Genomic DNA, 72,089 nt, shown 5'->3' with positions numbered 1-72,089 from the left:
TCATGTACATCTGCATCAGCAATAGGCTGATTTGTAACATTTTCAGAAACCCCCATAGGCTGTACATTTGCCTCATTGGAACCTACGTTCGTATTTCCACCACTGAAAAGAGGCAACAAAGTGTCATAAATGTCCTGCCAGCTTACATTAATGTCTCTAGTACATGACAACAAGAGCTGAACAGAATCTTCCACAAACACTACATCCCGTGAAACCAGAATACGTTTTGTTTGCGGATGATACAACCTGTAACCTTTGCTTTCAGCACTATAGACAAAAAATATACATTTGACAGCCTTATCATCCAATTTTCTGTGCTGTGTTTGTGGCACCAAAGCATATGCCAAACAGCCAGAAACACGCATGTGGTCAATAGAAGGCTTTCTATCATGCCATGCTTCATATGGAGTAATAGACTACAAAGATTTCATAGGACACCTCTTTAGTACATAAGTGGCCCATGATGGCCTCAAGCCAAAAAGAATGCGGTAGAGCTTGACTTTAGACCATACATCGTGCCGTTTCCGTAAGTGACATGTTTTTCCTCTCAGCAACACCATTTTGTTGAGGTGTATAAGGCACTGTACATTGGTGTTTTGTCCCACGACTAGCCAGAAATGCATTGAATTCATGAGACATATATACTCCCCCTCGATCGGAACGGAGGGTGCCCATAGTACATTTTGAGACATTTTCAGCCATAGCCAGAAATTGTTTGAAGTAATCACCAATGAAAGTCACGAAGTACAAGTAATTTTCCAAGGACGGAGTTTGCATGGGCCCAAAGACATCACTATGCACAAGCTGCAACCTGCATGTGGCCCGAACTGAACCATCTTTTGGAAACTTAGAACGTTGCATCTTACCCAAAATACAGCCTTCACAAACATGTTTGACAGGTGCTTCAAGAGGCGGCAAAGAAGCAACCATATCAGATTTCTGCAAATGCAGCAAACTGGCAAAATTCAAATGACTAAAACGTGCATGCCAAAGTTTTGTATCTGAAATAGCCCTTGAATCTGCAACAGCATTTGCAAAAAAAAAATCCACACTTTTCATACAAAGTAAGCTTATATAGCCCACGACACAAAAGGTCAGATACAACAATTTCATCACCAAAACTGAGATCATGAACTGTACATCTGTCATCCACAAATTTGACTACAAGTCCAAGTCTAGCACGTGCGGATACACACAAGAGATTCTTCTTGATCCTAGGTACATAAACGGCATCAACAAGTGTGAAAGAACTACCAATAGCAGCAGTAAGCACTAAAGTCCCATGAGGAACAGACTCGAGAGAGGTGAACAATTCACGATGTGAGGTAACGTGCTTTGTAGCACCACTGTCAAAATACCACACATGTGAATCTACAGCGACTGGCAAGCATGCATCATGGACAGCACGATTGTAAGTGCACTCTGCGCTAAAAGCCCATTTTGCATCAACATCAGGATTACAGTCTACTTTTACAGAAGACTCAACAATGGTTGCATTTAGTGGAACCACCCTCTTTCTTCTTAGCCTCTTTGGCCTTCAACTTAGGACACTGCTTGATCAAGTGATCATTAGCTTTACAATAATGGCAACGCATCTTCTTTTTGCCCTTATCACCAGAATTGCCAAAAAAAGTGTTGCCAGCAGAAGCATTAGGAACAAAAGTTTTGCCACTCGCAGCAGAACCATAAGAAGTGGATGCATTGCTGTTACCACTCTTTCTTTGAGAAGCAATAAAAGCCTGTTAAACTGCACGATGTCTAGTCCTATTTTTTTTGGAAAGTGACTCTTGCAACAGCAATGTGCATAATGCATCAAACTTGAGAACTTTTGGATTTCCTTGGGTCATAAGTCTCCAAGTACTAGCAAAAGTCTGGTAAGAATCTTGTAAGACATCAAGAACAGTCTGCACAAGGGAACTGTCTGAAATGACTTCACCTATAGAAATAAGTTGCTCATTGATATCCTTGACACTAGCAAGGAAAGTGTCCATATCATCTTCCTCATGCATAATCTTCGACTCTAGCTCTTTACACAGCAAAGCAATTTTAGCCTCATTGCGACTTGCATAAAGACCAGCCAATATATCCCAAGGTTGTTTTGCAGATTTTGTTGAACGGATGTGAGGAACAATGGTGCGCTTCACAAACAACGCAATCAATGCATGAGCCTGCGCATCCTTTACATCCCAACGAGATTGTTCTGCCATAGGCAAAACAACTCTAATAGCAGCAATCCTTGCAGCAAGACCTGCAACATCCTCAACATCGCCTTCATCATAAGAACCAGGACGTACATCAATGCCCTATACAATGTTCCAGACGCCCTTTGACACAAGAACATGTTGCATCATATAAGCCCACATAGGGTAATTGTCCCCATCCAACCTGTCCTCAGCAGCAAAGATCTTGAAGACATCTGCGTTGTTGTCAGCCATGATAAATGTTGCACCTGATGTGAAAACTGCCCAAAAATAGGAGAAACGGAGTGGGAACAACACGTGCTATATAGAACGAACCGTAGAAGACTGTCAGGCACCTGTTATACAAAAATCGGCACTGACATAATTTCTACACAAAATGAGAAAATTGCATGTGCAGACCTGCCTGTAGTGGAAACAGAGGTTGAAATGAGCCTGAATCGGAAATCTGAGCAGACCAAGCTCTAGGGTAAAACCCCCAACTTAAGGCCACCTAAGAGAGGGAGCCTAGATCTCCGATCTCCGAGCCCAATTATAACAAGTCAGTAACTCATTTGATTCGCTTCGTCGAGAGCTTTACAAAAAAATTGATCTCAAATTTTTTGATGATCGGATCCGAAAGTTATAAATCCATTTATGCATTCTTTGTGTAACAAAAATGGGTGTGAAAAAGAAGACACCCACCCCAAAAGAAAGACATGGGTGCCAACAAGGGTTAAAGTCATCCATTGCCCAATGAAAAGGTTGCATTTCAAATAAAATGAACGTTGAGCATTCTTTTGAATTGCACAAACTTGGTTCAGCTTTGTCTTATTATTGGGGGTGTCATTGTCCTTTCTTTGGGGGGTGGTTTTTTATTGGCCCCTTTACCCTACGAGCTTATCCAAAATATTTGTCGACCTGCGAACGCTCGCCAAACCTCACTGTAATCGAAGAAAGTGAGCAGGCGTGTACTTGGACCAGCTGGTGACTAAGCCCGAGAGGACGTAACCTGCTCTGATACCAATTGTTGGAATTAGGGTTGCAGAGAAATGCACACAGCTTGGAGAAGACTAAGGAAGCTCAAGGCACACAATAGAGAGTATGTTACTTAGTGTGCAATGGAAAGATGGATAGCCCTAGAGTGAGGGGCGTATATACAATGCTCGGGGGGGAAAACCTCCTAAAGAGGGAAAAAATGCCCCGCGGTCCTAGTGTGTCCACACACATCACTACCACATGTATATGGTAACAACTGGTCGGGGGTTGCCTGCCACCGTAGCAAGCAGTCCAATATCTAACCAAACCCACTTCGGCTTAGTATGAGTTGGTGGGGCGGTCGGGAAGATGGAACCTCGATTTTGAAGCATAAGGGAGGATTTTCATGTGCAGGGGTTGTACCCCTCCCATGCATTAGTAAAATTGTCACAAAGATATATAACGAAGCAGGCAGGAGGGAACACCATTTGAAGAGGATAATGGTAGAACATAGAGTTTCTCAACTCTATCAATATATTTTGATATAGTTGAGGAAGGAGGCAGCTTTAACATGGTTGATGCATGTTGACGGGGGCTCAACTATGGCCGTGCAAATGTGCCCTAAATTGTTGCCCAAAGAATTCATAAGGGTGTTTTGTATCAAGTCTATACTCTACATATACATAAACATCAACATGTGCACAAAATAGTATCATAACTGTATAGCTCATTCGTTATACAATATTTATGATAAAACAAGCTGATACTCTACATACATATAGAGATGTATACCGTTTTACAAGAGCACAAACTAGTATCATAATTGTATAGCTCATTTGGTGTACAATAATTATATCAACAATAAAATAAGTTGATATTGTACATACATATAGAGACGTATATAAGCACTATTTAACTAAAGAACTACACAATCATAACTATCTATTTACACAATGGGTATCATTATTATCATAATTGGTCTATCTCTAATTTATATCCTATTCAATGGATACTCGAAGCATGTACATTATCCGCCTTCTTATCATATCTCATCATCTCATGCATACTACCATGTACATTATCCACCTTCTTATCATATCTCATCATCTCATGCATACTACCGAGTGGATATCCATTTTAGACATGGTGTCCCAGTACATATATGACTGGCTGGTAGATATTGTCATATCTTCCTATTGTATCTCATGATCATCTCATATATACTACCCTATGGATATCTCATGATCATCTCATGTATACTACCATGTGGATATCCATTTTAGATATGGTATCCAAGTAAATATTGTTGAAGCTATGTATAGAGCTCACCCTCATGCTATATATACGTTGAGGTCGCCATAATATATCACTACAGGTTTTAGACATTTTTATACCTATTTTTATACATAAATTGTGAATAACTATTTTTAGACTCAATAAAAATTCAATTGAATGTAAATATTAGGCTTTTACACATGGGATTTTTACTACATCCCTTTTTTCACTGGAAAAAATACCTATACTTTTTTCTAGCAATGAAAAAGGAATTTCTAGGTAGATCAATTATCACCTTTCTTAAGTGTAAATATTTATACCACATGCTTATTATGGAACCCGCTTTAGAGCTTAAACATTTAAATTTTGGTATTTCCCCTGGTTTTGCTTGTAAGAAAAAGTTAAAGAACATTATTTAAAATTTCAAAAAAATAGAAAAAAATGATATTAAAACATGCAGCAAGGACTATGTGGATAAACATGAAACTACGAAGAGGAAGCTCCAGCCTAGAGTTATGCATTCTCCTCCATGTAAAGCAAGCATTGTCAGAGATGAGAAGCCAAACATGGACGACATCTTTTGTCGTAACATGGACACTACTTTCTCGGACTTTGCATATGCCCAAAGGAGCGACATCCATGACATCCATCCATCACATTTTGGATTGGCTCTCACAAACTGAGGAAACCAATTCATCCCATTATACCAAAACACAGGCAATCATGTTCTACAAGTGGAACCTCTCATCTTCTTCCTACATGCTCCAAGCTTGGGGATGGCTTGCTTTTGTGATGAACCAGAAAGCTCTTCGTTCAACAAAGCTTCTTCACCTTGAAGGTAATCTTAGCATTGTTAATGAAACTATTACCTGCAACACATTATCTCTGCAAGCGGCGGCTACGACCACACTCTCTCTCTAGGGCAAACGGAGGCACTGGCTGTGAGAACGAGAGGCACCTCCTTCGACAGCATAAGGCTGTTGATTTGGCCACACCCCTTGCAGTCGCTACCGCATTGAAAATTGGCGCCGCACCCACAATTACCAGTGCATCACAACATATTTTCTCTCTCTCTCCCTCTCTCTCTCTCTCTCTAGCGAGTCAACCGTCCGTCAAGTCTAGTACTCTTGCGAAATTTGATCCGTGCGGGGTGTGCACGACATATATATGCGTCGCTTTCTCGGGTCTCGATGGCCACCTCGCTGCATCAACTCTGCTCGCTTGGTCGACCAACCACACTAACTTTTATAATTTTCTCACAATAAAATCAGACACGATGAAAAAATCACAGTTGTTTTCACACAAGAGAAAAACAATCGCTTGTGAGAAAAATAGTGCTAGCACAATTTTCTCACATTGAGTAAAATTATCTTATGTGAAAATCATTCCTAATGAAACGTTCACATGTGAAAAAGAGCTTTCCATTTTCCACATGTGAGAAAAAAATTCACTTGTGGGAATTTTGATATTCCTCTCTTTTGAGAAATGCTATACTACATTATCAGCCACCTAGAATTACATATTTACACAGGTAAAATATGATCAAAATTAAGTGATGGATTTTATGTTAAGCTTTAAAATGCAAATTCAAATATCATAATTTCCCATACACGCACATAACTCAAAATTCCCTTTCCGTTCGCATCTCCAAATGCTTGAAACCATTTTGATGCCTCAAACCTTCATAAGACTGTGATTACAATCGGGGACAAACTCACCTTTACATTCATAAGATTCTCAGATGTGATGTACAACTGACTTCAATATGCCTAGGACGGGGGAAAATCTTGGCTATTAACAGTTCTCAGAAGAACATGATAATGGACCTTATGTATCAAGGATAAGTTGGTTGGGGTGGCTGCCCTGTTAGCCGATGTAATTTGGGCCCTGGATGATGTCATGGCTCAACACGAGCATGACAAGACCTTGTAACTATTTGGGTTGATTAATATAATCCACTCACAATTGTGAGTTTTGCTTTAATTTCTATATAAAAAAAGATTCTCAGATGTGAAGCCATCAAATACAATTTGAAGTGTTGAACTTGGTTGTTATCAATAAATCTTTACAAGGGCCTTAAACCACTACATAAAAATCTACCATGTATCTTGTATCAACTTTTCCCACTCGATCTAAACTCTTTTGACATGAACAAAGAAGAGAAGCAACTCTTCCTCGTGGCAAATTTTGTATCCTCGTCTACAGTTCGCAATTATATTGTTTTTTGAAGTGAGATCTTGCCAATGCATGGTTTTTTTACATACACCATAAAACAAACAGAGTTATTCAACTATAGAAAGAACAAAGAATTTCTAAAATTTCAAGATAATGCTATGATATGGTGCATTTAAAATTTTGATAGCCAGCTACATAAGAAGATTTAGAAATTTTCTCATGTAGGAAAAGGGAGCCTTTTTTAGTGTTTTTCATACAATGCATAACATCATGAGAGTCTGCTCGGGAGCCACCGCATACCTAGCTAGGTACGATTGGGGACAGGGGACCACCGGCCCCTCCACCGAGCCGGCGGTCCCCTGCCCCCAATCGTACCTAGCTAGGTATGATGTGTCCCCCTCACAAAAGCTCGTGATGTTGAGGTAAGTCATAATGTGGGAATTATTGTGAGAATATGTCAAAAATTTCTTGTGTACTATTCTGTCCTCAAAAGCCCAAACTCCTCTTTGCAAGTTGAAACCACTAATAAAATAATAACAAATTGCACATTAGTCAACTCGAGGATCCAAAACCCAACACAAGAAATTGACATGTGCTATTCGAGCACTCAACATATTTAAATGAGCATTTCCTGGACATTAAAAGGAAATTATGAGTCTCTTGTTTCTCATAACCCTTGATGCACCTGTACATGAGAATAGTGATAGTTCTATGTCAATGTGGTTTTTGGATATAGTTCAATTGTATGAGAGCAAATGTTAAGGTCCATACACTTTGGTCGTCCAAAAGTAGGGAACCAACTCTGCAACACTCACAGGAAGGTGGGTGAAGACAAGCTCCATTCCAAGAGAGTGCAAGTACCAAGATGGAAAGTGCAAATTGAGAAGGGGAAGAAAATAGAGCCAGTGGAATCGTGATTTGCAGGTGATGAGTAAAGGCTAGATCTCTGAGGAGTCTCTCTAAAACTACTGAATCCAACAAAACTCTTAAGTCATCAGCAGCGATAAATGGAGAATGCAATGAGGTTACCCGAGATTCCCTAGTACCATGCTCCCAATCATATCTTCAAGATTAGTTTGCACGCCAGCCTGCATCCCCATCTATGGTCATGAGGCTCCTGCACTGAAAGATTGCATGATCTTCACACACCTGCCATAGCTTTGTTCACCTCCAATCTCATGTAGAAATCAAACCTTAATAGGGTACACTTGAGTGCAGTTTGGAGCCAATACTCCAAAAAACCCTGCAAATTTTAAAACTCCAATATTGGTTTTTTGGAGCCAATACTCCAAAAAACCCTGCAAATTTTGAAACTCTAAAATCAAACTTTTAAAATTAGTTTTCAAATTTAAATTTGAAGGTGGGAAAAGTGGACTCTTAGTAGCTTCATGTTTACTTGGTAAGCCTAATGAGGTTGTATGGGTTCTTGAACCTACATGTGGCTCCTTGGCATGATCCATGTCATTCCCTTGATCCGAATTGTAAGACTAGCAACCTCACCCTAATAAACAACATTTCTTTTAAGTTAATTATCATGCAGCAATGATGATAAATAAAGCATCGATTAAAATAACTAGAAGAGGGTTGAAAATGTGTGTGCCTATTTATAGAAAGAGCCCATAAAACCTCATTAGGCTTACCAAGTAAACAATTGATATCAATAAACAACACCTGCTTTGGTTGATCGCTTGCAAAAAGATATAGCTTGTGCAAAGCAATACATGGTGGCATGGTGATATTAGACTCTCTAATGATTTAGTTGTAAGAGAGAGGGGAGAGATACTTGCGAATAAACACCCAACCGTCCTACATATAGGCCCCTAGCCCTCTGGCTCTTAGCTATATATAGGCCTCTATACTTTAAGTGTGTCCGGCACTTTGCCAGGGTCGGTGCCCGAGCCTAGTCCTACACTTGGCATGACATTACTCCCCCTTTACCACGGCCGTTTCCTCCTAGTCCTACCCTTGGCATGACATTAGTGGTCCAGTTCGACTCCCACTTTGACAGGTTTTGTCAGGTTGGACATAGTTTAGTGTCTTTGCACACTAAACTATGTTTTGTCAGGTTGGACATAGTTTAGTGTCTTTGTACAGGTTTTGTCAAATTGGACATAGTTCAGTGTCTTTATACACACTCTTGCAGGGAGTAAGAGTTGCATATGCTCGTGTGGCTACAAACAGATTGTCATAGATTGTACAGGTTCTACAGGTTTTTTGGTAGACCTTTGTATGCCTACTTGGGATGCATTTTGAGCATTGTTTTCTCACTACTTGTGCATATGGTTATGCGCTTTATGCTCAGTTGAGTTGTTTTTACCAGACTTGGCTCACTTGGTTTAGTGATATTCTTTAGGCTTGTAGATTGTGGACCTTTCTAGAGGTGTTTAATGCATATGTAAGCATCGGTTTTCATGCGATCGATCATGGTTTTCATGATTATGTAGTGGTCAAGTGATCTCCCTCCCAGGATTTCTTGCCATAGTTTTTTGACAATGGTTGCATATATGTGTGACAGTTCAGAGTTGACATTCATGATTTGTGAGAGAAGGCAGTCTCGTAATTGCTGATATATGCGTTGTTGGCATTGTGATCACACAAGCACATTAAGCATCGTTGTTTCAGATGTATAAGATAGCAACAGTGATGTATGCAAGATGCCGATGAGGTATTGACACATGCTAGAGCAATGGCTTCATATGCTAGTGACGATGATTTCACGTTTCTCTTTAGCGCTCCTCCTCCTTATATGTCTTCTAGAGGTGAGAGACCTTCCTGTTGAATGCTAGATGAGGATGCAATTTTCCACGTCACATCCCATCGTGAGTGGTCCACTAGTGTCTCTAGCGGGAGCTTTGGTTGTGTGCACTTGGTTGATGGTTCGGTGTTTGACATTGTAGGTGCAGGAAATGTTTGTTTGTCATTTCTGAGTGGTGCATCATATGCACTATGTTCCTCATCTGAGAAGAGTTTGATCTTCGTGAGAAAGCTAGCAGATTGTGGGTGTCAGATACCTCTTAGAGAGCAGTCTTTCCAAATGCATTGCTGCTCATTAGTGATTGCCAAAGGGGCCCGCAGTGGCCTGGTACATCCTATGCATGTATCTAATATTTGAGACGACATGGTCTCGATTTTGTTGCTAGTATGCGTTGAGAGAGAGATGAGACATGTCTCCTTCGCAGGTGAGTTCCAAGTTGTGCAAGACATGCCAGTAGACTCTGTAGAGATAGAGATACAGCGGCAGTGCTCTAGTGAGACACAACAAATGTCATTGGAGTCTGTGCAGGCAGAGGTGGAGTGGGTATGTTCCCTAGAGACACAGGCAGAGATTACAAACGTGCAGTTCCTTAATATGCTCATGCTAGAGGCTAATGACTTGGTGCCAAGATGCACAGTTCGACCTATGAGTGAGAGGGACATAGCCATCCCAGTGTCGATGATGACACATCCATAAGCGATGGATAGTCCTAATGATGCAGTACATGCTAATAGCATAGGGGAGGCTAGGACAGCTAGGTTTTCTCTAGTAGCCTCGCTTGTATTTCTATTTATGGTTTGTGCATAAGCATGGTAATGGTTTACCTCATCACCTAATTGCAACAATGCATAAGCATCTTAGTACGAGAAGGTGCACACTACTTGTTCATGTACACTTTCACACCACTTGCATCTTCAAATGTGATAGAAATAAAAGTGTAAGTAAGGTTGATCAGTTGTTTATTTTTGCAGGAGTTTGGGCTATTATGCTAAACTGAAGGACATGGTGTAAAATTGGGGTTGTGACCTAAAATTATGCATGTCATTCATCTTTGTCTTCCTCTCTCCCCAAATTACAAAATCATGTTCCTCTGTGAGAGAGCAGATTGTATTCAACCATTTACATTCTTGAGCCTATCCCTTTACGCACAATCTATACCATACCAACCACTTAGCTTAGCTCGTGCTCCCTTGAATGTGAGACCGAACATTGAGGCAATGTAGGAGAGCCTCTTTTTGTATACCCATTATGTCCTTGAAAATTTGAGAGAATGAGCATCGTACCCTATGTGAGTGCTTAGCTTTTCATTGCATCAAATTTATTTTCTTACATTTAGCATGGACCATGGTGTACATTTCTTTCTCCCAAAAAATTCATGGATTCAATTTGTCAGTTTCCACCATTATATTCATAGTCTTCAAGCATACTACATGTTGTATTTGGTCCCATGGATCAATATAACCTTTAAGACGATGAATCCCTCTCTGTCTCTCTCTCTCTCTCTCTCTCTCTCTCTCTCTCTCTCTCTCTCTCTCTCTCTCTCTCTCTCTCTCTCTCTCTCTCTCTCTCTCTCTCTCTCTCTCAAAAAAGATCCGTGAGGAGTTGCTAGTGTGTTGCTCCCTGAGGAGATTCGATGTCAATCTCTTGGTGTCAGTGGGCATGGTGATGCGTATGTGGCTAGTGGCAATGTGACAAACAAAGGCAGTGTGGTCATAGCCGCCCAGTCATTCTCAGGATCGCAGGCAAGGTCGTAGCAAGAGTCGTGACAAAGATATGAAAAATGTTGAGTGTTATATTTCCATAAGAAGGGACACCTAAAGAAAGATTGGTGCAATTTGCAGCGTAACAAGGGCAAGGAGAAAGCGAAGTCTGACAAACCTAAAAGCACTGTGAAAATTGAAGAGATTAATGTGGCTGAGTCTCCAACCATTGAGACAATTTCTAACGTGCCAAATGATGTGATGACTTGTTACCATCACTAAGGGGAAGGTAGTAAGAGAACTTTACAATCATCGCTATATTTATAATCGGACATTGGTGTTCACCTTACAATCAGACAGTGCTATACAAATTGTACCTCTAATTAGGGGCTATACCATTGGAATAACTTTCCCATGAATTGAGCACAACTTATAAACTTTGAACCCTCAACCTTGGGGATACATCAGAAAGGCCCAGCCAACTGAGCTACTCTCTTTGGGTGTACAAGCGATCATAGTTGGAAAGGTATATTGTTCTTTTGGGACAATGAAGGGTGACAAACAACCAACTCTTACATCATCATCATTGTGATCCAACTAGTCAAAAATTGAAAATGATACCATTCTAATGTTGTAAAACATGTGTAATTTTGTCATGCAATCTCACGTATTTGTTACATGTAATGCACAGCTCAATTTGGTTTTCACAAGGCTCGACATGGGTAGCCAACTCTGGGGCGGCACCATCTGTAAAACAAAATATAGTGTGCGTCCAAGGACTACTTAAATAACCCCTCAAATTTGAATTTTTCACTAATAAAAAGGACTTCCCTATTCAATTTGTATTTTTTTCAGTATCAGTTTTTTGACACCCTTTTGTATGTGAAATATGAGAAAATAATCCCTATTATTGAACCCATGTGATAGAATTCTTTTATTGTCTTGACTCCCTCCTGGAGGCAGCCAAGTGAATGGTAGCCATGGAGAAGTTGCCAAAACTTATATACAGGCCACCATTCAGCATGGACATTGGTCCTTCTCATGCTTTGCAAGAAGGTGGGGCTCAAAGAGTTCTACACAAAGTGAACACTTGAGCAGTGCATGCTCACTTTAGTATGCAACATCACAATTGCCAATGGTATCTACCGCCCACAGTGAGTGCACACACTGTACCTCGACGCAGTGCACACGATACTAGTACTATTGAGCACTGCATGCTTCTTTCTCATCACCCATCCCTTTTATAACCATTTTTTTCATAATTGCAGGACTCTCTCTCTCTCTCTCTCTCTCTCTCTCTCTCTCTCTCTCTCTCTCTCTCTCTCTCTCTCTCTCTCTCTCTCTCTCTCTCTCTCTCTCAAGAACTCAAGAACTCAAGAGAAAAGAATATATCTTATTTATTTTCACCAAGGGACTACCATTTCACATAATCAATTGTCCATGATGGGATTGAATATAGCAGTATACATAGAACTAAACCTAAAATCAAGATTAGGAAAGTGTATATATACGCTTTTGATTTCTTGCAGCCCACGTATATTGTGTAGACTTCTGCAAAAAAGGTTGAGACAGTGCTCAAGCATCCTATGAAACCCAATTGGAGGCCTCCAAGAAGCAATATAGTAGTATCATTAGTCTTCACAAATTGCAAGAGCGCGAGAAGACCCGCCAAACAAGCTCCTATGAGGTTTTCCAAAAGGGTCCTAGTGGTAGCCACTTCACCTTCCCACGAATGCCCTTACCATTAAAACGTGCCAAATGCCATCTCATCCAAACACTCAGAGGTGCTACCAAGCATGCAAACCACAAGATGCATAGCTTTTGCGAACTACGACCACCAATAAGCAAGCTTAAAGCTCCTCCCCATAAGCAAAGTGTTGCAAATTTAATGATTGTTGACCTCAGTATCCCATAATGAAAGCTAACTGATATTTGTATGTTAAAAATATCTTGATCAGGAGTGGGCTTTTGGGAACAACGTCTGGCACTAATCATTAATTGTGAGGCTTTTTCTGAATCAATGCCCACAAGTAGGGAGATCATAGTCGCGCACATGCCCAAGAGCAGGCCAACAAGAGATGCTTCTACATTGCCACTTTTAAAAAGTATAACCATTTTTTGATTCCATCCCGCATATGTTGTAATACTACCCATGAGTCCTATTGAAAGCCCAAGTGCTAAAGGTTCTGAAAAAGCATAAATGTGCTCCTTGAATACAATTCCAAACCATCCCATAAAAAATGAGCCTACTATATTAGTTGATAGGTCTCTGTATACAATATTTGACTCATGTGTGACAGACAATACATCACCAAGGAGAACTTCCAAGCCATATCGAACAAGAACCCTATGGGACAAAGAGTGGAGGTCATAAGTGACTCTCCATGCTCAAAAATGGCTGAAATGAGTGTCGCAATAGAGAGTCCACATCGTGGTTGGGAGAGGAATGTATGTAGGGAGAGCTCATGGCTAAATATATGGGAAAAAGAGGACAATCATACTATGTGTTTTACCCCCTTTCAAAACATGAGAGTGAGAGACTAGTGGCAAAGATGGAATGTTCTTGTCACAACAAAGGACCACAAAAGGTGCTCCTTCGACTGTGAGAGCGAGAGAGTGTTGTTTTTAGCCTTTTCTTTATCATCATTGGGAGAATTCTATGCTCTAGGTGTAGAAGAAGATCGAGAAGAAGAATTACCATCATTCTTAACATTGGTCTTTCCGTGTGGTTCATTCTGAGAGGTACTCGACTTGCTCTCCTTTAGCTTGCCTTTGTAGTGCTTCATCTCTTGTGCTAAGGTGATTTTGACGGCATCATTATAGTCCTTAAGGCTGAAAACTTGCACATCAAACTTAATGTACTCGTCTAACCCAAGGAGGAAACCCTCCTTGGGACCTTATTCTACACAGACTGCATAAGGAGAATCTATGTAGATTCTCTTCTTCTTTTTATTTTCAAAAAGTGTATCACCTACTACATGGATGTATGAGAGCAAATGTTTAGGTCCATACACTTCGGTCGTCCAAAAGCAAGGAACCAACTCCATAGCACTCACAGGAAGGTGGGTGAAGACAAGCTGCTTTCCAAACCTGTAGAGAGTGCAAGTACCAAGATGGAAAGCCCAAGCTCAGAAGGGGAATTGTGCTTTGTAGGTGATGAGGAAAGGCTAGATCTCTGAGGAGTCTCTCTAAAACTACTAAATCCAACAAAACTCTTAAGTCATTAGTGGTGGTAAATGGAGAATGCAATGAGGTTACCCGAGATTCCCTAGTACCATGTTCCCAATCATGTCTTCAAGATCAGTTTGCACGCCAGCCTGGATCGCCATCTATGGTCATTAGGCTCCTGCACTGAAAGATTGCATGATCTTTACACACCTACCATATCTCTGTTCACCTCAAATCTCACGTAGAGATCAAACCTTAATAGGGTACACTTGAGTGCAGTTTGGAGCCAATACTCCAAAAAACCCTGCAAATTTTGAAACTCTAAACACAAATTTTGAAATTAGTTTTAAAATTTAAATTGAAGGTGGGAAAAGTGGACTCTTAATAGCTTCATGTTTACTTGGTAAGCCTAATGAGGTTGTATGGGTTATGGAACCTACATGCGGTTCCTTGGCATGATCCATGCCATTCCCTTGATCCGAATTGTAAGGCTAGCAGCCTCACCCTAATAAACAACATTTCTTTTAAGTTAATTATCATGCAACAATGATGATAAAATAAAGCATTGATAAAAGTAACTAGAAGCAATGTACTCTAACGCAAGGAGGAGTAGCGAAGATGGGATGAAGCCGAAGGGGTTGCAGGAGCTTGGCTCATGTGGGTGGGTGGTTGTGTGATGCAAGCGTGAGTGCTTGATGGGAGGGTGTGCGTGCGAGAGGGAGTTGGCTCTAATATGTAAAGAATGAGGATGCAAGAGAGCTACACAAGACAAGCACAAAGCACACAGAGATGGAAAGCTTCTTCTTCTTCTTCACAGAAAAGAGAGTACAAAATGACTAAGTGCTAAAGCTGAAAAGTAGCACATATGTACATGCGGTCACTAAGTGTGAACTCGCTAGAAGCGTACTAGGCTGGCACTATAAGTGTAGTCCAGCTGTAGAATCACTGGCAGAGATCCTCCGTGTCGGTCACCTAACGCGCCAGTGAGTAAATGCCGTAAGCGGCCAAGACCCGTAGTGGATGCCAGCTCAAGGTGTAGAGCTCGACATCTCAACACTCCCCCTCGAGCTCTGCATGTCGTAGAGTCCAAGCATAGTCCGGAAACGTCGAAGCTTCTCAGCTCCGAGGGCCTTGGTAAAGATATCCGCTATCTGCTCCTCTGTGCTGACGTAGACCAAGTCGATGTCGCCCGCCAACACTTGCTCTCGAACGTAGTGGTAATGGACCTCTATTTGTTTGGTCCTAGCATGGAACACTGGGTTCCTAGCCAACTGCATGCTGCTGAGGTTGTCACAATGAATGACAATCTGCTGGTCCACCTGCACTCCCAAGTCCTCAAGTAATGTGCGTAGCCAAGCTACCTCGCACGCCGCAACTGCTGCACCTCTGTACTCGGCCTCTGTGCTCGATAAAGCAACCGTAGGCTGCTTTTTGCTGCTCCAAGTAACAGCAGCACTCCCAAAAGAGAACATGAAGCCACTCGTAGATCTCCTATCAACAATGCTACCTGCCCAATCTGCATCTGTATACCCATACAATGCTAATGGTGCATCTGCTGCATAGAACAATGCGTAGTCAAGAGTCCCTTGCACATACCTAAGTGTGCGTCGTACTCCATCCAAATGTGGCTTCCTCGGAAGCTGCATGAACTGACTCTCCAAGCCTACTGTGTAGCTCAAGTCTGGCCTTGTGATAGTCAAGTAGATTAGACTACCCACCATCTTCCTGTACATATTGACATCCTCAACAACATCACCCTTCTCTGCACTCAGCTTTGCATTCACATCCAAGGGAATGGAAACCATACTTTGACAACATGTACAAAGCATATTGTCTCTGTGACAGCCATACACCCTCTGGAGTCCTGATCACCTCAATGCCAAGAAAGTAGCGCAACTCGCCCAAATCTTTCATTTCAAACTCCTGTTTGAGAAGACCCTTCACATGGTCAATCTCCATAGCATTGTCACCAACAATAATAAGGTCATCTACATATATGGTAATGACCACAATCCCCACATCACTCTCACGTACATAGAGTGAATGATCAGCATGAGCTCTCCTAAAACCAATACTGACAAGATACTTGGCAATCCTGTCATACCATGCTCTAGAGCCCTGCTTCAACCCATACAAAGCTTTGAGAAGTCTGCATACATAATCTGGGTAACCTGGATCGACATAACCAGGTGGCTGATCCATATACACTTCCTCTTGCAACTCACCATTCAAGAAGGCATTCTTTACATCCATTTGATGCATAATCCATCCTCTAGATGCAGCCACTGCTATGACAGCTCTCACAATCGTCATCTTTGCCACTGGAGCAAAGGTCTCCTCATAGTCTATGCCATACGTCTGTGCATAACCCTTTGCGACCAGCCTTGCCTTGTGACGCTCAATGTTACCATCAGCCTTATGCTTGGTTTTATACACCCATTTACAACCAATAGCTTTCTTGCCACTTGGCAATGGCACCAACTCCCATGTGTCATTCGCTTCCAATGCAGCCATCTCTTCATTCATTGCATCATCCCAATGCACATTTCCAACTGCATCCTCAAAACATGTGGGCTCCACATCCTGTATCACCTTAGCCATGTAGGCTTGGTGATGCGCTAGATACCCATCATAAGTCAATTTCTGAACTGGATTTCTGACTCTATAAGATCTGCGCGGTCCTTGGTCACTCCTTTGTCCTCTAGCATCTTCTTGTACTTTCCTTACACCAGGTGTCTTGACAGCCGGAATTCCAAATTCCTCATCAAGACTTTGTTCAGAACCATCTGAATCCATGTCTACATGTGAAAAACCTGATGATGCATCAACCATAAAGGGAGGTTCATCAACCTTTTCCTTTCCTTTTCGTGATACATTCCCTGTACCTATTGGTGGAGTAACCTGCGTACGTAGTCTACCATTCCATGGTTTCTCAACAGAGCCACGAGAAGAGGACTCTTGTGGTCCTCTCAAAACCTGTGACTGTGGCCTCACATTTTGTACAACCACATCATCTTTTACATCAGCCCCAATAGTGCCATGTGCATTACTGTACCAGCTGCTCATCTCATCAAAGACTACATCTCTGCTCACTCGTAATTCTCGTGTAGTAGGATTGTAGCACCTGTACCCCTTTTGTTCAAGGGAATATCCCACAAGAATACATTTCTCTGCTTTAGGATCCAATTTCCTACGCAACTCATCTGGTACATGCACGTAAGCTATGCAGCCAAACACTTTCAAGTGTGCCAAATCAGGCTTTGTACATGTAAACTTTTCCTCAGGTGTTACATCATGCACCGCAGCTGTAGGTGTCCTGTTCATAATGTACACAGCTGTATTTACAGCTTCAGCCCAGAAATGATGAGGCATGTTCTTCTCATTCATCAATGCACGTGCAACCTCTGCAATGTGCCTGTTTTTCCTTTCTGCGAACCCATTCTGCTGTGGAGTATATCTGCATGTAAACTGCCTGTGTATACCATGCATTCGTAGAAAATCTGAAAAATCATTGGAGAAGTACTCTCCCCCTCCATCTGACCTCAATGTCTTGATTTGCATATCTGTCTCCTTCTCAATCATGACTTTGAAGTCTTGAAAGTGACCAAACACTTCACTTTTGTTACGCATGAAGTAGACCCATACTTTCCTTGTATGGTCATCAATGAAAGAGACATAATACCTGCAACCATGTATACTTGCAGTATCGGTTGGACCCCAAACATCTGTGTGCACCACCTCAAGTGGCCTTTTACATACATTGCGCTCATGTGGAAATGAGCCCTTTGACTGTTTTCCAAACTGGCATGCTGCACACACTTTATGCATACCATCCACCTTGAATTTGGGCAAACCTTTTACAATCTGTTTTGATTGCATGCTGCGCAATCTCTGCTCATTGACATGGCCAATGCGTTTGTGCCAAATGTCAACATCAGCCACAACACCTGTGCCCTGTGCAAATAATGCAGCTTTTACCTCAGGCATGTCTACATTCAACGTAAACATTCTGCCCACACATTTGCCCTCTGTGATCAGCTTACAGCCATTCTGGAAATCTTCTACATAACAGCCATTTGGATTGAAGCGAACCTGCAAACCCTGCTCAACCATTTGTCCAACAGAAACAAGATTCTTTGTAATGTTTGGGACATGAAGTACATCTGCTAAGTACTTTGATTTCCCACTCTTCGTATTTAGAGGTATGTCCCCTACATGAGCAATGGGGTGAGCAGTGTCATCTCCTGTCTGCACATAGCCTGACACATCTGGTTTGCGCATATCTCTAAACCACTCTCCACGAGACGTCATGTGATTAGAGGCACCTGAATCCACATACCAAACATCATCTTGGGTGGAATTCTCTGCAGTCATTGTATTCATTACATGCTGCATAACAAACATGCGCTCGTTTTTGCTGTCATCTGCATCTCTGCTAGTAGATGCATAGTTGCCCTGTTCTCTCTTTCTACTTGCTTTTCCCTTTGGACAGTCACGTGACATGTGACCTCTTTCACCACAAGTCCAACATTCTCTACTATCTGGAGTATGTTGCTGCCTGCTTGATCCTGCACCACGACCTCTTTGACTCCCCCTGCCTTGAGACTGGTTTCCCCTGCCACCTGTATTGTTTTGATTTGATTGACCTTCCAGAAATTGGCCCCTGCAACCCCTTGGGCCTCGACCACTACCTCTACCTCTACCTCTGTTGGAGTTAGAATAGAAGGCCTGTTCAGAATTATTTCTGCCATGAGAAGAAGATGTGTCAAGGTTCTTCTCCTCAAGAATAAGCATAGAAATCAAATCTTGGAACACGGGGATGTCGTCTCTTGTATTCATGGAAGACCTAAAATGTACATACTCATCTCCTAGACCATCCAAGCATGCATGGACAATGTCATCGTCTTCCACTGAGACTTTAATAGATCCAAGAGCCTCAATGATACTCTTGATCTTCAAGGCATAATCATTGATTGAGAGGTTGTTCCTCTTAACCTGATTTAGCTCCGACTTTAGTTGAAGCTTCCTGGCCTTGGTGTTCACCTCGAACACTCTGCCTAAGTTTCTCCATGCAATGGCGGGGGTTTCAGCATCCTGTAGATAGCCCATCATGCCATCTGTGATGCTCATAGACAGCCAATACATCACTTTGCTCTGGCGTTGTTGCCAGTCCCTCAAAGCTTTCCTTTGTTCTGCTGTAGCATTTGCCTCGGGAATCTCTGGTTCCTTTTCATTGTCTCCTTCTACATAGTCCCAATAACCTTTTCCTTTTAGGAAATTTGTTATTCTGAACTTCCATGCAGGGTAGTTATTTTTCTCAAGCTTCTCAGTAACAATCTGACTGAAACCGTCAGACATCTTGAAGCACTAAGACAAAATAGCTGCAATCTGCAAAAACCTGCAAATCTGCTGAACCTGCTATCGTGGTTCCTGTAACGCTTTCTACACTCAACGAGTGTCCACAATCAAGCGTTTCACAACCACTGTACTTGTACAGTAAATCTCTGTATACTGCACTTTGGAGACCTGTTCAGAAACTTGTGCGAAAAACCCCTAAAATTTGGTCGTGGATTGCGAACGAAGGGATTGTGATGCTCTTGCTCTCTTAGCCTCTCTTGCCTGCACCAGGATCTGATACCATGTAAAGAATGAGGATGCAAGAGAGCTACACAAGACAAGCACAAAGCACACAGAGATGGAAAGCTTCTTCTTCTTCTTCACAGAAAAGAGAGTACAAAATGACTAAGTGCTAAAGCTGAAAAGTAGCACATATGTACATGCGGTCACTAAGTGTGAACTCGCTAGAAGCGTACTAGGCTGGCACTATAAGTGTAGTCCAGCTGTAGAATCACTGGCAGAGATCCTCCGTGCCGGTCACCTACCGCGCCAGTGAGTAAATGCCGTAAGCGGCCAAGACCGGTAGTGGATGCCAGCTCAAGGTGTAGAGCTCGACATCTCAACATAATAGACACCATAGTTGGGTGTGCCTAGCAGATTCGGGGAGGGAGCTAGCTCAGTTGGATGCAGGGCAATACACATCTCGCCTTAGAGTTTCTAACCCCCCTAGAGAGATTCTTCACGTACTAATTTTGGGTGACAATCAGCACATTGATTTTCATGCTATTCTGAGAGATGACTCTATTAAAAATGTGTGTGCCTATTTATAGAAAGAGCCCATAAAACCTCATTAGGCTTACCAAGTAAACAATTGATATCAATAAACAACACCTGCTTTGGTTAATTATTTAGTTGTAAGAGAGAGGGGAGAGAGACTTGCGAATAAACACCCAACCGTCCTACATATAGGTCCCTAGCCCTCTGGCTCTTAGCTATATATAGGACCATGGTGAGAGTATGAGCATCGTACCCTACGTGAGTGCTTGGCTTTTCATTGCATCAAATTTATTTTCTTACATTTAGCATGGACCATGGTGTACATTTCTTTCTCCCAAAAAATTCATGGATTCAATTTGTCAGTTTCCACCATTATATTCATAGTCTTCAAGCATACTACATGTTGTATTTGGTCCCATGGATCAATATAACCTTTAAGACGATGAATCCCACTCTGTCTCTCTCTCTCTCTCTCTCTCTCTCTCTCTCTCTCTCTCTCTCTCTCTCTCTCTCTCTCTCTCTCTCTCTCTCTCTCTCTCTCTCTCTCTCTCTCTCTCTCTCAAAAAAGATCCGTGAGGAGTTGCTAGTGTGTTGCTCCCTGAGGAGATTCGATGTCAATCTCTTGGTGTCAGTGGGCATGGTGATGCGTATGTGGCTAGTGGCAATGTGACAAACAAAGGCAGTGTGGTCATAGCCACCCAGTCATTCTCAGGATCGCAGGCAAGGTCGTAGCAAGAGTCGTGACAAAGATATGAAAAATGTTGAGTGTTATATTTCCATAAGAAGGGACACCTAAAGAAAGATTGGTGCAATTTGCAGCGTAACAAGGGCAAGGAGAAAGCGAAGTCTGTCAAACCTAAAAGCACTGTGAAAATTGAAGAGATTAATGTGGCTGAGTCTCCAACCATTGAGACAATTTCTAACGTGCCAAATGATGTGATGACTTGTTACCATCACTAAGGGGAAGGTAGTAAGAGAACTTTACAATCATCGCTATATTTATAATCGGACATTGGTGTTCACCTTACAATCAGACAGTGCTATACAAATTGTACCTCTAATTAGGGGCTATACCATTGGAATAACTTTCCCATGAATTGAGCACAACTTATAAACTTTGAACCCTCAACCTTGGGGATACATCAGAAAGGCCCAGCCAACTGAGCTACTCTCTTTGGGTGTACAAGCGATCATAGTTGGAAAGGTATATTGTTCTTTTGGGACAATGAAGGGTGACAAACAACCAACTCTTACATCATCATCATTGTGATCCAACTAGTCAAAAATTGAAAATGATACCATTCTAATGTTGTAAAACATGTGTAATTTTGTCATGCAATCTCACGTATTTGTTACATGTAATGCACAGCTCAATTTGGTTTTCACAAGGCTCGACATGGGTAGCCAACTCTGGGGCGGCACCATCTGTAAAACAAAATATAGTGTGCGTCCAAGGACTACTTAAATAACCCCTCAAATTTGAATTTTTCACTAATAAAAAGGACTTCCCTATTCAATTTGTATTTTTTTCAGTATCAGTTTTTTGACACCCTTTTGTATGTGAAATATGAGAAAATAATCCCTATTATTGAACCCATGTGATAGAATTCTTTTATTGTCTTGACTCCCTCCTGGAGGCAGCCAAGTGAATGGTAGCCATGGAGAAGTTGCCAAAACTTATATACAGGCCACCATTCAGCATGGACATTGGTCCTTCTCATGCTTTGCAAGAAGGTGGGGCTCAAAGAGTTCTACACAAAGTGAACACTTGAGCAGTGCATGCTCACTTTAGTATGCAACATCACAATTGCCAATGGTATCTACCGCCCACAGTGAGTGCACACACTGTACCTCGACGCAGTGCACACGATACTAGTACTATTGAGCACTGCATGCTTCTTTCTCATCACCCATCCCTTTTATAACCATTTTTTTCATAATTGCAGGACTCTCTCTCTCTCTCTCTCAAGAACTCAAGAGAAAAGAATATATCTTATTTATTTTCACCAAGGGACTACCATTTCACATAATCAATTGTCCATGATGGGATTGAATATAGCAGTATACATAGAACTAAACCTAAAATCAAGATTAGGAAAGTGTATATATACGCTTTTGATTTCTTGTAGCCCACGTATATTGTGTAGACTTCTGCAAAAAAGGTTGAGACAGTGCTCAAGCATCCAATGAAACCCAATTGGAGGCCTCCAAGAAGCAATATAGTAGTATCATTAGTCTTCACAAATTGCAAGAGCGCGGGAATACCCGCCAAACAAGCTCCTATGAGGTTTTCCAAAAGGGTCCTAGTGGTAGCCACTTCACCTTCCCACGAATGCCCTTACCATTAAAACGTGCCAAATGCCATCTCATCCCACCCCTTGAGAAAATTAGATAACTCTAATTCCTTTTGGTTGCTTTTATTTTCTTTTGTTAAAGCATTAGGTTCCAAGAATGCAAACCACAAGATGCATAGCTTTTGCAAACTACGGCCACCAATAAGCAAGCCTAAAGCTCCTCCCCATAAGCAAAGTGTTGCAAATGTAATGATTGTTGACCTCAGTATCCCATAATGAAAGCTAACTGATATTTGTATGTTGGAAATCTCTTGATCAGGAGTGGGCTTTTGGGAACAACGTCTGGCACTAATCATTAATTGTGAGGCTTTTGCTGAATCAATGCCCGCAAGTAGGGAGATCATAGTCACAGACATGCCCAAGAGCAGGCCAACAAGAGATGCCTCTACATTGCCACTTTTAAAAAGTATAACCTATTTTTGATTCCATCCCGCATATGTTGTAATACTACCCATGAGTCCTATTGAAAGCCCAAGTGCTAAAGGTTCTGAAAAAGCATAAATGTGCTCCTTGAATACAATTCCAAACCATCCCATAAAAAACCATCCCATCAGTAATAGGCTGATCTCCAACATTTTGTGAAACCCCCATAGGCTGTACATTTGCCTCATTGGAATTTACATTTGAACTTCTACCACTAAAAAGAGGCAACAAAGTGTCATAAATGTCCTATGAGCTTACATTGCTGCCTCTAGTACATGACAACAAGGGCTGAACACAATCTTCCACAAACACTACATCCCGTGAAACCAAAATACGCTTTGTTTGCGGATGATACAACACCTCTAACCTTTGATTTCAACACTATAACCAACAAAAATACATTTGACATCCTTATCATCCAATTTTTTGCGTTGTGTTTGTGGCACCAAAGCATATGCCAAACAGCCAAAAACACGCATGTGCTCAATAGAAGGCTTTCTATCATGCCATGCTTCATATGGAGTAATAGACTGCAAAGCTTTCATAGGACAACTGTTAAGAACATAAGTGGCACACATGATGGCCTCAAGCCAAAAAGAATGCGGCAAAGCTTGACTTTTGACCATACATCGTGTCGTTTTCATCAGTGACCTGTTTTTCCTCTCAGCAACACCATTTTGCTAAGGTGTTTAAGGCACTATACATTGGTGTTTTATCCCATGACTAGCCAGAAATGCATTAATCTCATGATACATATACTCCCCCCCTCTATCAGAACGGAGGGTGTCCATAGTACATTTCGAGACATTTTCAGCCATAGCCAGAAATTGTTTGAAGCACATAAACACTTCGAACTTCGCTTTAAGCAGAAATACCCATGCATGCCTGGAGTAATCATCAATGAAAGTCACGAAGTAAAGGTAATTACCCAAGGACGGAGTTTGCATGGGCCCACAAACATCACTATGCACAAGCTACAAGCTGCATGTGGCCCGAACTGAACCATCCTTTGGAAACTTAGAACGCTGCATCTTACCCAAAATGCAACCTTCACAAACATGTTTGACATGTGCTTCAAGAGGTGGCAAAGAAGCAACCATATTAGATTTCTGCAAACGCAGCAAACTGGCAAAATTCAGATGACCAAAACGTGCATGCCAAAGTTTTGCATCTGAAATATCCTTTGAATCAGCAACTGCATTTGCAAAATTTTGTCCACAATTGTCACACAAAGTGAGCTTATACAGTCCACGGCACAAAAGGCAAGATGCAACAATTTCTTCAGGTTGTAGGAGGTCTTCAATCTGATATATTTTTCAGAGGCGTTGGCAATAAATTATCCTAACCTTAAGGCAATCTTTTTATAGATCATGAACTATACATCGATCATCCACAAATTTGACTACAACGTCAAGTCTAGCAATTGTAGATACAGACAAAAGATTCTTCTTGATCCCAGGTACGGAAAGTGCATCAACAAGTTTAAAAGAACTGGCATTTGCAGCAGTAACGACAATCTTTTCAACTCCTTGAACCGGATAAGAGGCATTGTTGGCACAAGTGACTAAATTTCCATGAGGGACAGACTCAAGAGAGGTAAACAATTCACGATGTGAGGTAATGTGCTTTGTAGCACTACTGTCAAAATACCATACATGTGAATCTGTAGCAACTCTACACTAAAACCCATTTTGCATCAACATCAGCATCACCGTCTCCTTTCACAGAAGACTCAACAATGGCTGCATTGGTAGTGGAACCAGCATTTGCAGTGGAACCACCCTCTTTCTCCTTAGCCTCTTTGGCTTTCAAATTAGGACAGTGCTTGATCAAGTGATCATTAGCTTTACAATAATGGCAACACATCTTCTTTTTGCCCTTATCACCAAAATTGCCAGACAAAGTGCTACCAGCAGAAGCATTGGGAACAGAAGTTTTGCCACTCCCAGCAGAACCATAAGAAGTGGTTGTTGTTAGAAAAATAAGACGTAGCTAAATAGATTTTTGAGTAGATTACTTAATGGAGAGAGATAGATTTCACACACAAGAGATTATAGAGTAGAGAGAGAGAGAGAGAGAGAGAGAGAGAGAGAGAGTACACACGATATACGTGGTTCACCCAATGTGGGCTACGTCCACGGGAAAGCATCCACTCAATGGCTTTAGCACTTCAAAAGAAGAAGTAGTTTACAAAGGGATTAAACCCTTGATAGAGCTCCCGCCTTGCTTCACTCTCACCACCTCACACTCACCTTGTTGCATCAACTTCACACTATAAAATATGTGTAGAAATGGCCTCCTTTTATAGGCCAAAAGGGCTTCCCTCTCTTATGAGAGGCAGCCATGTGTAGCCGCCCTTGTGCGAATAAGTCCAAATCGGACCCTCCAATCCGCCCATGTGTGGCCGCCCTTGAGAAGACAAGTCCGCTTTTGAATTCGGCCACCGGCCACCAGCCATTGACTACCGACCACCGGCCAACCGACCGGTTGTTTTCCGACCACTTTCCGGCCGTCGTCCGGCCATAATATTCCGGCGAAAAAAAAAGTTTCGGCCATAATATTCCGGCCTCTAAAGTTGCCCCTGATTCTTGTCCGTGAAAATTTTTGTTTCTGGTGAGTGATTTTCCTTCACGCACGATGGCTTCTCCTCATAATGGGGGCCTTACAAATGTGCGCTTTTACCACAGAAAATTACAAGGGTAAATCAGGCTCCATACTTAACAATCTCCCACTTGGAGACTGATCTCCAAACCAAACCTGTGACTACTTTCCATTCTGGCTTCTTATCCTTGAATGCCGATTGAAGATGAGCAAAAGCTCAACTTCTCCTTGTTGACCACCTTTGTAAACATGTCTGCAGGATTTTCACTTGTATGCACCTTTCCTAGCTTTAGCTGTCCCTCTTCCAAAAGAGTGCGTATGAAGTGATATCTCACCTCAATGTGCTTTGTCCTTGAATGAAAGGCTGAGTTCTTCGCAAGATGGATAGCGATTTGGCTATCACTGTACAACACACAATTGTCTTGTTTGAATCCAAGCTCTTCTAAGAATCTGTGAAGCCACATAATTTCTTTGCTTGCCTCCGTCATTGCTACATACTCTACTTCCATGGTAGAAAGTGAAACCACTTTCTGCAGCTTTGAATCCCAGCTTATTGCTGTACCTCCAACCGTGAACACATAGCCAGTAGTGCTCCTTCGAGTATCTTTGTCACCTGCCATATCTGCATCAGCATACCCTTCTAGAAAAATATCAGTTCCTCCAAAATACAAAGCATTTTTTGTTGTCCCTTTTAGATACCTAAGTATCCACTTCACAGCTTGCCAATGCTCTTTACCTGGGTTGTCCATGAACCTACTCACAACTCCCACTGCATGTGCAATGTCTGGCCTTGTCCAGACCATAGCATACATTAGAGAACCTATCGCTGCAGCAAATGGAACTTTAGACATATAGGCTATCTCCTCTTGTGTCTTTGGACACATATCCTTCGTTAGTTTAAAATGACCAGCCAAAGGTGTAGAAACTGGTTTTGCATTTTGCATTGCAAACCTTTCTAGTATCTTCCTGATGTAATCTTCTTGAGATAGCTTTATTGTCTTCTTCGTCCTGTCCCTTGATATTTTCATACCAAGTATCCTCTTTGCAGCACCTAAATCTTTCATTGAAAAAGATTTGGACAACTCCTCTTTTAGGTCTTTGATGTCCTGCATGTTAGCACTTGCAATCAACATGTCATCAACATACAACATTAGGATGATGAATTTCCCATCTCCCAAATTCTTCGTGTAGACGCAGTGATCCGAGTTGCATCTTGTGAATCCATGATCCAACATCCATCGATCAAACATCAAGTACCATTGTCTTGATGCTTGCTTTAAACCATACAAGCTCTTCTTTAATCTGCAAACCATTTTCTCCTTACCTTTTACTTCATACCCCTTTGGTTAAAGCATGTAGATTTCCTCCTCTAAGTCACATTGAGGGAATGCCGTATTTACATCCATTTGCTCGAGATTTAGATCATGAGCATCCACAAGGCTTAAGACAAGCTTAATTGAGTTCATTTTTACAACAGGAGAAAATATTTCATTGAAGTCAATATCTTTCTTTTGAGAAAAACCTTTTACCACAAACCTAGACTTGTACCTTTTCTTCCCACCTTCTTCTTCCTTCAGCTTGTACACCCATTTGTTTTGAAGTGCCCGCTGACCTTTAGGCAACTCAACCAACTCCCATGTTTGGTTGCGATGTAGTGAGTCCATCTCCACTTGCATGCTCTTCGTCCATTCTTCTTTGGATTCATGTTGCATAGCTTCTTCGTATGATTCCGGCTCTCAGAATCTGAGATCAAGAGATGGTTGAAGGAAGGAACAAACCTTTCTGGAGGTATACTTGCTCTTGTAGATCTTCGGGGAATAGGTTGAGGCTCCTCATTTGGTTGACGTTGTTGCACATTGTCACCGTTTGCAGTCCTTGAGTCTTCACCGTCCTCAAGCTCCATGTACTCATCACCTATTTCTTTTGTTTGTTTTCTTTCCAAGTAATCTTTGTACATATTTTTTTCGTTAAAAATTACATCCCTACTCCTTAAGATTTTACCATCTTCAGGATTCCATAGGCGATACCCAAAGTCTCCTTCTTCATAGCCAATGAAGAAACACTTTTTGGACTTTTCATCTAGCTTTGATCTTAGGCTTCTATCTATGTGCATGAAAGCCTCACACCCAAACACTTTGAGAAATGCATAATTCACCGGTTTACCTGTCCATGCCTCTTCTGGAACTCCCCCATCCAATGCCGTTGACGGTGACCGATTGATTAAGTACACAGACGTACTTACAGCTTCCGCCCAAAGCTCAAGCGGTAGGCCTGCATGTAGCCGCATGCTTCGTGCTCGTTCCATGATTGTCTTGTTCATCCTTTCCGAAATCCCATTTTGTTGAGGTGTCTTTGGGGTTGTCCTTTGCCTCCGAATGCCATTGCTAGCACAAAAGCTTTCAAAAGCTTGGCTGCAATATTCGCCTCCATTGTCGGATCTGAGGCATTTAACCTTGGTACCTGTTTCATTCTCCACAAAGGCTTTCCAGCTTTGAAATATGGAAAATACATCGGATTTATTCTTCATGACATAAACCCATGTTTTTCTAGTCGCATCCTCTATGAATGTTACATAGTACAATGATCCACTAAGTGATGGTGTACTTGCAGGACCCCAAACATCAGAATGAACCAACTCAAGTTTTTTATTTTTTCTTTCATTTTTTGATTTTTGAAATTTTACCCTCTTTTGTTTACCCTAAACACAATCTTCACAGAACTCTAAGTCCACTTCTTTCAAACCTAGTAGAAGCTTCTTTGTTTGAAGGATTTGCATTCCTTTGGCACTCATATGTCCAAGTCGGTAGTGCCACACCGCACTGTCAACTTCTGTAGTTGTTGCACAAGCTGAAGGTTGCGTGCTAACTGTACACAAGTAAAGTGTACCGACTTTTTCTCCCTTGGCAACCACCAAAGATCCCTTTGAGATCTTCCACCGTTTGTTTCCGAATGCAATGTTGTGACCTTCATTGTCCAATTGTCCTGTAGAGATCAAATTTCTGCGAAGAGAAGGAACATGCCTAACATCTTTAAGCTTCCATTCATTTTCGTTAGCAGTTTTGACAGAAACTGTACCTTTGCCGACAATCTCACAAGCTTCATCATCTCCCAAGTATACATACCCAAAATTACCTTTGGTGTAGTCTTGGAAATGTTGCTTGTGTGGTGTCGCATGGAATGAAGCCCCGGAATCTACTATCCAAGAATTAGACACATTGTCTAATGAGAGAATTAGAGCATCTTGCTCTACTTTACCTGCCACATTGGCCTCCGATGTTGGCTTGTTGTCTTGAGACTCTGTCTCCTTCTTCTTCTTGGACCAGCAATCCTTCTTGACGTGGCCCTTCTTGCCGCAGTTCCAGCATTCAAGAACTGACTTTGTGCTTGACTTGCTCCGCCTTGAGCGATCACGACCCTTTTGGTTTTTGAACCTCTCCTTAGGCCTTCCTCTTGTTTCCACTGATAGTGCAGCACTTGATGATTCTCCTGTGCTTCTCCTTCGCATTTCCTCGCTTAGGAGAACACCCACAACATCATCAAACTTAAGAGTATTTGTGCCAGAGATGGAATTACTTACAGCCATCACAAGGCTGTCCCAACTATCCGATAGAGATGATAGTATAAGAAGAGCTCACACTTCGTCATCAAAATTAATTTTCACTGATCGAAGTTGACTTATGTTTGTGTTAAATTCATTTAGGTGTTCTTCAACTGAACCATTCTCTGCCATCTTTAGATTGAACAAGCACTTCATAAGAAGTACCTTATTGGATGCCGATGGTTTCTCGTAGAAGTCGTCAAGTGACTTCATGAAGTCCTCCGTGGTCTTCATCTCCGAAACATTGAAGGCCACGGTTGACGCCAAGCTTAACCGGATTGTTCCCAGTGCCTTTCGATCAAGGACAATCCATGCTTCATCTTCCATTGTTGCGGGCTTCTTCGCAAGACCGCCTAGTGGCAAATAGAGGTCCTTCTGGTAGAGATAGTCTTCAATCTGCATCTTCCAATGTTGGTAGTTTTTGCCGGTGAACTTCTCAATCTTGAGCTTCCCTTCCTCCGCCATAACTCCCACTCAATTCAAGGAATCATTTCCTTGAGATAATTTAGCTACGAGCAAACCTTGCTCTGATACCAGTTGTTAGAAAAATAAGACATAGCTAAATAGATTTTTGAGTAGATTACTTAATGGAGAGAGATAGATTTCACACACAAGAGATTATAGAGTAGAGAGAGAGAGAGAGATTACACACGATATACGTGGTTCACCCAATGTGGGCTACGTCCACGGGAAAGCAGCCACTCAATGGCTTTAGCACTTCAAAAGAAGAAGTAGTTTACAAAGGGATTAAACCCTTGATAGAGCTCCTGCCTTGCTTCACTCTCACCACCTCACACTCACCTTGTTGCATCAACCTCACACTATAAAATGTGTGTAGAAATGGCCTCCTTTTATAGGCCAAAAGGGCTGCCCTCTCTTATGAGAGACAGCCATGTGTAGCCGCCCTTGTGCGAATAAGTCCAAATCGGACCCTCCAATCCGCCCATGTGTGGCCGCCCTTGAGAAGACAAGTCCGCTTTTGAATTCGGCCACCGGCCATTGACTTCCGACCACCGGCCATTGACTATCGACCATCGGCCAACCGACCGGTTGTTTTCCGACCACTTTCCGGCCGCCGTCCGGCCATAATATTCCGGCGAAAAAAAAGTCTCGGAGGCCTCCGCCCCCGAGGCCTCTAAAGTTGCCCCTGATTCTTGTCCATGAAAATTTTGGTTTCCGGTGAGTGATTTTCCTTCACGCACGATGGCTTCTCCTCATAATGGGGGCCTTACAAATGTCCGCTTTTACCACAGAAAATTACAAGGGTAAATCAGGCTCCATACTTAACAATTGCATTACTGTTACCAACCCTTTCTTTGAGAAGCAATTAAAGCCTGTTCAATTGCACGTTGTCTAGTCCTACTTTTTTTGGAAAGTGACTCTTGAAACAGCAATGTGCACAATGCATCAAACTTGACAACTTCATGATTTCCTTGGGTCATAAGTCTCCAAGTACTAGCAAAAGTCTGGTAAGAATCTGGTAAGGCATCAAGAACTGTCTACACAAGGGAACTGCCTGAAATGACTTCACCTGCAAAAATAAGTTGCTCATTGATAACCTTGACACTAGCAAGGAAAGTGTCCATATCATCTTCCTCATGCATAATCTTCGATTCTAGCTCTTTACGCAACAAAGAAATTTTAGCCTCATTGCGACTTGCATAAAGACCATCCAAAATATCCCAAGCCTGTTTTGTAGATTTTGTTGAACGAATGTGAGGAACAATGGTGCGCTTCAGAGACAATGCAATCAATGCATGAGCCTGCAAATCCTTTACATCCCAACGAGATTGTTCTGCCATAGGCAAAACAACTCTAATAGCAACAATCCTTGCAACAAGACCTGCCACATTCTCAACATCGTTTGCATCCTGAGGACCAGGACGTACATCAATGCCCTGCACAATATTCCAGGTGCCCTTTGACACAAGAACATGTTGCATCATGTAAGCCCATATAGGGTAATTGTCCCCATCTAATCTTTTCTCACCAGCACCAAACATCTTGAACACATCTGTGTTGTTAGTAGCCATGGTAAATGTTGCACCTAATGTGAAAACTGCCCAAAAAGAGGAGAAACAAAGCGGGAACAACACGTGCTATATAGCACAAACCGTAGAAGACTGTAAGGCACCTGTTATGCAAAAAACGGCATTGACAGAAATTTTGCACAAAATGACGAAATAGCGTATGCAATACTGCCTGTAGTGGAAACGGTGGCCGAAATGAGCCCGAATCAAAAAATCTGAGCACACTAAGCTCTACGAGCTAACCAAAAAATTTTTCGACCTGCGAACGCTCGTCAAAGATCACTGTAATCGGAGAAAATGAGGAGGTGTGTGCTAGAGCTGCTGGCCACTAAGCCCGGGAGGACGCAACCTGCTCTAATACCAATTGTTGGAAGTAGGGTTGCAGAGAAACGCGTACAGCTTGGAGAAGATGAAGGAGCTCAAGGCACACAACTGAGAGTGTATTACTTACTGTGCAAATGGAAAGATAGATAGCCCTAGAGTGATGGGAGTATATACAATGCACGGGGGAAAAAACCTCCTAAAGAGGGAAAAAATGCCTTGGCGGTCCTAGTGTGTTCACACACATCACTACTACATGTATATGGTAGCAGATAAAGCGAGATAAGTGGAGGGGTCTCATCTCCCCCACTACTTCTCACCGTTTCACGGACAGAATAGTACACAAGAAATTTTTGACAGATTCTCACAATAATTCCCACATTATGACTTACCTCAACATCACGAGCTTTTGTGAGGGGGACACATCATACCTAGCTAGGTACGATTGGGGGCAGGGGACCGCCGGCTCGGTGGAGGGGCCGGTGGTCCCCTATCCCCAATCGTACCTAGCTAGGTAGGCGGTGGCTCCCGAGCAGACTCTCATGATGTTATGCATTGTATGAAAAACACTAAAAAAGGCTCCCTTTTCCTACATGAGAAAATTTCTAAATCTTCTTATGTAGCTGGCTATCAAAATTTTAAATGCACCATATCATAATATTATCTGAAATTTTAGAAATTCTTTGTTCTTTCTACAGTTGAATAACTCTGTTTGTTTTATGGTGTATGTAAAAAAATCATGCATTGGCAAGATCTCACTTCAAAAAACAATATAATTGCGAACTGTAGACGAGGATACAAAATTTGCCACGAGGAAGAGTTGCTTCTCTTCTTTGTTCATGTCAAAAGAGTTTAGATCGAGTGGGAAAAGTTGATACAAGATACATGGTAGATTTTTATGTAGTGGTTTAAGGCCCTTGTAAAGATTTATTGATAACAACCAAGTTCAACACTTCAAATTGTATTTGATGGCTTCACATCTGAGAATCTTTTTTTACATAGAAATTAAAGCAAAACTCACAATTGTGAGTGGATTATATTAATCAACCCAAATAGTTACAAGGTCTTGTCATGCTCGTGTTGAGCCATGACATCATCCAGGGCCCCAAATTACATCGGCTAACAGGGCAGCCACCCCAACCAACTTATCCTTGATACATAAGGTCCATTATCATGTTCTTCTGAGAACTGTTAATAGCCAAGATTTTCCCCCGTCCTAGGCATATTGAAGTCAGTTGTACATCACATCTGAGAATCTTATGAATGTAAAGGTGAGTTTGTCCCCGATTGTAATCACAGTCTTATGAAGGTTTGAGGCATCAAAATGGTTTCAAGCATTTGGAGATGCGAACGGAAAGGGAATTTTGAGTTATGTGCGTGTATGGGAAATTATGATATTTGAATTTGCATTTTAAAGCTTAACATAAAATCCATCACTTAATTTTGATCATATTTTACCTGTGTAAATATGTAATTCTAGGTGGCTGATAATGTAGTATAGCATTTCTCAAAAGAGAGGAATATCAAAATTACCACAAGTGAATTTTTTTCTCACATGTGGAAAATGGAAAGCTCTTTTTCACATGTGAACGTTTCATTAGGAATGATTTTCACATAAGATAATTTTACTCAATGTGAGAAAATTGTGCTAGCACTATTTTTCTCACAAGCGATTGTTTTTCTCTTGTGTGAAAACAACTGTGATTTTTTCATCGTGTCTGATTTTATTGTGAGAAAATTATAAAAGTTAGTGTGGTTGGTCGACCAAGCGAGCAGAGTTGATGCAGCGAGGTGGCCATCGAGACCCGAGAAAGCGACGCATATATATGTCGTGCACACCCCGCACGGATCAAATTTCGCAAGAGTACTAGACTTGACGGACGGTTGATTGGCTAGAGAGAGAGAGGGAGAGGGAGAGAGAGAGAGAGAAAATATGTTGTGATGCACTGGTAATTGTGGGTGCGGCGCCAATTGTCAATGCGGTAGCGGCTGCAAGGGGTGTGGCCAAATCAACAGCCTTATGCTGTCGAAGGAGGTGCCTCTCGTTCTCACAGCCAGTGCCTCCGTTTGCCCCAGAGAGAGAGAGTGGTCGTAGCCGCCGCTTGCAGAGCTAATGTGTTGCAGGTAATAGTTTCATAAACAATGCTAAGATTACCTTCAAGGTGAAGAAGCTTTGTTGAACGAAGAGCTTTCTGGTTCATCACAAAAGCAAGCCATCCCCAAGCTTGGAGCATGTAGGAAGAAGATGAGAGGTTCCACTTGTAGAACATGATTGCCTGTGTTTTGGTATAATGGGATGAATTGGTTTCCTCAGTTTGTGAGAGCCAATCCAAAATGTGATGGATGGATGTCATGGATGTCGCTCCTTTGGGCATATGCAAAGTCCGAGAAAGTAGTGTCCATGTTACGACAAAAGATGTCGTCCATGTTTGGCTTCTCATCTCTGACAATGCTTGCTTTACATGGAGGAGCATGCATAACTCTAGGCTAGAGCTTCCTCTTCGTAGTTTCATGTTTATCCACATAGTCCTTGTTGCATGTTTTAATATCATTTTTTTCTATTTTTTTGAAATTTTAAATAATGTTCTTTAACTTTTTCTTACAAGCAAAATAAGGGGAAATACCAAAATTTAAATGTTTAAGCTCTAAAGCGGGTTCCATAATAAGCATGTGGTATAAATATTTACACTTAAGAAAGGTGATAATTGATCTACCTAGAAATTCCTTTTTCATTGCTAGAAAAAAGTATAGGTATTTTTTCCAGTGAAAAAAAGGGATGTAGTAAAAATCCCATGTGTAAAAGCCTAATATTTACATTCAATTGAATTTTTATTGAGTCTAAAAATAGTTATTCACAATTTATGTATAAAAATAGGTATAAAAATGTCTAAAACCTGTAGTGATATATTATGGCGACCTCAACGTATATATAGCATGAGGGTGAGCTCTATACATAGCTTCAACAATATTTACTTGGACACCATATCTAAAATGGATATCCACATGGTAGTATACATGAGATGATCATGAGATATCCATAGGGTAGTATATATGAGATGATCATGAGATACAATAGGAAGATATGACAATATCTCCAAGACAATATCAAAAGACAAGATGATATATAGGATAGGACAATATCTACCAGCCAGTCATATATGTACTGGGACACCATGTCTAAAATGGATATCCACTCGGTAGTATGCATGAGATGATGAGATATGATAAGAAGGTGGATAATGTACATGCTTCGAGTATCCATTGAATAGGATATAAATTATAGATAGACCAATTATGATAATAATGATACCCATTGTGTAAATAGATAGTTATGATTGTGTAGTTCTTTAGTTAAATAGTGCTTATATACGTCTCTATATGTATGTACAATATCAACTTATTTTATTGTTGATATAATTATTGTACACCAAATGAGCTATACAATTATGATACTAGTTTGTGCTCTTGTAAAACGGTATACATCTCTATATGTATGTAGAGTATCCGGCCGAACAGAGAGCCCAACACATACAAGAGTTGTTCCGACTCTTTTCTATTGTGCAGGAGCAGATTGCAAGTTTTATCATAAATATTGTATAACGAATGAGCTATACAGTTATGATACTATTTTGTGCACATGTTGATGTTTATGTATATGTAGAGTATAGACTTGATACAAAACACCCTTATGAATTCTTTGGGCAACAATTTAGGGCACATTTGCACGGCCATAGTTGAGCCCCCGTCAACATGCATCAACCATGTTAAAGCTGCCTCCTTCCTCAACTATATCAAAATATATTGATAGAGTTGAGAAACTCTATGTTCTACCATTGTCCTCTTCAAATGGTGTTCCCTCCTGCCTGCTTCGTTATATATCTTTGTGAAAATTTTACTAATGCATGGGAGGGGTACAACCCCTGCACATGAAAATCCTCCCTTATGCTTCAAAATCGAGGTTCCATCTTCCCGACCGCCCCACCAACTCATACTAAGCCGAAGTGGGTTTGGTTAGATATTGGACTGCTTGCTACGGTGGCAGGCAACCCCCGACCAGTTGTTACCATATACATGTGGTAGTGATGTGTGTGGACACACTAGGACCGCGGGGCATTTTTTCCCTCTTTAGGAGGTTCCCCCCCCCCGAGCATTGTATATACGCCCCTCACTCTAGGGCTATCCATCTTTCCATTGCACACTAAGTAACATACTCTCTATTGTGTGCCTTGAGCTTCCTTAGTCTTCTCCAAGCTGTGTGCATTTCTCTGCAACCCTAATTCCAACAATTGGTATCAGAGCAGGTTACGTCCTCTCGGGCTTAGTCGCCAGCTGGTCCAAGCACACGCCTGCTCACTTTCTTCGATTACAGTGAGGTTTGGCGAGCGTTCGCAGGTCGACAAATATTTCGGATAAGCTCGTAGGGTAAAGGGGCCAATAAAAAACCACCCCCCAAAGAAAGGACAATGACACCCCCAATAATAAGACAAAGCTGAACCAAGTTTGTGCAATTCAAAAGAATGCTCAACGTTCATTTTATTTGAAATGCAACCTTTTCATTGGGCAATGGATGACTTTAACCCTTGTTGGCACCCATGTCTTTCTTTTGGGGTTGGTGTGTCTTCTTTTTCACACCCATTTTTGTTACACAAGAATGCATAAATGGATTTATAACTTTCGGATCCGATCATCAAAAAAGTTGAGATCAATTTTTTTGTAAAGCTCTCGACGAAGCGAATCAAATGAGTTACTGACTTGTTATAATTGGGCTCGGAGATCGGAGATCTAGGCTCCCTCTCTTAGGTGGCCTTAAGTTGGGGGTTTTACCCTAGAGCTTGGTCTGCTCAGATTTCCGATTCAGGCTCATTTCGACCTCTGTTTCCACTACAGGCAGGTCTGCACATGCAATTTTCTCATTTTGTGTAGAAATTATGTCAGTGCCGATTTTTGTATAACACGTGTTCGTTCTATATAGCACGTGTTGTTCCCACTCCGTTTCTCCTATTTTTGGGCAGTTTTCACATCAGGTGCAACATTTATCATGGCTGACAACAACGCAGATGTCTTCAAGATCTTTGCTGCTGAGGACAGGTTGGATGGGGACAATTACCCTATGTGGGCTTATATGATGCAACACGTTCTTGTGTCAAAGGGCGTCTGGAACATTGTGTAGGGCATTGATGTACGTCCTGGTTCTTAGGATGAAGCCGATGTTGAGGATGTTGCAGGTCTTGCTGCAAGGATTGCTGCTATTAGAGTTGTTTTGCCTATGGCAGAACAATCTCGTTGGGATGTAAAGGATGCGCAGGCTCATGCATTGATTGCGTTGTTTGTGAAGCGCACCATTGTTCCTCACATCCGTTCAACAAAATCTGCAAAACAACCTTGGGATATATTGGCTGGTCTTTATGCAAGTCGCAATGAGGCTAAAATTGCTTTGCTGTGTAAAGAGCTAGAGTCGAAGATTATGCATGAGGAAGATGATATGGACACTTTCCTTGCTAGTGTCAAGGATATCAATGAGCAACTTATTTCTACAGGTGAAGTCATTTCAAACAGTTCCCTTGTGCAGACTGTTCTTGATGCCTTACAAGATTCTTACCAGACTTTTGCTAGTACTTGGAGACTTATGACCCAAGGAAATCCAAAAGTTCTCAAGTTTGATGCATTATGCACATTGCTGTTGCAAGAGTCACTTTCCAAAAAAAATAGGACTAAACATCGTGCAGTTTAACAGGCTTTTATTGCTTCTCAAAGAAAGAGTGGTAACAGCAATGCATCCACTTCTTATGGTTCTGCTGCGAGTGGCAAAACTTTTGTTCCTAATGCTTCTGCTGGCAACACTTTGTTTGGCAATTCTGGTGATAAGGGCAAAAAGAAGATGCGTTGCCATTATTGTAAAGCTAATGATCACTTGATCAAGCAGTGTCCTAAGTTGAAGGCCAAAGAGGCTAAGAAGAAAGAGGGTGGTTCCACTAAATGCAACCATTGTTGAGTCTTCTGTAAAAGTAGACTGTAATGCTGATGTTGATGCAAAATGGGCTTTTAGCGCAGAGTGCACTTACAATCGTGCTGTCCATGATGCATGCTTGCCAGTCGCTGTAGATTCACATGTGTGGTATTTTGACAGTGGTGCTACAAAGCACGTTACCTCACATCGTGAATTGTTCACCTCTCTCGAGTCTGTTCCTCATGGGACTTCAGTGCTTACTGCTGCTATTAGCAGTTCTTTCACACTTGTTGATGCCGTTTATGTACCTAGGATCAAGAAGAATCTCTTGTGTGTATCCGCACTTGCTAGACTTGGACTTGTAGTCAAATTTGTGGATGACAGATGTACAGTTCATGATCTCAGTTTTGGTGATGAAATTGTTGTATCTGGCCTTTTGTGCCGTGGGCTATATAAGCTTACTTTGTATGAAAAGTGTGGATTTTGTTTTTGCAAATGTTGCAGATTCAAGGGCTATTTCAGATACAAAACTTTGGCATGCACGTTTTAGTCATCTGAATTTTGCCAGTTTGCTGCATTTGCAGAAATCTGATATGGTTGCTTCTTTGCCGCCTCTTGAAGCACCTGTCAAACATGTTTGTGAAGGCTGTATTTTGGGTAAGATGCAATGTTGTAAGTTTCCAAAAGATGGTTCAGTTCGGGCCACATGCAGGTGGCAGCTTGTGCATAGTGATGTATGTGGGCCCATGCAAACTCCGTCCTTGGGAAATTACTTGTACTTCGTGACTTTCATTGATGATTACTTCAAACAATTTCTGGCTATGGCTGAAAATGTCTCGAAATGTACTATGGGCACCCTCCGTTCCGATCGAGGGGGAGTATATATGTCTCATGAATTCAATGCATTTCTGGCTAGTCGTGGGACAAAACACCAATGTACAGTGCCTTATACACCTCAACAAAATGGTGTTGCTGAGAGGAAAAACATGTCACTTACGGAAACGGCACGATGTATGGTCAAAACTCAAGCTCTGCCGCATTCTTTTTGGCTTGAGGCCATCATGTGCCACTTATGTACTAAAGCGGTGTCCTATGAAATCTTTGTAGTCTATTACTCCATATGAATCATGGCATGATAGAAAGCCCTCTATTGACCACATGCGTGTTTCTGGCTGTTTGGCATATGCTTTGGTGCCACAAACACAGCACAGAAAATTGGATGATAAGGCTGTCAAATGTATATTTTTTGTCTATAGTGCTGAAAGCAAAGGTTACAGGTTGTATCATCCGCAAACAAAACGTATTCTGGTTTCACAGGATGTAGTGTTTGTGGAAGATTCTGTTCAGCTCTTGTTGTCATGTACTAGAGACATTAATGTAAGCTGGCAGGACATTTATGACACTTTGTTTCCTCTTTTCAGTGGTGGAAATACGAACGTAGGTTCCAATGAGGCAAATGTACAGCCTATGGGGGTTTCTGAAAATGTTACAAATCAGCCTATTGCTGATGCAGATGTACATGATGTACTTGATGAGGAAAGGGCTGAAAATGAGCAGGCTAGAGGTATGCCAAAATGGCTAGTGCACACTTTGCGTGACAGTAAATTGGATGCACCTTTGTCTAGTCGTACTCGTTCAGGCTCTCACCATGCACGAGATTGTTATGTTGTGGCTGTGTCGAGCTTACATGTGTTGGAATTAGGGTTGCAGAGAAACGCACACAGCCTGGAGAAGACGAAGGAAGCTCAAGGCACACAACAGAGAGTGTGTTACTTAGTGTGCAATGGAAAGATAGATAGCCCTAGAGTGATGGGCGTATATACAATTCTCGGGGGAAAAAGCCTCCTAAAGAGGGAAAAAATGCCACGGCAGTCCTACTGGGTCCTAGTTTGGTAAAGTGTGACATCAGCAGGATTGCTAGCATCATGTAGACTCACTTCAAACCTGTTTCCATGGGAGTGGCAATAGGTTTTAAATCTTCAAGTCCAAACTTACATAGCAATGTCTCTATGTAACTTTTGTGACATAAGGCAATACCACCATCACACTGCTTAAACTATATACCCAATTAATAATGCAAAAGCCCCAAATCTTTCATCTTGAAAGTAACATTCAAATCAGCCTTAAATTCAGCAATATGTCTCTCATTTGGTCCAGTGATCAAGAAATCATCGACATAAAGAATCACAATGAGAAGTACATCACCCTCACGCTTTACATACAATGTGCTTTCTGTTGGACTGTTACGAAAGCCTCGTTTAACCAAACGAGTGTCAGATTTCTCATACCAAACACGAGGAGATTGCTTCAATCCATACAAAGCCTTCTTACATCTACACACTTTGTCCTCTTGTCCTTTTATGACAAAACCGCGAGGCTGTGTTACATAAACTTCCTCAAATATGTCACCATTCAAGAAAGTAGTAACAATGTCTGATTGATGTACATCCCAACCAAAATGAGCTGCCAATGCACATAGAAAACGCACAGTAGTCATACGACAAGTGGGAGCAAAAGTCCCTTCATAATCTATGCCTTTTTGCTGTGCATAACCCTTTGCAACAAGTCGAGCCTTATGGCGATTGATCTCACCATTTGGCTCGCGTTTCAACTTGTAAACCCACTTTGTACCAATGGCCTTTTTGCTAGGAGGAAAATCACATAAAGTCCATGTGTCATTTTCTATAAATGCATCATATTTTGATTGCATGGCAACCATCCAATTTTTTGAATTCTGTGCTTCATCAAAAGACAGAGGCTCCTCAACATCAGGTAAGCTAGACACAGCCAAAGCATAACAGTCTAATGCATAAGATGCATGGCGAGAGCCTAAATGAGTACGACTAGACAAAGGTGCATCCAATGTACTGTCACGCAAAGTGTGCACCAGCCATTTTGGCATACCTCTAGCCTGTTCATTTTCAACCCTTTACTCATCAATTATTCTTGTACATTTGCATCAGTAATAGGCTGATCTGTAACATGTTCAGAAACCCCCATAGGCTGTACATTTGCCTCATTGGAACTTACATTCGTATTTCCACCACTGAAAAGAGGCAACAAAGTGTCATAAATGTCTTGTGAGCTTACATTGCTATCTCTAGTACATGATAGCAAGGGCTAAACAGAATCTTCCACAAACACTACATCCCGTGAAACCAGAACATGCTTTGTTTGTAGATGATATAACCTGTAACCTTTGCTTTCAGCACTATAACCAACAAAAATACATTTGACAGCCTTATCATTGAAGTCGCGGAGCGGAGCGTGGGTCGACTCTCTCACACACACACACACAGTGAGCTTACACAGTACAGTACGCAGAGAACTGTTAGAAGGGTTATCTCCCAATACCTTAGTATTCACAAAGTATAAGTTAGTATATACAAAGAGTTAGAAAGAAGTGAGCTAGGCGGGCGGCCAGCCATATCCGCATAAGAGGCCACTTGGGCTTTAATCCCAACAACCTCCCACTTAAAGTCCAATGTGGCACTTTAAGTAACTGTAAATCTATGAACATAAATGTACAAAGATTTACATGGCTGCCATCTATCCAATGCCCAATAACTCACGACAATGCACAAAGCCCTCTCCTGGAAGTCCCTTTGTGAGTAGATCAGCAGGATTGTGCTTGGTGTGGATCTTCAGCAGTTGTATATGCTTGTCTTCAAGTACTTCCCTAATGAAGTGATATTTCACATAAATATGCTTAGTCTTCGAATGGAACACTGGATTCTTTGCCAATTGTATAGCACTTTGACTATCACAATATAACTCTGGCATATCTACTTTGATTCCCAAGTCTGCAGCCAATCTACCAAGCCAAATAGCTTCTTTGCATGCCTCATTTGCTGCAACATACTCAGCTTCTGTAGTAGACTGCTAACACAATCTTGTAATCGAGATCGCCATGATATGGCACCTCCAGCCAATGTAAAGACATAGCCTGATGTAGATCTCCTCTTATCCAAGTCTCCTGCATAATCTGAGTCAGTGTATCCTCTGACACTCAAATCCTCACTACCATAGCATATGCGCATACTCTTTGTATGTTTTAAGTATCTCATGATACCTTTCACTACCTCCCAATGTTTCTTGCCGGGATTTGACATATATTTGCTAACCACTCCTACTGCAAATGCAATATCCGGACGTGTAGCAATCATTGCATACATCAAACTACCCACTGCAGACGCATATGGATTCTTATCCATTTCAGCCTTTTCTTCCTCAGACACAGGACAATCTTGTTTGCTAAGTTTCACATATGGTGGCAATGGAACACTCAATGCCTTTCCCTTCTCCATATTGAAACGTTGCAAAACCTTGCCAATATACTCTGTTTGAGATAACCAAATCAACTTCTTTGATCTGTCTCTCTCAATGCGCATACCAAGTATATGACTTGCCTCACCCATGTCTTTCATGTCAAACTATTTTGCCATCTTTGACTTCAAAGCTGAAATTTCTTCCAAGTGTTTGCCAGCAATCAACATGTCATCCACATACAAAATAAGGATCAGCCAACTGCCATCCTTAGCCTTCTTTGTATATAGACAGTGATCGAACTCACTACGTTTGTAGCCTTGAGAAAGCATAAACTAATGGAACTTATGGTACCATGCCCTCGGTGATTGTTTTAAGCCATAAAGACTCTTTAACAACTGGCATACCAAATGTTCCATGCCTTTCTCAACAAACCTTTCTGGCTGCTGCATGTAAATTTCCACATCTAAATCACCATGCAAGAACGCTGTCTTGACATCCATTTGGTGCAACACCAAATCCAATATAGCAACCAATGCAAGAAAGCATCTCAATGTAGTCATCTTGACCACTGGAGAGAAGACTTCATCAAAGTCAATGCCTTGTTCTTGCGTAAAGCCCTTGGCAACAAGCCTTGCTTTGTACATTGGCTAACTATCATGAGCGGTGATCTTATACCTATAAACCCATTTACAAGGTAGAGCCTTTTTGCCCTGTGGTAATTTAACCAACTTCCATGTCTGGTTTTTATGCAGAGCTGTCATCTCTGACTGCATGGCCAACTGCCATTTTTTCGAGTCAACCACTTGTAATGCTTCCTTGTAACAAGATGGTTCTCCGCAATCTGTGAGCATGACATAATTTAGAGATGGCACATAACGATCAGGTGGTTTGGAGACACGCTCAGAACGTCTCACCACAACTGATTCTGCCTCTCTAGCCACTATAGGTTGTTCCTGAGCATGACCATGCTGTCTTGATGTGCTAGCACTAGGTCCATCTTCCCTGAAGACAACTCTTCTGATCTCCTCTATCTTCTCTGGCTTAGCATGAAACTTGGCTTCATTGAAATGCACATCATTGCTACGAATAAGCTTTCTGGACTCAGGATCCCAAAGCCGGTAACCCATCTTGCCCGATTCTCCGTAGCCAAGAAATATACACTTTTTGCTCTTTGGTTCTAACTTATTTCTGAACTCCTTAGGAATATGGCTATAAGCTTCACAACCAAAGACTCTGAGATGCTTATACGAAGGTGCCTTGCCTGTCCATAGCATCTCGGCCACTGCACTCTTATCCAGAACCCTACTAGGAGACCTGTTGATCAAATGGACTGCTGTAGCCACTGCTTCCGCCCAAAATCCATTAGGCAACTCAGCATTTGACAACATGCTTCTGACCTTCTCTTGTATGGTCCTATTCATACGTTCTGCAACCCCATTCTGTGAAGGATTATATGGTGCAGTAATTTCCCGCTTAATCCCTTTTGTTTCACAAAAGTCTTGAAAAGCTTTGGAAACGTACTCTCCACCATTGTCAGTTCTCAAGCACTTCAGCTTCTGACCACTCTGATTCTCCACCAGCTGCAAGAATGTCTTAAAGACCTTGAGCACCTCATCCTCATGCTTCAAGAAGTAAACCCATACTTTGCGAGAATAGTCATCTATGAATGTACAAAAGTACGCTGCTCCCCCTAGTGACAAACTAGGCATTAGTCCGCATAGATCACTGTGTACAAGAGATAACCGTTCGTCCCTACGATTCCTCTTTGATCTGTGCGGTTCCTGTGTTTGCTTACCATAAACACAATGCTCACAAAACTCAAAATCTTGAAATGAAAAGCCAGGAAAATAACCATAATGAGAAAGTATTTCCATTCCTCTTTTTGACATATGTCCCAACCTACGATGCCACAGTGACACACTTGGCTGCTCAATCACATTAATTACATGGTTTTTAACCTCTGAAACATGTAAAGTGTACAGAGTTCCTGACTTGCTGCCATGTGCTACAGTCATCGAACCTTTGGAGATCTTCCAAGCGCTGTTCCCAAAAACTGTCACATAACCCGCATCATCCAACTTCCCTGTACTAATCAAGCTCTTTCGGATTGCTGGAACATGTCTGACATTCTTGAGCCATTCTGAAACTTCAACTGCACATCTCCCACTCCAAGTATGTCACAAACTTGCTCATTGCCAAGTCTGACATAATCTTTAGTAGCCACATATGATGTAAACCACTCTTTGTGCGGAGAAACATGTAAAGATGCCCCTGAGTCGATAATCCAATCACTCATAGCATGTCCATCCTCTGCAGTCAAGAAAACAGAATCAAGATTGCTTGTAAGGAAGATGTCACCAACTGCTATACCAGAATCACTGTCTGAACCAGATCCTGTGACATTCACCTCTTCAATCTTCACTGAACTCTTCTTTTCATCTTGCTCAGAACTCTTTGTTTTTCCTTTTTCTTGTTTCCACTTCGTACAGTCTCGCTTCATGTGACCCTTCTTGCCACAATGGTAGCATTCTATGTCATCCTTTGACTTTGAATCACGAGACTTACTTCGGTTTTGTGCCTTCTTACCCTTCTTCTCTTTAAACTGTTGTCTCCCTCGAACGACCAAAGCACTATTGCCTTTGCCTTTGTCAATGTTCTTCCTGTTCACTTCCTCTGTGAGCAAGTTGCCTTCTACATTGGCACTTGTAAGACCTTTTGGCGCGACAGAATTACTTAACGCTGTACGAAAAGTATCCCAACTGTCTGGCAAAGTGATTAAGAGAAACATAGCCTTCATTGAATCTGGAAAGACTATCTCCTGTGCTGTTAACTGGCTGAAAATTGTGTGAAATTCATTCAGATGATTTGACATGGCTGTCCCTTCCTTCATCTTCAAATCCACCAATTTCTTGAGCCAGTAAATCTTAGAAGCAGCACTTTGTTTCTCGTACATACCACATAGCTTTTGCCATACGCCATACGCTGTAGTCTCTTCTGCTATGTTGAAGTAAACATTTTCTGCCAGTGTCAGCTTGATTGTGGAACAAGCTAACTCGTGAAGCTCTTCCCACTCATCTTCAGCCATACCTTCTGGTCTCTCCCCTTTGAGCTTCAGTGGCTTCACTTGTTTTTTCTGCACCAAAACCTGCCAAATCTGCTTCTTCCAGAATGGAAAGTTTGTGCCATCCAGCTTCTTTATGTTGTAAAGAGTCTCACTTTGAGAAGATGCCATATCTGCCAAACTGCTTACTCCTGAGAAAAATCCGGCAGAGTTTCCCCTGTAAACTGGCCTCTGTACACAGTAAACAAGCTGTAATCAACAAGCTGAACACCTCTCCTCAGGAACTGTCAGTATTTTGAAAATTTTTGACAGAGTCTCCCCTGTAAACTGAGCTCTGGGAACCAAAAGATAGCTCAAAAAACAATCATAAATAGCTGACCAGTGACAAATCTAAAAAATCTCTGTAATATGTTGTCCTGTAAGCATACACTGCCTCCTCTCTGGGCGATGACAGAACCTGTATCTGTCTCAAGACTGAACCCTGAACAATGCCTCAACGGCCTGACGCATAAGATGCAATCCAGTGTCTACACAAAGTCATACATCCTAAGGGATAAAAGTCGCCGAAGAGGATGCGTGTAGAGGGGAACTCCAACAACCTAATCCACCTCACACTGGGTAACCCAGCCCCCAGTGCTTGGCTTCAAAAAACCTCACACACGACCCTCTCAGATGGCTCAGCAAACTGCCCAGAACTAGCATACATCCTATAATAGACCAATCACTGTCCTATGACCGCTGCGGCGGTCTGTCTGCTAGCGTGACTCACAACTAGCAGACCCACAATCACAGTACATCAATCTGCAATACATGCCAGTGGTGTCAAGCCGTCGTATGGCCACACCTCCCCTGGAACCTGGCAAGCACAAGAAGTAACAATGCAGACTGCAATATATATATCTGATGATATATATGTGTACATGGTCTATAGATGATGCTTTGAAGACTAATGAGTGATGTATGTCGATGCCGATATTGATGTCGGCCACCTCCTGCTTGCCAATCTACACAAGACGGATTTCTTTGCGGCTGAAATCTATCTTCTGTTGTAGTGCTCAGAACGAAATTCTGAGGGCATAAACGGCTTCGAAAGGGGGGTAAAACCCCAGGTCGCCTGATGGAAACGCTCACGGAACGCCGAGTGTGAATTTTCGAACTCTGGATCCAGAATCTGTCGAAAAAGTGCGCGCGCGCGATTGCGCAAAACCACACTGAACCAAGGCTCTGATACCAATTGAAGTCGCGGAGCGGAGCATGGGTCGACTCTCTCACACACACACACAGTGAGCTTACACAGTACAGTACGCAGAGAACTGTTAGAAGGGTTATCTCCCAATACCTTAGTATTCACAAAGTATAAGTTAGTATATACAAAGAGTTAGAAAGAAGTGAGTTAGGCGGGCAGCCAGCCATATCCGCATAAGAGGCCACTTGGGCTTTAATCCCAATAATCATCGAATTTTCTGCGCTGTGTTTGTTGCACCAAGGCATATGCCAAACAGCCGAAAACACGCATGTGCTCAATAGAAGGCTTTCTATCATACCATGCTTCATATGGAGTAATAGACTGCAAAGCTTTCGTAGGACACCTGTTAAGTACATAAGTGGCACACATGATGGCCTCAAGCCAAAAAGAATGTGGCAAAGCTTGACTTTTGACCATACATTGTGGCATTTCCGTAAGTGACCTGTTTTTCCTCTTAGGTACACCATTTTGTTGAGGGATATAAGGGACTGTACATTGGTGTTTTATCCCACGACTAGCCAGAAATGCATTAAATTCATGAGACATATACTCCCCCCCTCGATTGGAACGGAGGGTGCCCATAGTACGTTTCGATACATTTTCAGCCATAGCCAGAAATTATTTGAAAAAAATTTCAGACTTCGCTTTAAGCGGAAATACCCATGCATGCGTGGAGTAATCATCAATGAAAGTCACGAAGTACAGGTAATTGTCCAAGGACGGAGTTTGCATGGGCCCACAAACATGACTATGCACAAGCTGCAACCTGCATGTGGCCCGAAGTGAACCATCCTTTGGAAACTTAGAACCGCGCATCTTACCTAAAATACAGCCTTCACAGACATGTTTGGCAGGTGCTTCAAGGGGCGGCAAAGAAGAAACTATATCAGATTTCTGCAAGCGCAGCAAACTGGCAAAATTCAGATGACTAAGACGTGCATGCCAAAGTTTTGCATCTGAAATAGCCCTATAATCTGCAACAGCATTAGCAAACTTTTGTCCACACTTGTCATACAAAGTGAGCTTATACAGCCCACGGCACAAAAGGCCAGATGCAACAATTTCATCAGCAATACTAAGATCATGAACTGTACATCTGTCATCCACAAATTTGACTACAAGTCCAAGTCTAGCAAGTGCCGATACAGACAAGAGATTCTTCTTGATCCCAGGTACATAAAGTGCATCAACAAGTGTGAAGGAACTGCCATTAGCAGCAGTAAGCATAATCTTTCCAACTCTCTGAACTGGATAAGAGGCATTGTTGGCACAAGTGATAGAATTCCCATGAAGGATAGACTCGAGAGAGGTGAACAATTCACGATGTGAGGTAATGTGCTTTGTAGCACCACTGTCAAAATACCACACATGTGACATGTGAATTTGCAGCAACTGATAAGCATGCATCATGGACAGCAGGTTAGAACCCATTCTGCATTGACATCAGCATCACAATCTCCTTTCACAGAAGACTCAACAATGGCTGCATTTGTAGTGGAACCAGCATTTGTAGTGGAACCACCCTCTTTCTTCTTAGCCTCTTTGGCCTTCAACTTAGGACACTGCTTGGTCAAGTGATCATTAGCTTTACAATAATGGCAACGCATCTTGTTTTTGCCCTTATCACCAAAATTGCCAGACGAAATACTGCTAGCAGAAGCATTAGGAACAGAATTTTTGCCACTCGCAGCAAAACCATAAGAAGTGGCTACATTGCAGTTACCACCCTTTCTTTGAGAAGCAATAAAAGCCTGTTCAACTGCACACTGTCTAGTCCTGTTAATTTTGAAAAGTGACTCTTGCAACAACAATGTGCATAATGCATCAAACTTGACAAATTTTGCAGATTTTGCTGAACGGATGTGAGGAACAATGGTGCGCTTCACAAACAACACAATCAATGCATGAGCCTGCGCATCCTTTACATCCCAACGAGCTTGTTCTACAGTAGGCAAAACAACTCTAATAGTAGCAATCCTTGCAGCAAGACCTGCAACATCCTCAACATTGCCTGCTTCCTCAGAACGAGGACGTACATCAATGCCCTACACAATATTCCAGACGCCCACATAGGGTAGGTTTCCCCATCCAACCTGTCCTCGGCAGCAGCAAACATCTTGAACACATCTGTGTTGTTGCCAGCCATGGTAAATGTTGTACCTGATGTGAAAACTGCCAAAAAATAGGAGAAAGCTATATAGCACAAACCGTAGAAGACTATGAGGCACCTGTTATGCAAAAAACGGCCCTGATAGAAATTCTACACAAAATGACGAAATAGTCTCTGCAGTACTGCCTGTAGTGGAAACGGAGGCCAAAATGAGCCCGAATCAGAAATATGAGCAGAGTAACCTCTATGAGCTTATCCGAAATATTTGTTGACCTGCGAACGCTCGCCAAAGCTCACTGAAATCGGAGAAACTGAGCAGGCGTGTACTGGAGCAGCTGGCGACTAAGCTCGGGAGGACGCAACCTGCTCTGATACCAATTGTTGGAATGAGGGTTGCAGAGAAACACACACAGCTTGAAGAAGACGAAGGAAGATCAAGGCACACAACAGAGAGTGTGTTACTTAGTGTGCAATGGAAAGATAGATAGCCCTAGAGTGATGGGCGTATATACAATGCTCGGGGAAAAAAGTTGAGGAGCCTCTGTCTTTTGATGAAGCACAAAATTCAAAAAATTGGATGGCTACCATGCAATCAGAATATGATGCACTTATAGAAAATGACACATGGACTTTATGTGATTTGCCTCCTTGCAAAAAGGCCATTGGTACGAAGTGGGTTTGCAAGTTGAAACACAAGCCGGATGGTGAGATCGATCACCATAAGGCTCGACTTATTACATAGATTATGAAGAGACCTTTGCTCCCACTTTTCGTATGACTACTGTGCGTTTTCTATGTGCATTGGCAGCTCATTTTGGTTGGGATGTATATCAATCAAACATTGTTACTGCTTTCTTGAATGGTGACACATTTGAGGATGTTTATGTAACGCAGCCTCGCGGTTTTGTCATAAAAGGACAAGAGGACAAAGTGTGCAGATGTAAGAAGGCTTTGTATGGGTTGAAGCAATCTCCTCATGCTTGGCATGAGAAAGCTGACACTCATTTGGTCAAAAAAAGTTTTCATAACAGTCCAACAGAAAGCACATTGTATGTAAAGCATGAGGGTGACGTACTTCTCATTGTGGTTCTTTATGTAGATGATTTGCTGATCATCATTGGAGCGAATGAGAGGCATATTACTGAATTTAAGGCTGATTTGGATGCTACTTTCAAGATGAAATATTTGGGGCTATTGCATCATTACTTGGGTATACAGTTTAAGCAGCGTGATGGTGGTATTGCCTTGTGTCAAAAAAGTTACATAGAGACATTGCTATGTAAGTTTGGACTTGAGGATTGCAAACCTCTTGCCACTCCCATGGAAATAGGTTTGAAGTTGAGTCTACATGATGCTGGCGATCCTGCTAATGTCACTCTTTATCAAAATGCGGTTGGCTGCCTCATTTATGTATGCTTGCACGAGGCCAAATATTCAGTTTGCAGTCTCACAGGTCAGCAGATTTATGCATAGCCTAGGGTTTGAGCATTTGCAGGCTGTCAAGAGGATTTTTTGCTACCTTAGTGGCACTTTACATCTTGGATTTTTTTATCCCAAGGGGGGATCATTGCTGCCAGATTTACATGATTTTTCGGACTTAGATTGGGCTGGTTGTTATGACACGCGAGTGTCCACAAGTGGTTTTTGTTTCATGCTTAGCAGTTCATGTATATCATGGTTGAGCAAGAAGCAACCTATTGTGGCCACTTTGAGTTGTGAGGCTGAGTACATGACAGTCTTCACAGCTACTATTGAGTGTGTATGGCACAGACGCCTTATGAATGATTTGGGTGTCTTACAGACTGCCAACACTATCTACACTGAGAGTCTGAGTGCATTGGCAGTTGGGTGTCTTACAGGGCACTGCCAACACTATCTACACTGACAGTCTGAGCGCATTGGCACTTGCAAGGAACCCAATTTTTCATGCTCGCACAAAGCACATTGAGGTGCATTACCATTATGTCAAGGAGAGGCTCTCAATAGCAGAGATAATCATGGCTTATGTGCCAACATAAGAAAACCTTGCAGATATTTTCACAAAGGCATTGTCTCGTGAGAAGCTTGAAGCTTTCTGCAAAGCTTTGGGCTTACTCCCCTTTGTGGACTGATCATGTCCTCAGGGCATGGCACTTCCCTTTACTCATGTGCCAGCTCTCGTTCACCGCATCACTTCAGGGGGGATTTGTTACCATATACATGTGGCAGTGATGTGTGCGAACACATCACTACCACTAGGACCGCCGGGGCATTTTTTCCCTCTTTAGGAGGTTTTTCCCCTCGAGCATTGTATATACGCCCATCACTCTAGGGCTATCCATCTTTCCAGTGCACACTAAGTAACATACTCTCTATTGTGTGCCTTGATGTTCCTTCGTCTTCTCCAAGTTGTGTGCGTTTCTTTGCAACCCTAATTCCAACACCAATTTCATGTCAGACAAAACGGGTAGCAATCAATTGATCAAAATTGTGGTGAACACGGAGTGCACACAGCCTTGAACTCCCTGCTTAGAGGGTGGCCTCATGCCCCAGCTAAACTATCAAGGCCTACACCTTTTAAAAAAAAAGAGAACAAGAAATGTATTAAAGAAAAGGGAAAGAGCTACAACAGTGTCTCAGAGGTAGGGAGAGAGGCATCCCTTATACAAAAAACAAGACCGGAGTTCTAGACACGCAAAATCCATAATCAATCTCTCTCTTGAGTAATAGCCATATCCTTCATTTGGCCAACACAAGAGACATAAGTTTTCTTTAATTGAAAACAAATCCTGCTGTCCTCTAGTTTTTGTTTAAAGATACTCTCTATTCTCTTAGTCCAGCAGGTCCACAAGTAAGCCATTCTCCACATATTCTAGAATGGAATATCCATTCTAATACAATAACCAATCAATAACTCATGTGCTGAAAATTGCAAGGGACGGACCTCTTTGCAGCTCATGCCCAGAGTCAGAAGCTTTGAGGAATTGGCAGGACAGTTCACAAAGATGTGATGAAGATCTTCTAGTTTAATTGCATCTCTAAAAACTCCCATCTTCAATACCAGCTTAAGAGCTCTCCGACCAGTCCATAATCAACCATGCAAGGAATCTATTGTTTATAGGAATTGCAAAGCTCCACAAGCATTTAAATCTATACACCCACTGTTTTGAGCTCCATTTGAGGTACCATTTGTTGTTCAATTTCTTTCTCGGCTGCTCTTCAAAACTTGCTATGCAAGAGAACTTTTTGTAGGCCTTCCGAGCATAATGCTGTAGTGAGATGATCTTGCTATGCCTGAACAGTGAGCTGTTCTGAAGATGAAATTTCAGCTCCTCCACCCTGTTTACTATTTTTGCAAGACAACAAGAAATATTGAATTGATTAGAAATCTGATTAGGGGTCAGCCAATCAATATTTTCCTGCAGATCTCCCCAATTCTGATTACTGCTTTGAAACACTTATGGGATTTCATTGTTAGCTTTTTTTCAAGCTTACTTGCAGTCTACCCCACCATATAGAGTCTTGAGCAAAAACATTACTGTCAAACAAAAAGGATTGAGGTAGATGAAGGTTTTCTTTGATTTTAAACCAAGAATCCCACATTCTAATGACAAGCTGGGAGCCTACAGGTTTGAGCTTCCTGCTAGAGGATATCACATCCCAGAGAGAGAGATCCCTCCAAGATTTGTAGCCCTGCACCTAAAAGTTAGAAATATGTCTTTTTATCAACTAGGCCCAAAAATCATCACTGTTTATGGCTCTAAGTATCCATTTACATGCCATTTTAATAGCCATCTTGTCTAGATCTAGGATACCAAGCCCTCCTCTTTTTTTGTGTAGACAGCAAGTCTTCCAAGCAACCTTGGGGATTTTATTAGAGTCCTCTGATCCTCCCCAAAGAAATCTTCTAGTAAGAGATACAACCTGCTTGAGCTAGGAACTGGTAGGTTTCCAACAAGACATGAAATAAATCGGAGAGGGAAGCAAAAAGTGATTCAAAACAAAGGTCTTGGAAGCAAGAGAGTGTTGAGAAGCATGCCACATAAATATTTTCCTTCTGAATTTTGGCATAGCCCACTCCCACCTTTGTTCCATGGTTACCTTGAAACCCATAGGTATCCCTAACGATCTATAAATTTGTCCATCTGGTATAACATTGCAGCCAACTTTACTGACAGAATAGGGAGTAAAACCATTGGAGGCTTTGAATCCAGTTTTCCAATGATTAATTTGGGATTCACTGGCAAGACAAGAAATATTTAGGCATTCCATGAAAGAATTAACCGAATCGAAATTTGCATGAGTAAGGGAATTTGTATCATCTACAAACATTTGCAAACAAAGATCATTAGAGGATCCAACAATTTTGATGCCCTCCAACTTCCCTTCCTACATTTTTCTCTTAATCAGCCAACCCAAAGAATCTGAAGTAATGACAAAAAGAAGAGGTGCAAGAGGAAAGCCTTGCCTTATAGACCTCATCAATCTGATCACTTTTGTAAGTTAACCATTTACTAAAATCCTAGAAAAAGCATTTCCAAGCAACAAATGAACAAACTTAATAAGCATTTTGCCCAATCCCAGATCAAATAATGATTGAAGAATAATTCTCTATCCATTCTATCACAGGCCTTGTCAAAATCAACTTTGAAGAAGTAGAAGTCCTGATCATTTTCCATAGCATGTTCCATACCCTCCCAAAGGGTAATAATAGCATCCATAATTACCTGCCTTTAATAAAACCCTTTTTCTCTTGCAGAATGAAACTGGTCATAAGAGGATTGAATCTCCTAGCTAAGGACATGGAAAACACCTTATAGATAGAAGTCAAAAAGGTAATGGGTCTCCTATTATTGAGATCCTCCCTACCTTCTTTTCTGTGAATGAGCTTAACAACTCTAGTGTTAACACAAGCAAGAAGAGCTCCCAGACTGACAGCTTCTTGCCACACTAGGATTAGATAAGGTGCAACAAATTTTTTGAATTGCATGTAGCACTCATTAGGTATACCATCAATACCTGGGGTTTTGCCAGTCTTTAGGTTGCTAATAGTCTCTTTGATTTCCTCAAGAGAGATAGGTTGGTCTAGGAAGTGTGCTTGATGAGGGGCGATATTCTTCCTCCTAGTCTAGGCTATAAAAGCCTTACCCTCTTGAATCACTCTATCTCTCGTAGGAAGACCAGAGAAAATATTAGCAAAGAACTTATGGACCAATGTGACATTGTCCTTATGTGACTTGGTGGCAAAATCCCATCCCAACAAAGCAATGAAACCTTTAGATTTTTTCTTTTTTAACAGATCAAACATGTTTTTAGAGTGCCTGCCAATTTTACTTGCCCAAAACTCTCTAGTGAAAGCAAGGGCACTGTTAGCATCAAGGAGCTCTTCCTGCTGAAGAGACACTTTGAGCTCTAGAAGTCTAGGAGGGGGAGGGTTAGCTTTGGAGAGAGATTCTTCAAGTTGAAGAATTTCCCTAGATATCATCATCCTTCTATGAGCCCTAATGTCCTTAGCTACTTTTTTTATCTTGGTCAGAATCCTCTTTACTCCCTTATTCCAATCTCCCAAGCCTTGGCAGGAGAGGGGTGTAGTGCAAAGGACTCTTTCATAATGACTTGTACCTTGTTTTTAATGAAGTCAATGTCAAATAGGGATTGGTCAAGGTGAGGCCAGCCAGATTTATAGTTATTCTCAGCTCTCATGAGCTAAAGAAAAACAGGCTTGTGATCAGATAAAAGAATGAGAACATCAAATTTGCATTGTACTAACCAGTGTTCTTGTAAGACATTGGCAGACATGTATACTCTGTCTAGTCTAGCTGACCTGAAGCATTCCCCATTCTATTTGTATTCCAAGTGAAGCCAACATCTTCAAATATATCAAGCAGATTCAAGGAATCAACAATGTTAAGCCAATGTACCTTTTCATTACCAGAAATGACCTGTCCAAGAGACCTTGGTTTGTTAGTAATTTTCTCCACCATGTTGAAGTCCCCTATCAAGACCATATTCTTTGGTAGAAGAAATTTTTTTCAAGCACTAAGATCTTTCTGTCACAGAGTTAGGAGCATAAAAATTGACTAGTGTATAGTTTATAGGAGCTGCAAAGGTGATCGCAACCCAGAATCCTTTAGTAGAGTATTGCACATTTGATACCAGATTAGACCATTTGCAAGAGATTCCTATAACTGCTCCTCCTCTGCCTGCAATTAGTTGAATACCATTGAAAACGAGAACCAAGTCTGTTCAAGTTGAGCTCAAGCTCCTTATCTTTAAGCTTGACTACAGAGTGATGTATAGAGGGAGTTAGCATTGTTAACACCTCTTGTCCTTTGAAATTTATATTTGTTTCTCTTATTCAAAGGTTGAAAGGTCTTTTGAGGATTGGGTTTGTTCTCCTTAGCTGCCTGGTTTTGCAACTTGACTTGAGCAAGGGCAAGACAATCTTTTATAAGATGTCCTTGCTAGAAGTAGTGGAAGCAACAATCCGGCAGATTTCTATACAACACTCTCTGTTCATGCAATAGGTCAATGGTATCACGTGAAGGGGCTTTTGTAGGGGAAGAGGGAGGAACAACATTTTTAGACTCCATGCATCTAACTTCACATCACTCGCATCTACTAGTAACACAACCTCATAGACCAGACTTGAGATTGGGAGACGCTGAGAGAAAAGCGCAGTGGGCCATGGTGGACCTTGGCAGCTAGTGAAGAGAGAGCATCCTCAACCGGCTACTGCCAGTGGAGGGGACGCATCTTGAGTTTGGAGGGTGGTCCAACCACCCCCTAGTTTATCTGCGATTCAAAGATGCAAGATGTGCTAACGAGCAGTTCTTTGCTGTATGAGAACGCAAAACCAGAGCAAGAATGCCGCTAGAGGCATTTGTTGAAGGTCTATGTGAAGGTCGTCTTACAACTCTACCGCTACGCACACAACTGGTTGTATTGAGCGACCGCCGACTAGCTTTACATAAAGCTCAACGATTTGCTGTCCCCCTTGAAAACTGCATGACTGGCATAGCCGGTCACCTGCATCTACACGGAGGCAAGCACCCTCGTCACTAATTGACACCTCCCTATGGAGGTGGGATCAACGACCCACAATACGCATCACGAGGCGGGTGCAATCCGGGCCGTACGATTGTCATTTGAACTAGGTGTGAACTCCTCGGAGATATGTGCACCACACCAAATTTGGTGTGAACTCAACGTGAACACGGTGTGAACTGGGGAGGGTTTGCACACCACACCAAACTTGGTGTGAACTCAAGTGAACTAGGTGTAAACTTGTCCGCGACGCCGTGATCTATAAACTTACCACACACCCATCTTTCAACGAGCATGTTTTAGCCTAGTGGTTAGAGCCAATTTGTGGGGGAGAGGGTTGTGAGATCAAATCCTAGATCGAATAAAGTGAGAATCTTTTGCATTCCATAAACAATCCAACAGTCAGAATCAACCGGTGATCGTGAGCCATTGATCCCACCTCCAAAAAGGAGGTGTCATTTAGTAACTAGCGGCAAGCACCCCCAAACTAAGAACCCCCGTCTCTCTCTAGCTACTGCCTACTTATGTGGAAGCTAGTGCTCCAATGAATATTGAGCACTGGAGCAACTCTCTCTCGGGATAGTTGAGGTGTCTTGGGATAGTTTCCTACGACGTTAAAATCCTCTTCTTCTTCTTCTTTTCTCTCTCTCTCTCTCTCTCTCACTCTCACACACATACACACACACACACTCACTCAAAGCAGTCAATTTGATTACTGACAATTTCCACCCACTCTCTCTCTCTCTCTCTCTCTCTCTCTCAAGCAACTAAAACCTAGGTGCCGCCATTGCCACCAGAGCTCTCTCTCTCTCTCTCTCTCTCTCTCTCTCTCTCGGCCAGGCGAGCAGAGCCGGTGCTGCTAGGTGGCCATCGAGACCCGAGAAAGCCACCCAAGTAAGCGACGCATATATATGTCGTACACACCCCGCACAAATCAAATTCCGCAAGAGGACTAGACTTGACGGGTGTGGGGGTGTGTGTGTGTGTGTGTGTGTGTGAGAGAGAGAGAGAGAGAGAGAGAGAGAGAGAGGTTGCAATCGCCGCTCGCAGCTAATGTATTGCAGGTCATTCATTGGCCTCGACATTTTCACTTGACCAAGTCAGCAGCTGTTTCTTCGAGTGAAGTTTGCGTCTTGGAAGGCATAAAAACGATGTAGACAAAGCACTTTTAGTTGTGCGTCAACGCAGGCATTCCACGCTGCTGTTTATAATAGGTGCGACGTGCGTGACGACTCCAAAAGCGAATTAGGTTCTTTATTCAGTTGCTTTTGATTTTTCCTTTTTGAGAGGGCAAATCTTATATAATAATCATTCATACAAGCGACAAAGCTAGGAGGAGGAGGAAGGAGAGAGAGAGAGAGAGAGAGAGAGAGAGAGAGAGAGAGAGATTATGTAGCCTTAATACGTTATGGAAGACGCAAAATATGAGGATGCAACTATTGCAAAGTCTGGCGAATCTGGAGAATATGGTGATGATGAAAACTGTGATCCGTGGTCTACCGGCGAGATCAAGCAGTTGAGAACAAGGTGGCTGCAACAAGAGATAGAGAAAGAAGGAACATTACACAACAAGGAACTCGAAAACTGGAGTTTGAGAAAATCCTTATCATGCGAAAGACTGCCAACCTCGACAACACTGTCATACTGTCGGTCATGTCTCTCATATGTACATCATGTGAAAAATACAGATATTGATACTGAGCTGCTGGGCTCGTCTAAGAGGGAGCCAACAATACTTTCTTCGGAAGCTTCAAAACACGACTTGAACGTTAAGAAATGTAGATCCTTCTTTGAGTGTTTTGATATCTTAGCGCATCTTGCATTTTTTGGAATACTTGGGGTTCTTATTCGATATGGCTTGGAAGTTCTCTTTGATGATGTATTGTCTGTCACGCATAAGTCAAGTATTCTATACAGAGACCTACCAGCTAATATAGTAGGCTCATTTTTTATGGGATGGTTTGGAATTGTATTCAAGGAGCACATTTATGCTTTTTCAGAACCTTTAGCGCTTGGGCTTTCAATAGGACTCATGGGTAGTATTACGACATATGCGAGATGGAATCAAAAAATGGTTATACTTTTACAAGTGGCAATGTAGCATGTGCGCAACTATGATCTCCCTACTTGTGGGCATTGATTCAACAAAAGCCTCACAATTAATGATTAGTGCCAGACGTTGTTCCCAAAAGCCCACTCATGATCAAGAGATTTCCAACATACAAATATCAGTTAGCTTTCATTATGGAATACTGAGGTCAACGGTCATTGCATTTGCAACACTTTGCTTATGGGGAGGAGCTTTAAGCTTGCTTATTGGTGGTTGTAGTTCGCAAAAGCTATGCATCTTGAGGTTTGCATTCTTGGTAGCAGGTGTTTGGATTGTTAAAGAATATGTCTGTTGTGCTATGGGTGACCGGACACTGACTATATTATGTTGTAAATATGCTTTGGATAATAGTTCAAAGTGAAGAAGAGTGGAGCAGCACATTGAATGGTTGCTGCAGGGTAACGATTGTGTGTGTGTGTGTCTCGATGTGTGTTGGTGTGTGTGCGTAGTCTTCTTTCCTACCTTCTCCATCACCTGCGCACTCTACAAAGTGGTATCAGAGCTCAATTTAAGGAGCTACAGTCAATACACAGATTTCCGCAGCTCTGAAAAATAGCAAAAAAGAGAGGTTTTTAGGTCATAATTCCTCACCCGAATTCGGAATACAGTGATCCAGGAGTCTATCTTTATGTTTTTGGGCATTCCGGACGCATTGGCATACTCAGATTTGCCAAAAGCAAAAATTTTCTGCAACAAATAGCCAGCTCACATAGGCATAGGAGATTTTCAGTTTTGTAGTCGGCAGTAGATTTACAGGTTACAGGTGAAGAATTCAACATTTACATAGGTTTTGGAGAGCGACATAGAGCTTTTGCATCATGACATTGTGTTATCGAAGATTATGTTTGGTTGTTGTGGGTTCGTTATGGACAACTGCCTATGTAAGAAAGGTTGTGGGAAGAAGTTGAGGCGGTTATATTGTCAGATTGAGTACTTTGTGGTTATGTATGGATATGCGGTTAATGTATTTTGAAAAACTACAGCCTTTGTGAGGGTCAAGTGAGGTTTTTTGAAGCCTTCACTTGGGAGCTTTGGTACCTTGGCAAAGTGGATTAGGTACTGGAGCAAACCCCCGACTGGCCCCGCTAAAGACCTCATATGTCGTTTACGACTATGGGAAGAAGGTGGATGTATGGATATGTGGTACATGACAGTGTATGGATTGCATTTGCATACAGGTCCATGTGGACATTGTTTTAGAGTATTCATGCATAGTATTGAGTCAGTCTGTGGCAAAGTGAGTCAGTGGATTTTCCCTTGGCAGTGAGAGATTTTCTGTCAGTATTTATGAGCACTTTGGTTGAGATTGTCACTTGAGATATTGTCCAAATACAACGGAACTCTGCCGAAATTTTGTCAAAATCCTTTGGAACAAATTGAGAGAGTAAAGATGGTGGAAAGCTCAACTCAAGTCACACAGATTGTTGGAGAGAAGCTGAACAGAGAGAACTACAACATATGGTCTTATAGGATAGAGAACTTTATCATGGGCAAAGGTTTATGGGACTACATTACAGGTGAACACGAGTGTCCCGAAGTTGGTTTGGAACCAAACAGAGAGAATGTTGAAGCACATAAAACATGGCAAGCAGGAGTAGAAGCTTACAAGAAGTGGATCGGGAATTCAAGGAAAGTGATTCATTGGATTTCACTATGTATTAGTGACTTCTTTATACTACATGTGAAGAAGGCTCAATCTCCAAAGGAAGCATGTGAGATACTAGCAAGAATGAACAGCTCCAATACAAAACCACGAAAAGTTCACTTCAAGCAAAGGTTACATTGTGTATGGCGAGGAAATAGATCCATATGAGATTATGTAATAGAGATAAAGCAAATACAAGAAGATCTTGCGAGCATTAATGTTGAAGTTCCAGATGATGACTTAGTTTCAGTGACATTGAATGGTTTGGGACCGGAATACAAGTCATTGGATACATCTATTTCTCGTCAAGGACACATGCCTGATTTTGAAGAGTTAGTAAACCTTTGTTTGCAAGAAGAGGTGAAGTTAGGCAAGTTAGGTCCTTCTACATCAAATATCAATTCCAGAGATCAGGTTTTTTACTCTAGAGGTTGTGGAAACAATAGAGGTGGAAGAGGAAACTATGGTCGTGGAAACAACGCTGGAAGAGGTCAATGGAAAAACCAACAAAGTCAAAGTTACAATGATTACAGCCAAAGAGGCAGGGGGAGAGCCTGACCTCGTGGACGTGGAGGTGGATGATTTGTACATCCTCAAAGAGATGGATATAGTAACAGATGTGGCATTTATGGTCACTTTGAAAGAGAATGTTACACAAAGCTAAATCAAAATCGTGATCGTGGTGGAAGAGGCCAAGGTTATGGCAGAAATGGAGGAAACTTTGCTGGATACAATCCTCATGATCAAAATATATATGACAATAGATCGAGTGGACATTTATTTCCTATGGAGCATGTTGTTGGAAGCATGGTGGAGCCGCATCATACAGATGATTGGTATTTAGATAGTGGTGCCACAAATCATATGACATATCATGGTGAATGGTTTGATAGAAAAGAGAAGTTAGAAGAGGATGAGTTTGTCACTACAGGTGATGATACTATGCATCGGATTACGCATGTTGATTCAGTTCCATTTCTAGAAAAAGATGGGACATACAACACATTGGGAGATGTTCTATATGTGCTTTCAATCACAAAGAATTTAGCATCAGTTGGAAAAATGACAGATCAAGGGTTGCAAGTCCGTTTTAATCGTTATGGCAGCTTCATAGAGGAGTTTCACAAAGGCAAACCAGGCAAGATATTGGCACGTGGAAAAAAGAAAGGTCGCTTGCTCTCATTGGAAGCTGGAGATCCATGTTTACACAACGGTATGTATGCAAACAAATTAGCCACTCAAGATGATTGGGCAGAGTTATGGCATAAGAGTATTGGTCATGTCAATTTTAGAAGACTAAAGCATATGCAATCAAATCAAATTGTACGCGGATTACCAGAGTTTGGCAGATTGAATTTTGATCATGTTTGTGAAGCTTGTCAATTTGGAAAGCAATCTCGTTTACCATTTCCAAAGAGGGGGAGAATTAGCCAAAGTCTTTTGGAAATTGTTCATTCAAATATTTAGGGATGTTGTGATCATGCTACGCCAAATGGTTGTCGATATTTTATCACATTCACAGATGATTACAATAGAATGACATGGGTTTACTTTCTAAAGGCAAAGTCAGAGGCATTTGAGGTATTCTTAGAGTTCAAAGTTATGGTTGAGAAAGAGAATGATTGTCAAATTAAATGCCTACGTACAGATGGAGGGGGAGAGTACATGTCACATAGTTTTGATGATTACTTACGCGAACAAGGCATAAAAAGACAGATTACTTGCAGATACACACCACAACAAAATGGAGTTGCTGAGAGAAAGAATAGAGTCATAGCAGAGATTGCAAGAGCCATTCATGAAATTTCACCTTATGAGAGACTTTATGGGATCAAGCCAACTGTTTTCTACATGAAAGTTTTTGGATGTGTTTGCTATGTTCATGTGCCAAATGAAGCAAGAAAGAATATGGAGCCAAAGGCAATGAAGTGTATATTCTTGAGCTATCCAGTTGAAAAGAAAGGTTACAAGTGCTATGATCCTACGGCAAGACAAGTTTATGTCAGTAGAGATGTTAGATTTTGTGAGCATGAACCATGGTATAAACCAAAGCTAGTGATGATAGAAGATGAGTATGAAGAGAAAGAGAATGTGCGTCATGTTGTTGATAAGTTAGGACCATCAACAAGAACCATTTCAGGACCACATATGGCAGAGGAGAGTACAGAAATCTTGCATTTCAACTTGTAAACCCACTTCATACCAATGGCCTTTTTGCAAGGAGGCAAATCACATAAAGTCCATGTGTCATTTTCTATGAGTGCATCATATTCTGATTGCATGGTAGCCATCCAATTTTATGAATTTTGTGCTTCATCAAAAGACAGAGGCTCCTCAACATCATGTAAGCTAGACACAGCCAAAGCATAACAATCTGATGCATAAGATGCATGGAGAGAGCCTGATCGAGTACGACTAGACAGAGATGCATCCAATTTACTGTCACACAAAGTGTGCACCAGCCATTTTGGCATACCTCTAGCCTGCTCATTTTCAGCCCTTTCCTCATCAAGTACATCATGTACATCTGCATCAGCAATAGGCTGATCTAAAACATTTTTAGAAACCCCCATAGGCTGTACATTTTACTCATTGGAACTTACATTCGTATTTTCACCACTGAAAAGAGGCAACAAAGTGTCATAAATGTCTTGTGAGCTTACATTACTGTCTCTAGTACATGACAGCAAGGGCTAAACAGAATCTTCCACACACACTACATCCTGTGAAACCAGAATACGTTTTGTTTGCGGATGATACAACCTGTAACCTTTGCTTTCAACACTATAACCAACAAAAATACATTTGACAGCCTTATCATCCAATTTTCTGCGCCGCACTTGTGGCACCAAAGCATATGCCAAACAGCCAAAAACACGCATGTGCTCAATAGAAGGCTTTCTATCATGCCATGCTTCATATGGAGTAATAGAGTGCAAAGCTTTCGTAGGACAGTTGTTAAGTACATAAGTGGCACACATGATGGCCTCAAGCCAAAAAGAATGTGGAAAAGCTTGACTTTTGACCATACATCGTGCCATTTCCATCAGTGACCTGTTTTTCCTCTCAGCAACACCATTTTGCTGAGGTGTATAAGGCACTGTACATTGGTGTTTTATCCCACGACTAGCCAGAAATGCATTCAATTCATGAGACATATACTCCCCCCCCTCGATCGGAACGGAGTGTGCCCACAGTACATTTCGAGACATTTGCAGCCATAGCCAGAAATTGTTTGAAGCACATAAAAACTTCGGAGTTCGCTTTAAGCGGAAATACCCATGCATGCCTGGAGTAATCATCAATGAAAGTCACGAAGTACAGGTAATTGCCCAAGGACGGAGTTTGCATGGGTCCACAAACATCACTATGCACAAGCTGCAACCTGCATGTGGCGCTAACTGAACCATCCTTTGGAAACTTAGAACGCTGCATTTTACCCAGAATACAGACTTCACAAACATGTTTGACAGGTGCTTCAAGAGGCGGCAAAGAAGCAACCATATCAGATTTATGCAAACGCAGCAAACTGGCAAAATTCAGATGACCAAAACGTGCATGCCAAATTTTTGCATTTGAAATAGCCCTTGAATCTGCAATAGCATTTGCAAAATTTTGTCCACACTTGTCATACAAAGTGAGCTTATACAGCCCACGGCACAAAAGCCCAGATGCAACAATTTCATCACCAAAACTGAGATCATGAACTATACATCTGTTATCCACAAATTTGACTACAAGTCCAAGTCTAGCAAGTGCGGATACAGACAAGAGATTCTTCTTGATCCCAGGTACATAAAGTGCATCAACAAGTGGGAAGGAGCTGCCATTAGAAGCAGTGAGCACAATCTTTCCAACTCCCTGAACTGGATGAGAGGCGTTGTTGGCACAAGTGACTGAATTCCTATGAGGGACAGATTCCAGAGAGGTAAACAATTCACGATGTGAGGTAATGTGCTTTGTAGCACCACTGTCGAAATACCACACATGTGAATCTGTAGCAACTGACAAGCATGCATCGTGGGCAGTAGGATTGTAAGTGCACTCTGCGCTAAAAGCCCATTCTGCATCAACATCAGCAACACAGTCTCCTTTCACAGAAGACTCAACAATGGCTGCATTTGTAGTGGAACCATCATTTGCAGTGGAACCACCCTCTTTCTTCTTAGCCTCTTTGGCCTTCAACTTAGGATACGACTTGATCAAGTGATCATTAGCTTTACAATAATGGCAACGCATCTTCTTTTTGCCCTTATCACCAGAATTTCCAGACAAATTGCTACCAGGAGAATCATTAGGAACAAAATTTTTTCCACTCGCAGCAGAACCATAAGAAGTGGCTTCATTAATGTTACCACCCTTTCTTTGAGAAGCAATAAAAGCCTGTTCAACTGCACACTGCCTAGTCCTGTTTTTCTTGGAAAGTGACTCTTGCAACAGCAATGTGCATAATGCATCAAACTTGACAACTTCTGGGTTTCCTTGGGTCATAAGTCTCTAAGTACTAGCAAAAGTCTGGTAAGAATCTGGTAAGGCATCAAGAACAATCTGCACAAGGGAACTGTCTGGAATGAGTTCTCCTGCAGAAATAAGTTGCTCATTGATATCCTTGACACTAGCAAGGAAAGTGTCTATATCATCTTTCTCATGCATAATCTTCGACTCCAACTCTTTACGCAGCAAAGCAATTTTAGCCTCATTGCGACTTGCATAAAGACCAGTCAAAATATCCGAAGCCTGTTTTGCAGATTTTGCCGAACGGATGTGAGAAACAATGGTGCGCTTCATAGACAACGCAATTAATGCATGAGCCTGCGCATCCTTAACATCCCAACGAGCTTGTTCTGCCGTAGGCAAAACAACTCTAATAGCAGCAATCCTTGTGGCAAGACCTGCAACATCCTCAACATCGCCTACATCTTCAGAACAAGGACGTACATCAATGCCCTGCACAATGTTCTAGACGCCCTTTGACACAAGAACATGTTGCATCATATAAGACCACATAGGGTAGTTTTCCCCATCCAACCTGTCCTCAGTAGCAAACATCTTGAACACATCTGTGTTGTTGTTGTCAACCATGGTAAATGCTGCACCTGATGTGAAAACTGCCCGAAAATAGGAGAAACGGAGCGGGAACAACATGTGCTATATAGCACAAACCGTAGAAGACTATAAGGCACCTGTTATGCAAAAAACTGCATTGATAGAAATTCTGCACAAAATGATGAAATAGCCTGTGCAGTACTGCCTGTAGTGGACACGGAGGCCGAAATGAGCCCAAATCAAAAATATGAGCCTAGTAGTGTATTTGTCAACCTGCGAACGCTTGCCAAAGCTTACTGAAATCGGAGAAAGTGAGTAGGTGTTGTCAAAGAGTTGGCGGTCTTGCCAGGAAGGAGCCGGGTCTCTAGCTGTGAGGGTTTGTGGGGAGACTGTGAAGCTTTTCACTTAAGCAAGCTTAGGGTTTTTAGCAAATACATTGTGTATAGCCATTGGAATCTTACACGCAGACACACACATACGCACACGTGAAACCCTCAAAACAAAACAAAGATGAAAACATCAAGGCTTTGATCGTATCTAATCAAAGGTAAGATGAAAGGGTTCACTGATGCATTTATAACAGCAAGTCGTTGTGCTCCAAATAGACTGTGAATGGTTCTTTGAAACTGTAACTTAGTGCTTACAAAGATGTAGATATTTTGCCTAGCGATAGGAGTGAGCCGTGTGTACAAGTCTTCTTGGTTCATAGTAATATCAAGAAAGCAAGACTCAACCCCTAGAGGAGAATAAATATGTGCACATCGAAAGAATTAGAGTAGTCTAGTAGTGGCAAAATAAGAGGATGTGGAGAAAGAAGAATTTCTTGCAGTCTTTCCGGCCCAAAGAGAAACAAAATTCTCTGTTGGAAGTGGATTTTACGGCTAATACAAACGTTAATTCTAATATGTTGCACAAAGTGAAAGGGTTGAAAAGTTACACCATTGGGGTTATTCATCTAAGAAATCTCAGAAAGCAGTCAAAACAATGGAGGAAAGAGATAAGAGAGACAACCAACACACAAAGACCCACACAAGCTTAATCCAAAGAAGTGAAGCACACCTCAAGACTTGTGGTATTGTAGACAACTTGGTGAAGTAGATGATGCGTAGTAGTCCCCAACACCGTTTGCAAGCCACCAACAATGCGTCTTTATTGATGAAAGAAGGTTACATAGAGTGTATGAGTATTACAAGTGAGGAGATAGAAGGCTCGAGGCATGAAGTAGCAAGCTCAAGATGTGTTGGGCTGAGATTGAGAGAGAGTTTTCCTCATGGAGATGGCTAGGAGGTTGGGTGATGGCTTGATAGAGTGGCTTGATTATGGGGATTGCTTGAGCGCTTGGTTGCTTGATGGTTTGCTTGATGCCCGAGTGAGGAGCAAGAGGCTCTATTTATAGGTGAGGTTGCCTCTTGAAGAAGATATTTGCTTAGAAATATCCAAGGGATTTTTGCGACAAGTGTCTCCCTTTTCAAAAATATCTTGAAATTACCTTCAAAGTTTCTAGATCTTTCTCTTCAAGAAATATCTAGAGATTCTTCTAGATCTATCTAGAGGTTCTTCTAGATCTTTCTCTTCAAGAAAAATCTAGAGGTTCTTCTAGATTTTTCTCCAAATATCTTCTCCTTGCCTCCATAAGCCTCCAAGAGTAGCTTTATAAAAAATTAAGAGAGAGGTTGGCATACATCATGAATAACATCAAACAAACTCGTAACCATTTTTCTAAGGGATTTTTCTAGGTCCATAATCACTCCAAAGTGCACCTACTATGTGTAGAATGACACCTCATGGGGTATACTATGACTAAGGCCACTTTTGGCCATGCTATACCTATCATATGCCACATAGGATGCCTAGTAGATAGGAGGTATGTTTTATAGACTCATTTCATCATGGATCCAAGAAGAGGTTCACAAAGAATCCTGGGATCGAAGCCCATTCCCAACAAGAGTGACACATCAGACTTCGACTAGCTTTTTGCATGCTAAATTGAAAATACATATACTTATGCACACTTAAGGTATACACATAAAATCCATAATATTGTAGGGCTTAGCTTCCGTTCCCACCATGCACGTGCCACGACACAACAACATATGTTGGAGCAGCTGGCGACTAAGCGCGGGAGGATGCAACCTGCTTTGATACCAATTGTTGGAATTAGGGTTGCAAAGAAACACACACAGCTTGGAGAAGACGAAGGAAGCTCAAGGCATACAATAGAGAGTGTGTTACTTAGTGTGCAATGGAAAGATGGATAGCCCTGGAGTGATGGGCGTATATACAATGCACAGGGAAAAAAACCTCCTAAAGAGGGGAAAAATGTCCCGGTGGTCCTAGCGTGTTCACACACATCACTACCACATGTATATGGTAACAAGATGGATGCTCTTGTGAAGGATGACACTTGGGATTTGGTTCTCTTGCCAAGTGGAAAGAAAGCAATTGGTTCAAAATGGGTATACAAAGTCAAGTGCAAGTCAGATGGTAGTATGGAAAGATACAAAGCGAGGCTAGTTGCTAAAGGTTATGCACAAACAAAAGGTCTTGATTACGATGGGACATTTAGTCCAGTTGCAAAGATGACAACAGTCAGATTGGTGATAGCAATGGCAAGTATGTTCGGTTGGAAGTTACGGCAAATGGATGTCGATAATGCATTCTTGAATGGTGACTTGGAAGAAGAAGTTTAAATGATACAGCCAGAGGGTTATCAACATCCAGAGTTTCCATATTATGTGTGTAAGTTGAAGAAAGCATTGTATGGTTTGAAGCAAGCATCTAGAGGAAGATTGGATTTAAACAGTCTACTGCTGATCACTCATTATTTTTGAAGCATGTTGATGGAGAGATCGTCGTTATTGTTATCTATGTTGATGACTTGATTCTCACTGGAAGTCATGATGAGCAAATTTTGCATGTCAAGACGAGTTTGTTGAGAGAATTCAACATGAAGGACCTTGGTGAGTTGAGATATTTTTTGGGAATTGAAATTGTCGACACTTTATCAGGAATTTGGGTGATGCAAAGACAATACGCGTTGGATATTCTTGAGAAGTATGGAATGACATCGTACAAACCGGTTAATACACCTCTTGATCAAAATGTGAAGTTGATTGATGATGGAAATTACATTGAGGATGTCACTATGTATCGCAAGATGGTTGGAAGTCTTATTTACTTGACAATAACAAGGCCAGATTTGAGTTATGCAGTGGGTGTTGTGAGTCAATTCATGCAAAAGCCATGTAAAAGTCATCTTGATGCAGTGAGACGGATTATGAGATATGTGAAAGCCACTGTCAGTTATGGAATGTTTTATGAAAAGAATGGGAAGCTTTGTCTTTAGGTTACACATATGCAGATTGGGTGGGAGATTTTATGGATAGAAGATCTACAAGTGGTTATGCATTTTCCATTGGCAATGGTATGATAAGTTGGAGTAGCAAGAAGCAATTAACTGTAGCATTATCAAGTACATAAGCTGAATATCGTGGAGCAGCTTTGGCAGCATGTGAAGAGTCATGGTTGAGAGTACTTATGGTAGACTTTGGTTTTGACAATCTTGACAGTGTCATTATATATTGTGACAATATTAGCAGCATCATGTTGGCAAAGAATCCAGTTTACCATGCTCGCACCAAACACATTGAAGTACATTATCACTTCATTAGAGAAAAATTTTTGGCATGTGAGATTGATTTGGTGTATGTGAAGACAAATGATCAAGTTGCGGATATATTTACAAAAGCTCTTGGAAAGGAGAAGTTTTGCTACTTTCGTGAAGCATTGGAAATCCATCATATGCAAGCTCATTCTGAGCTTGAGGGGGAGTGTTAAAGAATATGATGTTAAAGAATATGTCCGTTGTGCTATGGGCGGTCGGACACTAACTATACTATGTTGTATATATACTTTGGATAATAGTTCAAAGTGAAGAAGAGTGGAGTAGCACGTTGAATGGTTGCTGCAGGGTAACTATTGTGTGTGTGTGTGTCTCGATGTGTGTTGGTGTGTGTGCGTAGTCTTCTTTCCTACCTTCTCCATCACCTGCGCACTCTACATGGATGAGATGACATTTGGTACATTTTAATGGTAAGGGCATTCGTGGGAAGGTGAAGTGGCTACCACTAGGAACCCTTTTGGAAAACCTCATAGGAGCTTGTTTGGTGGGTATTCTGGCACTCTTGCAATTTTTGAAGACTAATGATACTACTGTCTTGCTTCCTGGAGGCCTCCAATTGGGTTTCATAGGATGCATGAGCACTGTCTCAACCTTTGTTTTGTAGAAGTCTACACAATCTACGTGGCTCGCAAGAAATCAAAAGCTTATATATACACTTTCCTAACCTTGATTTTAGGTTTATTTCTATGTATAGTGCTATATTCAATCCCATCATGGACACTTGATTATGTGAAATGGTACTCCCATGGTGAAAAAAAATAAGATATATTCTTTTCTCTTGAGAGAGAGAGAGAGAGTCTTGCAATTACGCAAAAAATGGTTATAAAAGGGATGGGTGATGAGAAAGAAGCATGCAGTGCTCAATAGTACTAGTATCGTGTGCACTGCGTTGAGACACAGTGTGTGCACTCACTGTGGGCGGTAGATACCATTGGCAATTGTGAAGTTGCATGCCATGCATTGCATTGCATTGCAACCACTGCGTTGAGATACAGTGTGTGCACTCACTGTGGGCGGTAGATACCATTGGCAATTGTGAAGTTGCATGCCATGCATTGCAACCACTACTTGAATTGCTGCAAGTTGCACGGAGACATGATTGGCAGAAGGCGTGCATTGGAGCATTACTAAAGTGAGCATGCACTGCTCAAGTGCTCACTTTGTGTAGAAGTCTTTGAGCCCCACCTTCTTGCAAAGCATGAGAAGGACCAATGTCCATGCCGGATGGTGGCGTGTATATAAGTTTTGGCAACTTCTCCATGGCTACCATTCACTTGGCTGCCTCAAGGAGGGAGCCACGACAATAAAAGAATTCCTATCATGTGGGTTCAATAATAGGGATTATTTTCTCATATTTCACATACAAAAAAGGGTGTCAAAAAAATGATACTGAAAAACATTAAAAATTGAATAGGGAAGTCCTTTTTATTAGTGAAAAATTCAAAGCTAAGGGGTTATTTAAGTAGTCCTTGAACGCACGCAATACATAGGTTTTACAGATGGTGGGCCCCCAAAGTTGGCTACCCATGCCGAGCCTTGCGAAACCAAATTGAGCTGTGCATTGCATGTAACAAATACATGAGATTGCACAACAAAATTACACATGTTTTACAACATTAGAATGGTATCATTTTAAATTTATGACCAGTTGGATCACAATGACGATGATATAAGAGTTGGTTTTTTGTCACCCTTCATTGTCCCAAAAGAACAATATACCTTTCCAACTATCATAAAATCTAATATCTAAGATCTAACCAACCCAAATGATTTTCTCATATTAAAGTGATCACTTAATGTGGGAGAATAAATGAGAACAAGGGTTAAGATATAGACATGTGCTTATAGATCTATCTGAACACGGGGCAATGGTAAAGGGGTCCAAATGAGAGATGGTATATCAAAGAAACAATGGAGCATAAGACCTTAGGGTTAGCTTCATTGAAGACCTCCAATAATGTGTGTAAAAGTCCTTTGACCTTAGGTAAGCTAGGGCTGACCCTGAGGCGCGGGAACCCGACCAAGCTCGAGGTGCTTGTCTTGCTTGATGACTAAGGTGCTTGAGGTGCTTGAGATGCTTGAGGTGCTTGATGATTGAGATGATTGAGATGCTTGACATGCTTGAGATGCTAGGGTTGCACTTGAGGTGAGAACCTAGCCCAAGCTTAAAGTGCTTAAGGGCCAAGCTTGTGGTGGGAATTGGGCCTATGCATGAGGGGCTTGAGGTGTCAAAAAGTCAAATATTCAATCCCTACAAGGAGGGGGCGCGCCCTACATGAGAGGAGATAAGAGAGAACACCCACACACTCACACAAGGCATGCATGGTACAAAGAAAGCAAAAGGGACACTTGTCAAGTTCCTCCTCATGTTGCCCTCATTGTGTGCTTGAAGCCTATTGGTTGGCCACCCAAGGCGTCCAATGATAATTTAGGAGATTTAATTAATTGATTTTTCATTTATCAAGCCCTCTCTCTCAAAGGGGAAAGGGGGACACTTGTCCCAAGGCTACCCTTGTTGCTTGTAATGCCTCCTGCTTGTGATTGGCTAGGCCTGGAGGGGTCCAATGAGCTTCAAGAATGAGCTACAAGGGGGGGGGGTCGACCCAAGCAAGCTAGGGGGTTGCTTAGGGGGCATACTCACCCACACACACTCACAAACACTCTCATTGTGTGCTATGAAAAGTGCAAGAGCTCAGTAGAGGTTGAGAGCCTACACCAACTCTCTTGGCTATGGAGTGCAAAGCCAACCAAGAGCCATGCTTCAAAGCTTAAGCTTTCCATCTCCTTCTTCTTTATTACTATGCTATTATGTATGCTAGCAACAAGAGTTATGATAAGTGAGGAACTAATTCTTTCTCCTATGAAATTTTTCTTCTTCCTCTTCCCTACCCTCATTCCCTGCTAGCTCTCTCCACCTTCGAAGGTGTTTGAGGTCTTGGGATGGTTAAAGCTTTCTTTAAGTTTATGTTATGTTTGTGATTTATGAAGCTTTCCATCTTCATTGCATCACCTAGGTCACAAGGAACACAAAGATTGTATTGTAACAAGTCTCTCTTAATGGGAGAAATCATAATACAAATGCCTATTGGAGGGGGAACCGGCTCCACATAAATCCGGTCCTCAATTGTTGTCATGTTCTCTAAATTCTCTCTCTTGCAAAAGTATTGTTCATGCCAAGTTAACTAATTGCTATGATTATGTTGTTATCTTCATTATGTTCACCCGCTATGCTCACAAAGTCATTTCTCAAAAGTACTCTCATTAATTTCCGCTACTCTCAAGTTAAATAGGCCAATTCCATTACATTGGTATCAGAGCATTTGGTTTCTCTTTTCTTGCTTAAGAAGAGAGGTCCTTAAGTAGCCTATAAAAAGTTGATGTTGTTAATTATATTAGGATAAGTGGAACTGGGATCTATTATCGGTTTTGTTGTGCCCACTATGTGGGATATGGTGCACACCTTGGGAGCTTTGGACTTAATAATGGAGTCTTGTTAGACTTGCCTACGGCTTTACCATTATTGAGCCATAAGAAGTCCGAAAGGAGCTAGCCCTCGGCGACTCTTCTATGTTAGACCTACTCTACTACTCTCTATAATCAACCACTTCGAGCCGTGGGTGTAGATACTTAAGAGCCAATTTTGGAAGGCTAAGAGGAGTGGAAACTAAGGTTTTGAATTGCCAAAGCATACACTAAGTATATACATAAATTTTGTTAACATGGATGACAATAATCAAGATAGTAGAATGAACATTGATAACTTTGATTTTGCACATGAAGGTGCTAATGATGATGCTCCCATGTTTGTGAATTATCTCGTAACTAGGTTGCAACAAGCTATGGGCAACCCTGCTTTGCAAGCCAAAGTTACTCAACAACTTCGTGCTTATGGAATTTACCTTCCTCTCCAAGAGGAGAGAGAGAGCTTAGGAGGCCTCTTGAAGAGACCCCCAAAAGAAGAGGAGAGAGAGCTTAGGAAGCCTCTTGAAGAGACCCCCAAAAGAAGACTCTCTTCCTTTTGAGAGGAGGAATCCAAAGAGCAAGAAAGCAATAAAAGTTTAAGTTCCTCTGAAGATGTGGCTCCACAAAGACGACGGTCTAGATGATCGCCCACTCCTCCCAAGAGGAAAAGATAAACACATAGTCCTTCTCCTCGTCACTCCGAAAGGGAAGAGAGGAAACAAAGGAAAAAAAGGGTTAGGAAGAGGTCACCCTCTTCTCCTTCTTCTTCACCTTCCTCCTCTTCCAACAAAAGATATGGCTATTTTCCTAGAGAAT

The 72,089-nt window shown here is 41.7% G+C and overlaps 4 pseudogenes; 2 read left to right on the top strand and 2 right to left on the bottom strand.

Moving 5' to 3' along the window:
- Nucleotides 1–12,474: 12,474 nt before the first annotated feature.
- LOC147448830 (uncharacterized) lies at nucleotides 12,475–13,400 on the bottom strand (annotated as a pseudogene).
- An 8,956-nt stretch (nucleotides 13,401–22,356) lies between these two features.
- LOC147448829 (uncharacterized) lies at nucleotides 22,357–23,247 on the bottom strand (annotated as a pseudogene).
- A 33,489-nt stretch (nucleotides 23,248–56,736) lies between these two features.
- On the top strand, nucleotides 56,737–68,573 carry LOC147448827 (uncharacterized; annotated as a pseudogene).
- On the top strand, nucleotides 58,829–60,437 carry LOC147448828 (uncharacterized; annotated as a pseudogene).
- Nucleotides 68,574–72,089: the final 3,516 nt, after the last annotated feature.

This window comes from Adiantum capillus-veneris, chromosome 10 (assembly GCF_014529385.1).
Source record: "Adiantum capillus-veneris isolate H3 chromosome 10, ASM1452938v2, whole genome shotgun sequence".
Lineage (NCBI taxonomy): Eukaryota > Viridiplantae > Streptophyta > Polypodiopsida > Polypodiales > Pteridaceae > Adiantum > Adiantum capillus-veneris.
This window is presented reverse-complemented; position numbering and strand designations above follow the sequence as displayed.